Below are 55,932 nucleotides of genomic sequence, written 5' to 3' on the forward strand. Positions count from 1 at the left end.
TTTCATTATTATATTCATTATTATTCAACTGTATATTGTGTTTCGTCTCCTACATAATATATCTGGCGTTTATCATAATGGGAAAAACGTGTTATTATACTAATATTAATTATTATTATTATTATTATTATTATATTATTGTAATTATTATTATTACTATTATTACTATTATTATTATTATTATTATTATTATTATTATTATTATTATTATGATTATGATTATGATTATTATTATTATATTATTATCATCATTATTATTATTATTATTATTAATTATTATACTTGATGTTTCTTCACAAATACTGTGCACTGTTGTTTGTTTAACTTCATTCATTAATAAATATTGCCAACGGCAATATCTGGAATTTAAATATATATTATATAGGCAATTGAATTTCTATTTTCTGCCACGGTGTACAGCGAACACCAAATCTCAATGCATTTCGGATATTATCGCTGTAACTTGAGCAATTTAAATGGTGGGGGGGGGGGGGGTTATTTACTGACTTGTGCAGTGAAACTGTCAACTACAGATTAGATATTTTACTAAATATGTAGTGTAACATAATCATAAACATAAACATATCTGAGCTAAATGTTATATTATAACTTATAAAAGTATATAGTGGTGATCCAAAACTCCTTTTTTAAAATTAAAATGGAACCTGTCAATCTATTTTACTGTAAATTGTGAAGCAAATGATTTTTTTTTTAATATTGATGTATCTAAACTAAAATTCAAACGTTTCTGAGTTATTTAAATTTATATTATAAGTACTAAGGATAATATAATATAGGTATAGCCGTATAGGTAGTCCTTTAAAACGATTTTACAAAAATATAAGATAGCAGTATTATTTTTAATCTAGTGTTTATTGTTTCATTATGTATATATATTTTTTTTTAGTTTTTTTTTTTTTACAATTTTTACAAATTATAAGTTAATAGATTAATATTACTATTCATTCATATCTTCCAAACCTATTATCTTAGACCTAATATCTTTAGTACGCACAATTTAATAACTCAAAAACTACTTGTTCGAAGTTGTATTGGATAGGTACACCAACGTTTAAAAAAAATCATCTACTTAACAATTTATACAGAAAAAGACGTGTTGGTAATTTGAAGTAAAAGGGTGCGTATTGCGAGTACACGCAGGTAAAGTGAAACTTCTTTCTGAGTGGTTAAGTTGGTGGAATTTACATACTTAATAAATAATAGCTGGTTAATGAGAACGACGTTTTGAGTGAACGATTTTGCTATGATTTAGGTTGATGGTTGATGATATCTTGAAACTGCAATAGCATTTGGATGGATCAGTTTAGTTGTTTATATTTATATAAAACTTGACTCGCACCAGGGCTCTTTCATTTCTAGTTGTGTCACAGTCACTACTAATCAGGTTAGGTTACTATCATAGGCATAAATAACACCATTTTTTTAGAGATTACAATGACTAAATAATATCTGTATATATAAAACAGTAAGCTGATTGACTGATCTATCAACGCACAGCTCAAACCATTGACAAAATTTGTCATACAGGTAGCTATTATGATGCAGACGTCCGCTAATAAAGAATTTTTGGAAATTCAATCTCCTAAAGGGGAAAATAAGGGGTTGTAGGAATACAATAGTGGCGACATCTATCAAGCAATATCTAATTTAAATATACAATATTGGTTTTAAAATACAAAACGTACGAACTTGATATTTGGAATAGTGGTTCCTCTAATGATTTAAATATGCATTAAGAATGGATTTTCTGATATTCATACTTTAAAGAGGTAGTCAAACAGGGATCTTATGATTCACGGTAGAAATTGAAACTTTTTTTTTTGCTTATTAATGGTTGCCTTTGGTTTGCAGGTAACATACGCGAATTATTTCACAAAATTAGGTACAATTGCGCCGATTTGTCGGAAAAAATAAAATGAAATAAATTAAAATAAAATAACCCCCGAATTATATTAATGTATGTATAAATATTAAATACTCCTAAAAATCCGGGATGATCATCTATGACTTCAATACTATTTTAGGTACACTGTAAAAATATTTTTTTCAACTACAAAGCTATAGGGGCTATATTTTATCATACACTTCACTGTATCTGCAAACTATAACGCAGGTAGATTGCTTACCTGACAATATACTGTCCGCATAACCATAAGCGAGACTCACGGGCAACTCCACGCGGGATGGCTAAAAATTTAAATATAATATGATTTTGCTTCCATATGCACAGAAGCCAAAGTGAATTACGCCTAAAAGGAGTTAATTAATCACAATTTTTTTCCCAGGCAACGCTGGGTTATTCAGCTAGTTAATACATATATGTAGAGGGATACCTAAATATATATTACCTATTAGCTACTATATGGAGGCCCAAAACTAACCCACACCCAGTCCGATAGCGGCCCGCTAATGACTGGGGTGGGGGCATAAGCCCCCCCCCCCCCTTCAGAAGACAAATCAAATGTACTGTAAAGGTCTAAGTGATTTTTCACACTTAACTATGTAGTAGGTATTTAGAGCGCCACATCCGCTAGTATTACAAGGGAGCAATACAAAAATAGCCTTTCATGAATTAATTTATTTTGAATTCATTGATTGTCATTAATCTATTATTTTTTTTGTTGAACTATAAATTTCTAAAAAAAAATTGTTTTTGTTAAATCCATGAAATATTAATATAAATGTTCTTAAACCTAAAATATGTGAATTTATACAAAAAATAACAAAATATGCAAAATTATGCAATAAACATTTTTGTATATGAAATATACGTAGGTATTAGGTACGATGGATCTAATTTATATAGAATCAGTATTCAATATGCACTTTCTAAACAAATCTGCAAATGCCTATGTATACATTTTTAAGAAGTTATGTAAACTGTTTGTACATCTTAAAATACTCATAACTCGCTTTAAAATTAAAATATAATAAAAAGCCTATATCATTATCTAGATAATAATCTTACCTTTAAATTGTATAAGAGGTCAATTAGCTCTAATTTTTTTAACTAACGGAGATAAACGTGTACTGCTGAACGTAAAATTTACTATGTTACGCACTTGTAAGACGGAGACAACAAATGTCACTGAAACGTCCCCTTAACCATATTAAGTATTTAAGTATATGACTTATTACGTTATAAAATTGGTAATTATTTAATAATAAACAACATGGTAAAATATAAATGCAGTGTAATAAACTAATAAGTAATAACTAATGTGGCTCGTTTCTACTATTTAGTATTTTGATAAACTTATGACTAAGTGTAATCGATAGGTAATAATAGTACAAAGTACGTACAATCAACATAAATACAATAAAAGTTTAATTAATATACCATGCATTATGTGAGGTCATAAGAAATAATAAAAAAAAAAGGTGGGCAAGTGGATGTCACTCTGCTGTACAGTAGGTTACAAGTGGGTCCCTGTACTGGATGGTGTTAAATTTGATTTCAATGATATAATATCATTGTATACGGAAAACGATTTTGAGCGATGGCGGTCAGTATTTTTGATGATATTATTGTGAATAACGTAATTTATTTAAGTAAACATTTACGTGAAACCTTGTTTTCATTTTTCAATCCTTAGCTTTAAAAGTTGAACATTTTCTAAATGTTTAACTAGGTTCCTACAAAATAATTTTTAAATTTTAAATTTGATAAATCTTGTCAACATTTGAACTTTAAATACTTTTTTTTTATTGAACAAAAACTCACATTTACAATCTGTATTTACAAGTTATACAATAAGTAAATGGGATGTGGTTTGATTGTCGGGAGGAGGAAGTCACCCAATGGTGGCACCCCGTGGAAATCGATTAAGGAGAGAGTAGGTCGCTACACCAGTTCCTTTTCAGGCACCTGGGTGGATTATCTAAAAAACTTTAAATACTTATAAACCAAAATTGTACCAATATATTTTTAATAGTTTTCATCTGCTACAGTAACAATATATTCAGGACCATTGTATTACATTTTTACGATTTTTGACCCAACAAATAAAATTGTATTGACAATCATAGAAAAAATAAAAAATTGATAGTTGAAAATGTCCGTAAACATCTCAAAACTAGTCGAAATATTTTGAAAATTTTATCAACAATAGGAATTGATAAATTAAACACATGGTGTAAATTTCAAGTATCTACGGTTATTCGTTTTGAATAATGACAACAAAATAAGAAAATTGTTACTTACATGAGTAATCGAGTCCAATGTTGAGTTACAACTTACACCAGGCGCGGATCCAGGAATATTTTTTTGGGCGGGCCTGTAAATTTAACCACATAAGATAATGCAGTAAAATTAAGATTTAATAAAGAATAATTTTCATTTAGTTATAAATATAATAATAGTTTAAAAAAAAATATATATATTGAAATACAGTTACATGGAAAAATTTAACCTTCTTAACTTATTACTAGCAAATTCATTTAAAATTTCCTCGGGATTTTGTATTAACTCTTCACTTTTTTCTCGTTCAATCGATAGCAGAGCTAGGTTGTGTAAACGTTTTCCGGTCATGGTCGATCTATTATACGTTTTAATTCTCCTCATTGTAGAAAAACTCCTTTCAGCTGTAGCACTTGAAATTGGAATAACTAAAATTCGTCTGTATACTTCTTCTAGCTGTAAGAATGATGCTCCCATGCTTTTAGTTGATAAATAGGCCTCTATAGAATTGGAATCTGCAGCAAACATTTTTTTTTCCTAAATCACATTGTGCTCTCAACTTTTCAATAAATTGATTATCTGTAGAAATTCCTGGCAATTTTATAAGTGTGTCAAAGTCTAAAAACATTTTGGAGCTTGGATTACAGGCTTCCACTGCTTCAATTAGTTCTGTTTGCTTAAATCTTCGGTTCATTTCCATGACAATATTGTCAATTATTTCAAAGTATTGACTTCTCATTTTTATTTCGTGTTCAGAAATGTTGTCCATTTGACTTAATAAATAGATAAAAAACAAAATAAAACTTACCTGTTTGATGTATATGCTCAGCACATCAACAATTCGTAGATGGATTTCCAACAAATTTTAGTATTTAAATTATTTAATTAAATTGTGGATTCAGGTATCGCGTATTGGAAGTTCACAGCAGACAGAATAATATTACGAGTACACGTGTGACCATGACGTGTGTCAATTAACAATTGGTGGTCGGGTGATGCCCAGTTTTATGTGCACTTATTATATCTTATCGGAGTTCCATCGGCATTCGAATGACGACGATTGATATTTAGATAAAATCAGGTTAATCACATGGGCAATTACATGTTATTAATAATAACTTATTATAAATGGTACCTAGATATAATGTTGTTTTGTTATACTCCCCATGCACGATTAATACATATATAATATATTTGATAAAATCAATTTTAAAACTTATAGTCAAAATTCTAAAATAACAACTTGAATGCCAATATTAAAAATTAAAATTATTGTTCTTGAAAATTTTGGGTGGGCCCGGGCCCACCCGGCCCACCCTCTGGATCCGCGCCTGACTTACACAGGTAGTCTGATAACTAATATAAACCAAGGTAATTTAGTAGGCGTTGACGTTTGTCAGTATTTCAGCCGGTTGCGTGGACTAAGCATAAGAGAAAATATTATATTTTTAAAGACACTCGTGATTTAAATCATCTTTGTCGAACGTCCGAGAGTGGATATAACGATATAATATTTGTATTTTGAAGTTTGAAGTTTGATCGTACGAAAGGCGATATTATACATGACATTATAATATGGGACATAATATGGGTACGAACAGGGACGATGCACACGCGATATGTGCGTAGGTATATAATATGATCCGTTCGAAGGGGGTGGTCAAACTAGAATTAGTGCTATATATTTATTAATGCGAAACATAATATTATTTACTTAGATTTCTGCGGAGGGGCTGCTGAGAGCACCCTGGAGCGCAAAGGCGAACACGGCTACTATGAACACGATTGTGTGCATGTTTATGATTTTTAGTCAACGCCATCGACTACTTTGCGTTTGCGGATAATTTGAAATTCAACTAAACAATAACTAAAAAAGACTAAAATTCTAAATATTTTTTTACCAACTACTTAAAAGACTGGCGCTCACGGGTATCTAAATTAGAACGACAGTTAAAACGCGAGTTAAATAACGCTTTATTAAAATATACAAGATACTCATCATAGTTAAAACAAATATAAAATTTTTGATTTTTAAGGCTAAGAATTGAAAATAAATTTAGAACGAAGATTCTCATAAATAGTTGACACTATAACCAAAAAATCTAAATAGTATGTACACACAGTTCTTTTTTTCATATATTTTAAGTTAAAATTTGGATAAAATTAATTAACTATTTAAACAAAGAATAACGATCTTAGTTATTTTGTTGTAATTTAAAATATTATTCTTGTGTACTTAACTTTATTTAGAGTATATTACTATACATATTTTATACACAAAATGACATTTTCAAATGCAATATTTTCGTCAAAAATGAATTCAACCTACTGTAGTACTAATAGTAAAATAAATTACCTTAAGGCGGCTGCATTCGGTCGTGTTTTAAGGAAATTAGTATAGGCAATTTAACATGATGATATGTAATAGTGCCTTGTATGTTTGTGCAGGATAAACGCACGCACATATTCTTATCTGTAATAGTTTTCGGTCAACATTACCTAAAAACAGTGGGCCCGCAATATACAGATCGGTGGTTATTTATATTGGCCGTAAATTAACTTTCGTACGCTCGCCATTGACAATGCATTGACAACGATATTAAATTAGATAAACTTTTTTGATTTATAAATTTGTTGATCGAAATTCGAAACCCCAGAAAAAGCTGAAGGAATTTGATTTGACGGATTTAAATTTTTAAGACTGAATTTAATTGATTAATAAGTTTACTAGGCAGTGTTAGGACTTATCTAGATAAATTCATCTAGATAAACTATCCAGATAATAATTTTTTTTATCTTTTATCTTATCTAGATAAATAAATATAAGTTATCTAAGCATTTATTTTAGATAAAAATTTAACTTATCCAGATAAATTTAAAAGATAAATTTTTTGGAGAAAATTAGCTAGATCTGTTCAAAAATGTTTTATTCTCATTATCTGAGGCACAACTTGTACGTAAAATAACATCCAGGGCTAAAAATATATGACGTTATTCTGAAAAGACTATAAATTATTCCTATTTAGTACTTATTACTTATTAGTAATTAATATTCTGTATTTGGTTTATAATATACTAATTAATTTATATAAGTAGCCTATATTAGTATATAACTGTCGCGACAAATATGTCGCGACCAGTGTTATTTTCCAGAATTTTATAAATATTTTTAAATTATAATTAATTAAAATACGAATAATAGAACAGTTGACGAGTTATAACCACCGCCGTCCCAAACAAAATCCCATAGAATATATTATTATTCATTGAGAAATAAAGATAAACCAGCCGTCTATTCTTTCCGTGTTCACTATATTTCTGAAATTAATATAAATAATAATATATAATTCACATTGACATATCCTGATATTAATGACAATTGATAAGTCTGTCGAGCCATACGTGAGATGCTATTTATATATTTCTGGTTTTATATTTTATAATATAAATCTATGGACTATAAACTATCTCTAAACCAATTTTAATTGCACATGACGTATAATAATAATAAACCTTATACACAAATACACAATACTCGTAAATATCTTTTCAATGTTGTTAATTAATAATAGTACGCAATACGAAAAGTGGCCGGTATATTTTATTATTTGGTCCACTGGATACCTACTTTATAGCAGGGTGATTCTCTCCACTTTTATTTATACCTTTGTTACTCCCTTGAGTCCCTTGACTTTTATTGGTTCCTTAAATAATATGTGTTGAAGTTAATGTTTGGTGATACACAACATGATATGATAAATTAAGTTGAAAATAAACATATTATATAGGCATGTACTTACATGACGGTATATATTTTTTTTTAAATTAGTTGTTATAATATTAAATTCTATAATTATCTGTTATTTATCTAGATAAAATATTTTTATCTTTTTGTTAGATGAATTTAATTTGTTTATCTTTTATCTGTATCTTAGATAAAATATAATGTTGTTATCTTTATCTTTATCCAGATGATTTTTTTGTTATCTGTTCCTAACACTGTTACTAGGTTATTATGGACGCAATTTTAAATATCTATTTTTTCCACTTTGATATATGTCATCTATGAATAAAATATGATATTTTTTAATTATAAATTATAATATTCATCATGACATTTACAATATTTGAAATATTAAAAATCACTTCTATTTAAAGTTTAAACTTAGTAAACTATTGTTAATCAATCATACTCCATTTTCAAAATTAAAATCCATCAAATCAAATTCCTTCACAGTTTTGTCTAGCTTTTTGGTCTAAGAGCCACTTATTTCATCGACTCTGCGGTCGCAATAATATCATAAAATATACTTATAGTAAAATTGTATAGGCTGATAGACCGTCTTCGCTCAGAATCGTTTTTCTTATACAATGATTGTATATCATTGAATTCAAATTTAACACATCCATTACAGAGACTTATAGAGCAGCGTTTATCAACATGTGGTACGCAGAAAGCTCTTAGGTGGTACGTGCTAAAAAATCACCCTTCATAAAAAATAAATGGAATCATGGAATCATGGAATCATCATTCACATTGAATATTTTTTTGTTTATTTGATATTCATAGTAATTATATAAATAATAATTATAAATATTCTTCTTATATTCTTTATAATATCTATGTTTCTATTTATTCATTCAATGATTTTAAATTTTATAATATTATCATCATTTTGTAGTTCCTAATAAAATAAAATTCCATACATGTAAAACAACGTATACATTTTTGATAAGCAATGTTTTTTGGTCTAGTGGGACATTAACATTTTTTAACTGTGGTGGTGGTACGTATATATAAAAAGGTTGAAAAACGCTGCTCTAGAGCCTAAGGCGGTCGCAGAATGTTATTAGGGGACGCCAATAGTTAATATATATTATACACTTAAATAAAGTTGGTAGGAAGAGGGTCGTATCATCAAAGTAAATTATTTTGGGGGTCGTGGATCAAAAAATGTTTCGCACCACTGCTCTAGAGTCTAGACACCTAAAGTACAGCAGAGTGTTAGCTACTCACCCGTTTTTTTTTTTTTAATGCATTATGTTGAAAAACAAATTAGTTGTTTGGCCGAAAAGGGGGCTGCAGAAGGTGGCTTTAAAATATTCATTTCCTCTCCCGATTCCCATAAAACGTTTTTAATTACGCCACTGCTATATAGTATACCTACTATAGTAGTAGGTACTATATGTATAGCTACTAAAGCGTGTTTCGTATTTGAAAGCGGTTTAAGTCTTAAGCAAATGCATAATACAGTAGGTACCTACTACCTGCAGTAGCGTATCTAGGATTTTTTCTTGAGTGGGTGATATAAATATTTTAATAGACGCGTATTCAACATACACACATCTTCATATTATATACAAGTCGGATTTTTTACAAAAGTTGGACTCTGGGGGGAGGATAACACCTCCATAGCCCCCCCCCTTCCTTAGATACGCCACTGCACTATGGTGATCTTTACGTAATATCATTGAGTATAGATAGTATAGACAGTACTATCTATACTCAATGGTAATATATTAAGTTGTATAATAGTGCATAATACAGACATATAGGTTATAATAGGTATATACCGTAAATATAGTCGATATTATATAATAACATCATATTATGATGTCGTATGACGCTGTCTGGATATAGGAATAGAGAAATAACAACAAAATCGATTGACGAAAAAATTAAGATCACGTTTTTATTGTCAAAAGTCTTATCGAAGAACTACGATTGTTTTGAAGGAAGGTTGAGAATCGTTGTGGTGAGAGTTTTCAATAGTGGTAGGCGACCGGGTATGCGGCCTTGTAGGCTGGGACGTAAGCCTTTTCGTATTTGCCGGGCCAGTATTTGCCGTCGTCTTCGGGGTAGCTCTGGTATGCGGCCTTGTAGGCTGGCACGTAAGACTTTTCGTATTTGCCAGGCCAGTATTGGCCGTCGTCTTCGTGGTAGGTCGGGTATGCGGCGGCCACATAAGCCGTTGCTGGGTACGCTGCTGCCGGGTATGCGGCGGGCGCGTGGTATGCAGCTGCTGTCGCGGGATAGCTGTACGGGTAACCGGTGTAACTAGCGTATGAGAACGATCCAGGGGCAGAGGCAGAGTAACTCAAAATCGCTGTGGACAAAAACGAATAGATCATTTAACGTCTCTATGTATTATAATATAATTTGATTTAAATCTGATTTACAGGAACTGTTCCGAATTTGACGATAATATTATAAAGGTATTATGTAGGTGCGTATATTAAAATGTATATTATTGGCACTCACGAGCTGGGGCAGCGGCGATGTAGGCGTGTTTCTTTGCTCTCACTCCTTCTTCGGCAGAAACGGAGTACACGGCCAAGGCGATGAATATCTGTATAGTGCGGAAAACAGAAATAATAATTGAATATATAATTCGTATTTGATATCATGAGTAAAATTATATGCATAAATATATTATAATAATATTTGATATAAATTATAGGTACAGACACAGCGTAGTGTTTCAGTGACGAATCACAATGCGATATGTATTTTGTCATTTTTATTATAATTATTAAATTGTAAATTTATAATAGGTATAGTGCAATAAAACAGAAGAATAGCTTAACATTTGAAGCTGAATCGTATCCAATTAGAACTACAAATTTGACCAATTCGTTTTTCGTTTATATTATGTAGGTAGTTCGACTAATATATAGATTTATGAAAAGTAATATACCTTATAATCGTAGCACAAATATAAAATATACTCAGATAGTAATTTGTATGTATTTACTGACTAGATAGATACTAACAGAAGCTAGTTGGTTCAAGTCGTGTACGTGTCTAGACAGTTGTTCGAAAACTATGTATCAACTAGTATCAACTATATTGTTGATATATATATATATTTTTAAATCGTTCATTAATAAGCAATCACGTTATAAATTATAATGTAATGCACCAAATAATGAAAACATATTATTATAGTAAATAGTGAACAACTAGGAAATCTGGTTAAAATTATGGTAATGAATAAACGTGTCCGGACAACATAGAATGACGGATATATAGTAGTTGTTGTTAAAATAGTTAATAATCGTACTTAGATACATGATTTCTAATAATAAATTGTATTTGAAGATTAGACGGTATTAGATCGAAACATTCGAGGTTCGTAAAGGAGAAGTTATACTATATATCGATAATGTCTCCAGGGTCAAGAATTTTCTCGAAAATATTATGTCGGTATATAACTGAAACTGACGTGGGAATTTGCATTTGTAATAAACGATCGACAACCATTACGCGGTATATTATGTACGCTGTATGTAGCATTGTAGCTATACAACATTAATAATCTATCAGCCGTACAAGATAATAACATTTGCGCTGCGATATAATATTGTGTTGTTAAAACCACTCACCAGATACTTGAAAGAAGCCATTTCGTGTTTGGTGATTTCTTCTAGCGTTGTCTACAACGAATCTGCAAACTTCAACCTGTGGTCGGTGTGTAACTCGGGATGTGAGGAGATGGAGTGTGATGCCGATGCCTGGTACGGCGGTCCTTATAAATAAACGGCCGGTAGGTATACCTATAATACCGGTAGGTGTCCAGGGTGTTCCGGCTCCTACCTAACGCACAGGGCGTTGCCCGTCCGAAAGCACAAAATCCGGATCACGCACATGCAATTAATATACATTGTACACATAATATTATACGTACACTGGACGACGGAGAGTGCATGGTCACAGTTAAACGGCGAGGCGATGTGACAGTGACCTTGGACATTGGTCGTATATAGATCGAGGAGGGCACCCGCGGTGGCACTGTACAAAAATGTAATAATTTTTTAAGCAATTAAATATAATGATAACGATACAGACACAAAAAATTAGGCGTTGCCGGACATGATGTAGACAGGTATCCTACCTACTGCATGTGCGTGGACACCACGCAATATTATAACTATAATATGTAAATATTATCCGAAATGTGACGTTGCACTCCGCGTAGAGGGTGCTGAACAATCGCTCTTTCAACACCTTGATGGCCTTATGTCTAATATTAGACAATAATAGACATATGTAGGTACACTGCAGTGATTGCAACAGGACGTACAAGAAGTCATTCTGGTTCATGGTGATGGCGGTTGTTGCGCGTAAATAAAAATTATATATTTACATTATATTATTGGACGGGGCACTTGCTCGCAGTAAACTCGAAACGTTGTACATACCTTCATAGTACAGGTACTGTACGTGTAGCATGTGTACTTATTATATTTTTGTCGTAGACATTTCGTGAAGTTTAGTTTTTTTGAAAACGTCTTTTTCACACTTCGTGAAATACGAAAATATTTCATAAAACAGTCAATTGTCAATTAAATGGTCACTTTGATTTAACATCGCGTAATGTTTTTCACAATGCGACATTCGCTTTGTAAAATAAAACATTTAACATTCAAATTTAATATTATTATTTATTATTTATTCATATCATATTTGATACCAATTGTATAGGTACATAAATATAAATTGAAGTATTTTTTAATATTTACATAAAAATACGTAATATTAACTTATAATGACTTTAGTTCTTTACCTATACATTTGGTACACAGTAATATTTATAAATAAATAATAATAAAGTATTTAAGTCTTATTAATTACACTAAAAAATAAATAATTTATTATAACATAAATTCATAATCAAATAGTAGTAGTGTATACTTAAAATAACTAATAATAATTATGTGTGGTACACATCTTACGTTAAGTGCTGACTAATTTTTTAATTAAACAATGTCAATTATTGAAGTAACTAAAAGTAATTCATGAAAACGTGACTATTTCATGTAATGTTTAAGTATTTCTCAAAATGTGAAAAAGACAAGCCGTTTCCACTTCATTTAATGGATAACATTTCCTTGAAAAGATCGATTTCATAAAATTGCTACGACATAATAATATGTAGGTATTATAGGTGTTTGTGTAATAAATTATAATATATTATTATCATTGATTTTACTTGTTAATAATAAGTTTATACATTATACCTAATATGCAAGGCTGGGCAAGTTAACTATTTTTTTTAACTCGTCAAGTTAAGTTAATTTGGAAAAATTTAAGTTAAGTTTAAAGTTAAAAGTTACTTTCCTTTTTTATTTAACTTGTTAAAGTTACAAGTTAGTTGGAAAAAAAGTAACTTAACTTAGTTAAAAATAAATTACTTTTTTTTCATATAAAATTTATAATTACACTATTTACACCTCATGTTAAAGATTTACAAATAATATAATATTATAATGTAGGTTTTATCTTTAAAAAATGTATTTTGCTGTAAGTACCTACTTATTAACTATGAAATTCAACAAAATAATTAAATTATTTGTGTATACCTATTTTATTTTTTTACCTAAAAGTTTTCCAAAGTGATGCTAATACTTTTAAATTTTACTTTGTTATTACCAACTAAGTATTAATAATCAAATTAATTATAAATGTATTTTGTATAGTATTAAATATTGTTCAATTATCAGTTAATAAAATAACTACTTGTCTAAATACAAACATTTATAAAATTAATTTTAATTATTGTTATTTATTAGTAAGAATGATATATTTAATTAGAGATAAGCTATTATTTTATTTTACCATAGTTTTCGTAGATAGCATCTTATGATAACAGCAGTATCAAAAATAAAATAACATGGACATTAACTAAGCTCATAATATGTATTCATACATTAACATTCATGAAATATGGCTAAATAAACAACTAACAACTAGGTACCTAACTCATTATATATTGGCTATTATTATACTTTATGATTTGTTTAAGAAAATTCAAAATAATAGTTAGTTGTAAATATTAAATACTGTTCACTGTTACCTGCTGGCTACTAGCACACAAGCGAATGAATTACTCTCAAATCACTCCGGAATAGATTTTTACCAGTTATCACTGATACCGATTACCACCCGGTTATAGTAAATACAATGGGTCTGGGGTCACTCTCTCACTCCGAGCAAAATTATTCTTAAACATTTCGATGAATGAATATTAATATAATAAACAACAAATTTTAATTAAAACTGACCGTTTACAAGCGTATATGGGATATTGGATTTGGATAATATATGTTTTTCTTTTCTAAATAATAATTAACCGCATGGCACTAATCTTTAATATCTAGACATACTATATTCTGTGAATAAGAAATAATATAAAATATTATTCTTTATTTCTCATAAGTCGTTTCGTATATTTTGATATTTTAGTTTATTTTGACATTCATAGTTCCATTAGCTATTAGCATTGTTTAAATATACAGCAACTATAATATTATAGTATATTTAATCAATGGTAGGTCTCTACTTGTATTTAAATACGTTATTTTGAAATCCAGACATAGTGCACAACACTTCGACAGTCTATAATATTTAGAATACTCGATACCAACATAATAATATATAGCAGAATAATTTATATTTAACATAATAATTATTGTTATTATCATTTTTTTTTTTACTACACAAAATGCTATGATAAATCTTTGGGGTTCGTACAAAGAAAAAAAAACTTAACGTGATTATAAAATAGATTAACGCGTTAAGTTAGAAGTTACTTCTTAGAAAAAAAGTAACTCGTTAAGTAACTTAGTTAAAAGTAACTTAAGTTCTTAACTTAATTTTAACTTTTTAACTCGTTAATGCCCAGCCTTGCTAATATGTATAATCATGAACATAGATCCTAGTATTTATAATCAATGGTAATAGGTACGTTATGGTGTTTAATATGGCTATGCATAGAGTTTTAAAATAAATTTTTTTCAAAATATTTCAAGACATTTTTATAAAATATTTCATTTTTATGAAAATAATAAAATAATAATTTTATCTAAAAGTTTATAGTCATGAACTTTCAAACTAACATTTTAAAAGTTACCTTATTGAATGAAACAAAGAAAATATGTAACATATTTACATATAATGTAGAAGTTTTTTAACAAATTTATATTTTGTATAACCAATTTAAATATAGCCTTTTAGCTTTTAAGTTACAAACTCATAAGCCAACCTAACATCATAAAATATTTTAAAACTCATACAAAAAAATGTTTGATGGTTTTTGTTTATTACTTATTAATTTACTTAATATTGTAAATTATTCCACAATTATTTAAAACTATATTGAATTTATATAATTATAGTTTATATAAATTATTAGAGAAGTTCAAAGCGTTCTAACTCTATAAGCTTATAATTTTATAAATAAGGAAGTATATAATAATATAAGTTATATTACTGAATTACTTTATTGTATTAGACTGTTGATTTTTAATTACCTAAGATTCTAGATTGTATATAATATTTTATACATACAGACAAATATTGTCGATAAAAAATTTCTTGTTCGGTCGAAAATTAAATACAAGGTTGGTTATTATTAGTGGAAATTACGAAAAAAGTTGAGCGCAAATCAACAATCTATTTTTATGAATGTTTGAACTTAGAACTTTGATCATTTCCGTCAAAACCACGAATTATAGCAAACTATTTTGAGTTGAAAATTCAAAATACATTTCTATTTATACCTAAGATTATAAAATGAAATATAAGATTCCACTTACGTTTTCCTACCTTTAACAAAAAAAAGTCTATCTGACAATCAAATAAATTGTTTATGACTGTATGAAGATCAAATTTTTTTGACATTGGATATTCACATGATTTTTCATGAAACAAATTTATTATTTTGTTGTTATTATTCAAAAATGAATAATTGTAGCGAATAAAATATATACGCTTGAAATTTTCACCAAATTTTCATTTTATCATTTCCCATACATGATACAATTTTCAAAACATTTTGACTCAGTTTGTGCTATGTATAGACATTTAAAATTTTCAAATTGTATTGGTTTTTTTTCTTAAATTTCATTAATTTTTTATTTTTGGTGAAAAAATTTAATGCAAGGTTCATTATGTTATTACAATAGTAATTTAAAATATTAAAAATACATTTGCGCGATTTTTTTCGATAAGTATTTAAAGTTCAAAATTTGATAAAATTTATCATAACTCAAATTTAACACATCCCTTGACTACGGTGGTATACAGAAAAATGGTTTCCGCATAAAAATGTCGTATGCAGATAATCGGTCCCCGTCATAATTTTTTACACTGACAATTAATGGAACCTGGCCAATATTTTTCCTAGAGACCATGATCACTTATAAAACGTTTAATGTTGAAAATTATTTTGTGTTTAAGACTTTAAGTATTGAACTTTTAATTATTTTTACTTTGTTTAGTGTCACGGGAATGGTTAATTATAATATATTAAACATTGAATATTTATTATTATTATTATTTGAATTATGTTATATAAGAACATTGTATGCTTGAAAAAAATATTTTTTATTTAACTTTTAAGGTGGAGACCAATATTGCGGCGTTTTTCGTATACTGTACAGGCGTATAGCAAAGTTTTACGCACTTTTGTATTTGCATTTACGGAGTAGATTTGTTGACTTATCAACTATCGTAATTAGCGTTATTTGGATGATAGAAGTTAGCCGAAAACGACGCATGAGTCACGGCTCGGCGCGTGACGGTTGGTTTTTTACTCGGTTGTTTCATTTGACGTTGTAGGATATTTCAGGGACGTTGTAAGAACGTTGCTGGGACGTTATAGGAATCATGTCGGAGGCCGATCAGTTCTACATGTAACAGGAGTGTATGCTGTTATAGCGCGGGCCGTCGAACGAGTGGCTACAACTACAATAAATTGCCGCCGCCGTCGCAGGCACCGCGATTGAAGAAAAATAGCGAGTAGCGCGTGCGACCCTGGTACACTGGGAGCCCGCAACCAGCCCGATGCTGTTACACAAGCAGTACCCTCAAATGTTGGAAAAATGGTTTTTCTAGTTCTTTGTTTTTAAGTTTTTAACATTGAAATATGATTATTTTCACTCACTTTTTTTTTGCATTTTAGGTTATACATAGGCTTAATTATTTGGAAAGTTTTTTTTTTATACTTGGGTCAATTATTTCATTTTTAAACTGCATTTTTATCTAATGCAATCGCGTATTAGAAGAAAAATTAACTTAAAAAAATACAGTTTTTCCATTAAGACGTATCATTCATTATCTGAATACGGATTTACTATTTTGATAGTAATAATTTATAACAAAAACAATAACAGCACCAGTTCCGGACACCCTCCCCCTTTTTTTTCGTGTTATTTACTTATTTAGTAACTTATTTCTTATGAGTTAATTTTTAGTTAAGTTTTATTGTCACGTTAAGTTAATTTTATTCATAAACCAAAGATTAAAAAATATTCCATTTTGTAAAAATGAATTTAAAAACAATAAGTAATAATTATCCAAAATATAAAATATTATATTAATTAATAAAAAATAGTTTATAGTAATAGTTATTACTTGTTATATTGAATATTCACAGAAATTCACAGAATATTAATAATATTACACCAATACGTAATACCATTGATTATAAAATAAATACTACTATTTTTTCTAGTATTTATAAGTTATAACCAATGGTAATACGTTATAATATGTAGGTATCATATTATGCAATTGTATATATTTCATTTAATATTATTGTATTTTGTAATATACAGTAGACGCCGCTTATAAGACTCACAGATATAAGGTTCAGTCGCTTATTAGACTCAAAATCGTCTGGACGTATCCAAATTCATTAAAAAAAAATCGGTTATAAGACTCAAATTTCGTAAAATAAATAGTAGAAAATAAACTTTTTTGGTTATAATCTAGAAATAAATTGGTATTGAAAAATTAAATAATATTCGTGTGGATTATTTCTAGTTTCTGTTGGTACCTTATAACGTATAATAATTTTTATCGCAGATCAAAGTTCACATTTATCGCAACGATTATCGTTATTAGGAATTTGCTAGATTTTGCTAGGTCATTTTCAGAATTTGCTAGTATTTCGTTTAAGTGTAAATCAAAATTCAAATATGCCGGTGCCAACTTGACGCAGCACCGGCACATTGTCCGATCGGCTCGAAAGTGGTACCGAAATATTGCTAGTCATTTGCTAGATTTTGCTAGGTAGTTTTTGGAATTTGCTAGACTTTGGTTTTTCCAGTAACCCGGAAAATGGAGAGACGAAAAACGTTTTAAAAAATCACAAATCATCAATGATTAATGAAAATACATTTAAAAAACGTAATAAAATATACATTTTTATTCTGAAAAAAATTGAAGTAAAAAACTTAATATAATATATTATAATATGTATTTATTGTACAAATTGTCAATATTTCATCACATAGGAGGTTATGTTAATCAATCTTTTTTGCCAAACATTACATATTATATATTATTCTGTGGTATCATCACATAATATCATGCTTACTGCTAATATGATAAACATGACAAATATAAATCTAGATCACAGACAAAAACATCATACAGGACTGTTACAAGACTGTACAACAATATTATTATTATAGTACATAAATAATATTGGTTGAGAAGAGTACGGAAGTATTTACCTAACCTAACCTAACCTACACAATGGCAACGAAAGTAAGTACTTACATCTAATTTATGCAAATAATGTATATTGAATTATTTATTATATATTGACATTTTTTTTATTTATTTTAAAACCTCTAGTATAAAACTATATATAATATATATCGAAATAATTAAGTGAAAATCATTACTCAATTATTGGATGTCAACGTACAATCTCAGAAAAAAAAATAATTGCTCCACCTGTAGTAGATAGGATAAAATCATCGGGATAAAATGTTGAGATTTGAAAGCGAGTTTACTGCATGAGTCCACTGTTCAGACGTTCAGGACTCTTGGATTGTCACTTACACTAGGTACTGATAAGAATTTTAGATCCTGAGCGATGCAATGAGTGGTTAGTTTTACTATAATGTATTAATGTGTTTTTTATCCATATAAATAATTCCTAGGTATATAAATGGAATAATATTGTCTTATAGTTCAACATTTTAGATTCTGAGCAAAGCGATGAATGTATTGATTTTACAATGATGTGTGTTTTTTTTCTTATTTTTTTATTTTTTTATTAATTTTAATTTTTTTTTGTGTCTGTCATCACCTTTTAGGACAATAAAAGTGCTTGGATTTTCTTCAATAGTAACTTTCCTGATAGGAAAGTGAATCTAGTTGGTACTTTGGGGGGTCAAAAGTAAAAATTTCCTAGTAGTTTTCAAAAGCGCCGTGAAAAACAAAAGAAAAATTAAGGAAAAACGGGAATTTTTACGCAAAATTTGTTTTTGAGAAAATCGATTTTGGTTTTTGGTGCAACTCAAAAACAAATGACCGTAGATACCTACTTGAAATTTTCACTGGTTGTTTATATTTGCATTTTCTATACACGATACAATTTTCAAAATAATTTGACTCTTTTTTAGCTGTTTGCGGACATTGTCAGTTTTTAATTTTTTTAGTAAATATCAATTAAATGTTATTTGTTGGGTAAAAAAGCGTGAAAATTTAATATAAGGCTCCTGATATTTTTTTCTAATAGCAGTTGAAAAATATTTAAAATACATAGGCACAATTTTTTTTTATAATCATTTAAATTTTAAATTTTGACAACATTTATCAAATTTATAATTTATTAATTATTTTGTAGTTAAAAAATTATAAAATGTTTAACTTTTATAGCTAAGAATTGAAAGTTGAAAACAAGGTTCCACGTAAATAGGTTATATATAAATCACTTTATTCACAATAATATCATCAAATATACTTGGTAATATCATAGACTGATTGACCGTTTTCGCTCAGAATCGTTTTTCTCATACAATGATATTATATCATTGAATTCAAATTTAACACCATCCATTACAGTGATCCACTTGTAACCTACTGTACAGCAGAGCGACATCCACTTACCCACCTTTTTAGTATATGTTTTTATGTTTTTTTTTTTGTTTTTATTATGTTTTTTAATTTTATGTAATTAATTAATAATTATATAAAATTACTCATATCGACTTTATTGGTTACGTTTGTTTAACTCTGAAAAAGGAATACAAATTTTGAATATCCAGCCACTTAATAATATTTATTTAGTATTGTATACATGTAACTATAATTTTTATATGAATATTGTTTAATAAAATGTTTAGTTTGTTATTATTTTTTTAATAATTATTAACACATAATACTATAATAGGTACATTCATTATGTTTATATGATCTATTTCTTATTATAATATTAATATGTTTATAAGGAGATAACTATAGAATTTAAAGAGCATACAATAATATATAATTCTAGAACTTATCACCTAAAAACCCTAAGATAATACAAGTCCACAATTATTAATAGGCAAATACCCAATAGACCAGAACTGAAATAAGATCCACGCTCAGAGTGTACGCAAATTTGTTCGTAATCATAAATTATATTTTCTTTTCGTTATTTAATAAAAAAATTGCATGTTCTCGTACTTATAGGTACAAGTATTATTCTTTTAGTAAATAAGATATTTATATTTATTCTAACTTATGAACAAAATTTTAATATTTAATAAACCAGTTTATTTCAAATATGTTATCACTTAAATAATTAAACCTGATATGGAAAATATATTAAATCACATTATCATAATATTTCATACGTATTAGATAAATAATGTTAATGTATTTTTATACTTATGGATTTGCATAAACCGCTAATTTTTTTATGCAAAACAAATGTCAATCTAAAAAAATATTGTGTATCTAGGAAATGACTAGCAATATTTCGGTACCACTTTCGAGCCGATCGGACAATGTGCCGGTGCTGAGCCATTTTCCATTTTCCGGGTTACTGGAAAAACCAGTCTAGCAAATTCCAAAAACTACCTAGCAAAATCTAGCAAATGACTAGCAATATTTCGGTACCACTTTCGAGCCGATCGGACAATGTGCCGGTGCTGAGCCATTTTCCATTTTCCGGGTTACTGGAAAAACTAAAGTCTAGCAAATTCCAAAAACTACCTAACAAAATCTAGCAAATGACTAGCAATATTTCGGTATCACTTTCGAGCCGATCGGACAATGTGCCGGTGCTGAGCTATTTTCCATTTTCCGGGTTACTGGAAAAACCAGTCTAGCAAATTCCAAAAACTACCTAGCAAAATCTAGCAAATGACTAGCAATATTTCGGTACCACTTTCGAGCCGATCGGACAATGTGCCGGTGCTGAGCTATTTTCCATTTTCCGGGTTACTGGCAAACCAAAGTCTAGCAAATTCCAAAAACTACCTAGCAAAATCTAGCAAATGACTAGCAATATTTCGGTACCACTTTCGAGCCGATCGGACAATGTGCCGTTGCTGCGTCAAGTTGGCACCGGCATATTTGAATTTTGATTTACACTTAAACGAAATACTAGCAAATTCTGAAAATGACCTAGCAAAATCTAGCAAATTCCTAGCAATTTTATTATGTCCTAGCGTATTGTGCCGGTGCCAACTTGACGGACGTGTATAATTGTTGTACAATGAACGATCAGTCGCTATTCGAATTTCAACGTGTGCTTTTCTTGTTGTTAACATGAGTGCTAATCTAACGCGACGTGCTCTTAGTTTGAGTGACAAACTAGACATTTTAAGAAAATATAATCAATTTCCAAAGATGGGACAACGTGATGCAGCAGTTAGGCTGAACATTTTACAATCGGTATTGGGTAGAATATTGAAGAATAGGAAAGACATTGAATGTGAAGCATTACAAAATGAGTCGCAGAGTCGAAAAAGGAAAAGATGTGAAAAGGATAATACTGTTGAAAGTGCATTGAAAGAATGGTTCGTAAAAGTTAGAAATGAAGATGCTCGCGTGTCAGGTCCTTTGCTTCGCCAAAAAGCTGAAGAATTAGCAGAAAAAAATGGGGAAGGTTGACTTCCAAGCGACAGAGGGGTGGTTCCATCGGTAGAAAAAAAGAGAAAACATTTGTTTCAAAAAAATGCACGGAGAACAAGGTGACGCAGATTTTACGGATGCACATTTTTGGCTAGAAAATGAATGGCCTTCACTCATCTCCGAATTTTCACCCTCTAATGTGTATAATGCTGATGAGACTGGCCTGTACTTTAGAGCACTACCTGAGCATACTTATGTTCTTCAAAATGACAAAGCAAAGGGAACAAAATCTTGTAAAGAACGAATAACGATCTTGTGTTTTGCCAGTATGACGGGAGAAAAAAAGAAACTGATTGTTGTCGGGAAGAGTAAGCAACCTTGTTGTTTCAAAGGAGTTAAAGCTTTACCTGTTGATTATACAGCGAATAAAAATGCATGGATGACTCAAGAAATCTTTAGCCAGTGGTTGATCAAATGGGATAATGAACTAGACAGAAAAATTGTACTTTTAGTAGACAACTGCACAGCTCACAATGTAAGTTTAAACTTGAAAAATATAAAACTGACATTTTTACCGGCTAATACCACATCACTTATTCAGCCTTGTGATCAAGGAATTATTCGTACACTTAAAGCTTACTATAGATTAAAAATGAGAAAAAGGGTAATCACTCTCATTGATTAAATGTTTGAATGTGAGTCAACTTCGACTTTAAAGGCTAATATTAATGACCTTTCCAAGAAAATCAACATTCTCGAGGCCTTACACTTTGTCAACGAAGCGTGGAATAATATTAGTGATGTGACTATTCGAAATTGTTTTCGTCACGGAGGCTTCATCAAAACTGAGGAAGAGGAAGAAGAAGAAGATGACCCTGGTAAAGACCTCGCTGACAAAACATATGAGGATTGGATGGATATAGATCGTGATCTCCAAACTTCTGAAGAGGTATTCTGAGGACCAAATGTGTCAGTATATTATAAATGAAATCACCAATAACAGCGATGAGGAGAATGACGAAAGCGATGAAGAAGAAGTCGACGTCGTAATTAAACCACCATCAAATAAAGAGGTTCTGGAGGCTTTAGACGTGTTAAGGAGAGCTGTCCATCACCGTGGTAATAATTTTAATATAGAACAAAATAAAAAACAAATTAAAATTACAAATTTTTTTCAAAAAAAATAATAAATACATTATAGTATGTACATACATCCTTTATAATTTTTTATTAATGTATAATTTTTATAATATTTTTTATATGTAATATTTACCTATTATAATTTTAGTTTTTTTATCAGGATTATTAAATTTATTCAATAATAAAGTATGTAATATGTGTTAAAGTATTAAAATCAAAGCAAAATATGTAATAAAATAAAATTTATAAATACGTAATTATTTTTTTTTTCCACTTCGCCTATAAGATTCATTCGGTTATAAGACTCACTTTGTGCTGGTCCTAAAGTGAGTCTTATAAGCGGCGTCTACTGTATTATAATTATTGAAAATAGGTACTGTATTTAGTTTAAGTCCAAGTATAAAATATTATTTGCCTTCTTGCATTGTGTTATTCTATGGATAGGTACGGGCTACGGGCTACGGACGCTACGGTGAACGGTGGGTTTTTCATCCTCAATAATAATTTGTCAAACGAAATGATATACGTCATAAATAAATAACAAAATTAAACATAATAAATAATCAATAAATAAAATTATATATTAATTTAAAACATTGAAATTTTTACAAAAAATCATTGTCGCCCAGTTATTAAATATACCATATACCAAAAAAATTCTCTGGGCGACATTTCAGTTGTAAAATGAGTGCAAACTATAATATATTAATATGTATCTATTTATATTTTATAATATCCATAATATTACATATATAATATGTAAAACATTTTAATTGTTATTTGTTATTATTATTTGTACACGATAGATATATTCAATTTGTACTATGTACTCTGTTGGTAGTAGGTAGTCGGTACCGGTGTAGTCCAATTGGGGTGATAAACAGTACAATTAGAAAAAAATATCTACCTATTTGTTTTCAAAATGCCAAAAAGATGGTGCGTTTTCACTCCAAATTGAAAATCAGAATTTTCTTTTTTAAGGGATGTTGATGAAGTCGAAAAATCGTTTCGTACAATATGTAAATCGGTAGATATTTTCTATAGACCATGGTGGACTTTTATATGGTGGCAGATATAAAACACCATAGGTAAAAGGTATACTACAAAAATTAAAAAACATTTATTGACATCATTGTCAGCTGCATTGCACATAGCTGTATTTAATTATTTATTATTATTATTATTTTATTGAATTATATTTAGTTAGGTAACTTATATATAAATATAGGTACCTATTACCTATGCACACGGCACACCTAATCTTAATTAATCAAGTATCGGCCATCAGTATAAAAATAAAAATAATTTTGTGGTGGAAAAGGTACCTGCTCAGCGGCAACTAATATAGTACTTTTTTTGTGGTTTCATCACTACATGGGAGCCGTACACTTTCACATTCCTTGGTACCCATGCAGCATCGTTTATTTAAATAAGTAAACATATAAATGTGTACATCAGTTAGTTTCGGCTCGCGTGGACCATAACATAGCTTCCGCAACTATCGCTGGTATACAATGCCACAATGGTATAATTACAATGGCTAGGCCAAATGGGAATAGTCCGGGCAATCCCCTCACATAGTGAATTTTTTTGCAGTTTTGCAATTTCGTAGCACAATAACAGTGTGTAATGATATGCTCACACACCATTATAATAAACTAAAATTTTACAGAGTAATAAACAACGGCCAGACTGTCTTCTGTAGAAATCGGTCACATCAAATAAAACCATTAACAACGACAATTAAGATATCGGCTCGCACTTATAACGGTATTACGTAGGATGTGTGTGACTTTATTTTATGCTGTCGCCAAAAAATAATCTATTTCCCAGGCTCACGATAACTTTCTGATAAAGCCGCCTACCACTATCTGGTCAGCATCCTCGTGTCGTCCCTCAAATCAGTGCATGAGCACCAACCACCAGAGTAGCAACCTCTCAAGTCTCAAAAAACCGATTTCAACGAGCGACAACTGGACTCCTTATGCGAGCATTAATCAGTGCGTTCTTTAATTCAATTTGTGTATTTGAAGTATTACTTTGTTTCATCTAAAACCTAAAACTCCTACAATATTATCTACAAACAACTGCGAATCAGGTAAGGCATATAATTACAATATTTTATGCTGATTACAGTTAATACATTCTATGTTTTTTTTCCAAAAAAATATATTATACGGTTATATATTGTACGGTGTATATTTTGATCTAATTCTCGAATACACGATCTCGAGAGCCCTCCGAACACCTGGAGGAAGGTAATAGCGTAATTTTACCACTCTAATTTTACTATTTTAATATAACTATCGACAGGAGTCGTTCTTATATTAATCTTGTTTCTACGTTATTACAAGTGTTCGAAGTCTTCTCGGACCGGCCTAAGCCAGCCGCCCTATACTTCCCGTTCTGAACTTACTCATTCTCTATAGCCGGCCCTAACCCGTCGCTCTCTACTAATATAGTATTACTACTACCTACCTATGTGGCTATGCATTTAAAAACAATTTATTATTTAGTTTTTTTTTCAAGTGTTGCGTATTTTTATATTATTTCAATGGCCACTATAATAAATGCTCAAAAAATTTATATTTTGACGTCAGTAGGTATAACATCTGAAAAAATTATAAATACATTACCTATATCTAATTCAAAACGTCGTTTAGATTTTATATTATGAATTATTTTACTTTTTTTGTAATTTTAAAATTATTAATATATATTATTACTATAGTATATTATGTACCTAGGTACCTATTTTCTCAAATTCTAAAATATTATTAAACATTGATTTATATTTTCATGAAAAATTTATTTTATGTATGTATATATTATATTTTGTTCTTAGTCTGTGGTTATAATGTCTATGTTCTAACATGTATGGACCAACCCCCCCCCCCCCCCTTGAAAAAATTCTGGTTGTGCCAATAAACAACACAGATTATTATGTAGTAAAATAATGGTTAATGGTTAGTACCTAGGTAATACCTAGGTATTTGATATCTTGATAAATGCTTTTATAAATTGTAGAATATGGTGTGACGGTGTGTGTAACATACATAATATTATGACAAACCAATTAAGCACTTTTAGTTATGATTACTGCAGACTACTGTCATTTTCAGGATGACAGCTTAAAAACATTGAAACAAATGTTTTTGGTTATTTTGATTTTTTTTGTATATCTAAGATAGGATATGACAATGAAAATCTATGCGATTTTTTTTTTTTCAGTGATAAGGAGTTATAAAAATTGGATCATCGCAGGAAAAAATTTTTTGTGATCCATGATGTCAAAAATGTCCACCAGAGTGAGTCACGTCTAATCCCTATCATCTTATCATTGATGATAATCACGATTCATGATAATATTACATAGCAGTATCGTGATTATGTGTTAAGAATTTTTTATTATTCATTATATTTTATATTATTTTATTCATTAGAACCATGTTTAATTGCCAAGTTTGTGATGCTAAATATATATCAGTGTCTGGTTTAAATAAGCATTTAGGAACGAAACATAAAGATACTGCGAAAATTAAAAATGTTAATTATTGTAATGACTGTGATGCATCATTTGATTTGTAGTCCAGTATAATAAAAAATACAAAGGCTCATTTATATGGTCAGCATAGTAATATGTTATGCTCATATACAAATTGCATAAAATCATTTCCATCTATAAAAGGATTAATTGTACATTTAGAATCTCATAACATTAATATTGAGCTAACAATGTTAAATTTTAACGCTATAGAAGGTATATTAATTTATAATAAAACATTATATATTCGTTAACAATTATTATTACTAACTTATTGTTTTTTATGTACTCAGTGATTTAGGTTAAAGTATTTGTTTTTACTTTTGATGTTTCTGTAGACATGAATGTATTATTATTACAACATTTTTCATTCCCTACTTGGAAGTATCGTTCCTCATAAAATGTTTGTTCAGTTTTAATATTGTTGGTTGGTTTTGTTATAGGTGATTTATATTTGGTTAACATTTACTTTGATTTGGCTGTGATTGGTTTTTCATCTATATTATGACTCAGTTATTAAGAGAAAATTAAAGATGAGTGGAGGATACAACCTTAATTTGTTAAAACATTTGTAGCATATTTAAGTATTTACATTATTTTATTGATGGCGAAATGGCAATCATACTGTTACTGTGGACATGTATGTATTATCATACAATTCTTCACCAAGTTTGACAGCCACTACTGGAAAGTGTCGTTCCTTATAAAATGTTTGTTCAGTATTAATATTGTTTAAATGTTATAGGTCAAATATTAACATTTCTTGTGATTTGGCTGAAAATATTGGTTTTTACTTTTGATGTTACTGTGGATATGTATGTATTTTATAATAATATTTCATAAACTGAATTTGTCAGTTATGTAAATGTAACCTAATAACTAAAAAAGTATAGTTTAATAAAATACAAATTAACAGATTTTAACAAACGGAAAAAAAATATAGAAGATGAAGAAGAGTACCACTTTGTCAAGTTGTCATCAAAAGAAAAGTTTAAACAAAGAGTATGTATACTATTTTTGCCACAGATAATTTAGACCAAGAACTTCAAACAAAGTAAGACATTTAACCTAAAATGTACTTAACCTCAAGTTGTGATTAATATAACCAATCATTAAACAGGAACACAAATGTACAAAAAGTGGTGGATCCGTGAAAACTGGCCATATTTGCCCTTCTAACATGAAAGTACACATGGAAAATAAACAAATTAATGTACAATATTATAGTACATACTTATGGCATACGAAGGATATAGGAAAACTAAGATTGTTCAATGAAGATAGGAGTAAGATTGCTGGTAACTTATATGAATCATTAAACAAATATAAAGTTATTTATGTTCGTTATTATATATATTATATATGATTAATAGATTATTTCAATATAACCTTTCAATATTTTTTACAGGAAAATTATCCTTGGGTGTTCCAGTCAATAGAATTTTGCAAGATGTTCGATCATCAAACGTTGAGATGGATAGTATTAAAAAAATTCATTTGCTAGAAAAAAAAATATATACAATATCAAGCATGACTTAAATATTTCATACTTGACAAAAAAACACCAAAATGATGCGATAAGTGTAGATCTTTGGGTAAAAGAAATGATGAAAAAAGGTGATGAAAGTCCAATTTTATATTATAGGTAACAAGGATTTAATGATAATTGTGTTCCATGCTTCACTATGAATGATTTTTGTCTTGTAATAATGACTCAACTTCAGTCTGAGCTATTATTAAAATTTGGAAAGGACAAAGTATGTTTAGATGGCACACATGGACTAAATGGGTATAACTTCCAATTGTACACTGTAATTGTAGTAGATGAATACGGAAATGGATATCCCGTAGCTTTTTGTTTCGATCTGACACTACCGTATACAGCCACTTTTTTCGGTGTATCAAAAATATAACTGGTAATAATAATGCAAACATTTTTATGTCTGATGACGAACCAGCATTTTACAACGCATGGAATGCTGTAATGGGACCTGCAGGCAAATTGTGTACTTGGCATGTATTAAGGAACTGGGAAAAAAATTTAAGAAAGATTCACTTGAATGAAAAACAAAATATTGTATTCAAAACTTTAAAAGCTTTATTATACAAAACAGACGAAAACAATTTTTTGATTGAGCTGAAGAAGGAATTAGATGATCTTCTAAAATCTAAATGTTGAAGATACAGCAGATTTCGGAAGTACTTTAAGACTACATATTCACAGAGAGCAGAAAAGTGGGCCTATTTTAATAGAAAACATGTTGGTACTAATACTAACATGTACCTTGAAGCACTTCATAAATCTATAAAATATTGTTATTTAGAAGGCAAAAGCTGCAAATATTTAGATTTATCGATTAATGCCCTAATGTCATTGGTGAGAGACAAAAGTTTCGAAAGAATTGTTAAAATTTCAAAACAAAAAATGTCTTATAAACTAACATAAATTATGGCAGCTCGCAATAAAAGTACAAAAATTACACCGGATATGGTTGTTGAAGTTAATGGTAATTGGTTGGTTAATTCCGAGACAGACATATATATTCAATATAACGTTAGGAAAAAAAATAGATTTTAAAAAAACATCAAACTTAGAAATGAAGAGAAGAAGAAAAATTGAACCGCAAGCAAGATTTATTTAAAAAAAAAAAGTACCAAATCAACATCTATCAACCCTATCATCAATTGAGGGTACACAAATTAGAGGGTCATTGAAAAATTCCACTGAATTTTTAACTATAAGTACTATACCAGCGTTTGATCATTCTTACTTGTAAACAATATTTAATTATTTAATTATGATTAATTTTAACATTTATTATTTTATGATTTATTTTTTTTGACTTAGATATGACGATATTAAATTTAAAATTTTTTAAAACGTAAAACTTATTTGAAATTATTATTACTATAACTAGACTGTATGTTTGTATTGACAATTTTTTATAGCTTGAAACTTATTTTAAATTATAATTCTTATTATTGTATTGTGACAAATTTTTAAAACGTAGTTAAAAATTATAAAATGTTCAATTTTAATAGCTAAGGATTGAAAATTTAAAACAACGATAGTAATATACTAATATATTATAATAAGGCATAAATACATAATATAGCAAAATTTAAAAATGTCGTTTTTATTTTCATAATTATTTTTGGTTTTTTTTTATCAACGATAACTGATAAGATGATAGGGATTAGATTAGACGTGACTCACTCTGGTGGACATTTTTGACATCATGGATCACAAAAAATTTATTCCTGCGATGATCCAATCGTCAAAATAATGCTTCATATTTTAACAATTCTGGCGGGAAAGAAATCTAGTCGATGCATTCAAGAGGTTTTCTACAATAGATTTCAAATAAGCGTCAGGTTCAAAAAAACAAAATTTAAGAAAACGAAGAATTTTACGCAAAAATCGGTTTTATTTTTAGATGTTATTCTAAAAAAATAACCATAGACACATCACATTTTTATATTTTTTTATGACCTTAAAGGTCCTTTTATACCTATGAAATCATCGCATTACATTTGTATTTATTTTGGGTACATTTGATTTTAAATCAAAAAAGTGATTCCTAAAGAGCTTAGTGGTTTATTGTCCGACGTAGCATGACAGCGATTCTTGGATACACACACTAATGTTCATTTAATACTCGCACACAGATATGGCTCAAATGTACTTGTCATATGAATTGCTTAAATAGTAAATATTACTCATTAACACATAAGACGCTCCAGCCCCCTTAAATTTTTTTATTATTTTTGATTTCGAAGAAACCCAAAATTGTTCACACACCCATTGGCGCAAACTAGACATTTAAGGGCTCTAAAGTCAAATATAAAATGAGGTCTTAAAAATGGTCTTAAACAATCCAATGTACATGGCATATACCACTTATTCCATTCCCATAGCGTCATCAAAACCATTTCCATGCTGTTGAAGGCGGGCCTTTTCGCGTTTTTCGTCGATTTTAGACCAATAAGCGGGGAAAAAAGATTGTACTTCCAGAAGTCCAATTTTAATTATAAAAAAAATATTTAAATTCTTTATTATTTTTTCTAGGTTGTATATGAAAAGGGCTTTATAGTACCTACACTAAAACAAAGGTGAATTTTGAAAAAAAAAATGAAAATTTAATTAGTACTTTATACTATTTAAAGAACTAATATGAATTTGTTATAATCCCTACTTGAGATCAGTCAATCCACGTTTTAAGATTTCTGATTTAAATTTCAAAATTTCAAAATATTCAAACTAAATTTATAGTTGTTGGGAGGGAAGGGTGAACTGACCGATCTCAAGTTGACATAAAAACGAGTTCAAATCAGTTTTAAAAATATTATTGCATAAGTAGGATGGAATAAAAATTGGTATGTTTTGGCTAAAATAACTGTGCGCTACAGATCACCTTAAAAATTATTTGATTTCAACAGCCTTAAAAACAACTCGTAATATAGTGTAATATACTCCATAGGCTATTAACTATAACAATAACAGTATGATTATAGTATAACTATCTCATTTTAGCTATACGTAGATGTTTATAATAAAATATAGGGAATAATAATAATTCTAAAATGTGAATAATTAACCAAAAGCCAATTTTTATTGTTTGTTCACACTCCACAGAACAGCCACTTGTATTATAAAGGAGCCCCAAAGTTTCATTTTGCCAACTTACCCGCTAGTTGCGCTACTGCGCACACCTATAGTGGTAATTTAGTCAACTCGTAAATATGTTTAAATATGATTGTTTTGGTAATAATAAAACAATCACTCTTTTGGTCTGGAATGAGATTGGATTTTTTTTTTGATTTTTAAGAGAAGTATACAATTTAATAAACAATTGCACAGTTGTAACTTTATTTATTTGACTAAAACTGTAGTAAAGGTACATATATAACATAATAGGGTTTATACAAAGAAAACTACTTATCTAATATAAAGCAAATTTGAAGTTAGTACAACATTGATTGAATTTTGCAAAGTATAAATTAAACCTCAATGGTAACAATCAACAATAATTATTTCATTCAAAATAAAAATAAAACAAAACAAACTATAACAAATAATAATAAAAATAAGATGATGATTATATAAATTAAAATATAAATCATACTATTATAATGAATGTTATAAAATCACTGTATTTCCCACATCCATTTCTTGTAGCAAATTACAATTTTAGAATATCATTATAGCAAAACCAGCAACAAAGATAAGTATAAGAATATATGATAGGATTGATAAGTATGTTATAGTTGATTCCTTCCACTCGGAAAAGCAAATAGCATAAGTAAAATAATATATATGCCACCACTTAATTAATTTATTAAAGTATAAAATAATTAGAGCTTGGAGAAATAATTTTAATTTTATAATTATATATATAGGTAGATACTAGGTATTGTCATAATCAATATTTACTACTAGAAAAAAAAATATTATCTTTGCCACTGATTCTACAACATATTTAGGACAAAAAAAAAAAACATAATATTCACAATATTCTGGCCAAATTTATTTTGTCTTATATAATATTCTAATATATCACATTAGTAGTGAACGAACAAACCAATTTCAAAGATGTAATATAACGTGTTCATATTGCATACCGTTTCCATTTAAAAACATATTTTTAACATGACTTTGTGTGCCGTGCACTCATTAATCACTATGTACAGCATCTTATATAATTATTACAATTTGATAATATATTTAAGAGGTTATTTAAATTTTAAAGAATAGCAGAGTAAAAATATAATACAATGGTTATCGTTAAATTTGAATTACCTACCTATTTTAAAACACAGCATTTTATTGTCAAATGTTATTGATTATCACTATAAATAAAGTTAAAACATAGTTAACTTACAGAACTTACGCTTATGATTAAAATTACAAACAAAAAACAATTAAATATTTTTAAATAAAAATGTATAGTTTGTAATATAATAGTATATTAATAACAAAAAATACTAAAACTGAATACCTAATATATTATATCAACACAAAAGTGTTATGTTTATTGTCTCGATTACTAACCCTGAGGTAATTTAAAAGTAAACTGATTTACCTATAAGGTTTTATAAGAGTATTTTACCCTGTAAAAAAAAGTGTAATATGTAAATTACTTATAATTTATAAATAATTATAAGCATAATTATTTTTATATTCTCAGAATAATAAAATGAATATTATTGCAAAACCCCGTGCCAAATTGTATACATAAAAGTTAACGTAACTGTTAGGTACAATTAGCTAAGCATATACGATATATATTATATATTATGTATTAATGTATGGTATTAATTTATTATAATATAATAATTATACAATAGGAAATTCTAACAAATCTACGATAGGTGAAAAAAAATGTCTTTAAAAAAGACTAAATTATAATAAGACATTATTAACAAGTCTTAAAAATGCATTATACATATAAATGTATGATATTTATACTAATAATCTACTCACTTTTAGAGAATAACAAAATTGCCATACAATATAAGTAAGAAGTTGTTCTATTAAATAAATACAAAAAATAAGTTAAGAATAATTAAAAAATTGGCAATATGATCAATAGAAAAAAATATAATTATTGTAAATAATTCAATAATTACTTTTTTTAAATAGGCTAAAAAAAATTACATTACCAATATATTTGTTTAAAAATAAAAATAAAATCATTTTAGTATGCAGTTCTTTACAACATTAAGTTACTATAATAATTAGTAGAATTATGTATAAGTCAAATATTAATTCTAGTGGAAGCCCAACCAATAACAGAAAATCAGTTTTAAAATATCATTTAGTAAATTAAAATAATTTTGACAGAAATGTTTATTTTTATTTCTTAATGATATGGGATATATCAAAATATTTGATAAATACATCAAAAAGATATAAAAAACAAAAATATAATAGCTTTGTTATTTTTATTACAAACCCAGAATTTTCAAACAAACACAATAGTTTTCAACTAAAGTAATTTTTTTTTAACTATTATAATTAGGGCTCGAATTTCAATGCATTTGCATTTTTTTTTTTGAAATGTCTTACATGTAGTTTTTCAAGCTATAAATGTGTTTCGAGTACTCCAGGTTGTAACCACAACATTTTTTTGGGATGTTTGCATTTTTTAATTTTTTAAGACATTTTTGACCTATTTTCATATGACTAAAAAATTGATTTAATTGAAATATAAACATAGTACTACGTAATATAAATCATTTTTATTTTGATCTATATAACATCAGGTAATCTTCAGGTGAAATTTAATTCTCATTGTACAGTGTAATACAAAATATGTTATTTGTCAAATTTAATTTTTTTACTATTTTTTTTATATTTATAAATGTTCTTACTTAATTTTACATGTTAAATGCAATTTTTCATATTTTTAAGACAGTTCTTAGTTCATAAAGGCATTTTATTGATATTTTTATGGCATTTGAATCCGAGCACTAATTATAATATTATCATAATAGAAATTTGTATGTATCCAGACAGCCTAATTAGTAATTAGAAATGAGTAATTTTACTGTAAGTATGTAATGATAAAAATGTGTTAATACTTAATACACAAGTATGTTACTACTTCCGGTACTATTTCCAATATACCAATACCATCTTTATATTTCAATATCGTTAACCCTCCTCTTTGGTACAATTTTATTGGTATATCTAGTATATCTGGATTAACAAGCTTCTATAATATTTAATTTTGAGCATTATTGTGATTCAAAAAATAAAACAACTATTGTAAGTCTAATCAGAATAGCAACATAAAGTACAAACAATTTGATTCTTTGAAGACATTAATTATAATATTTATTTCTACACCCCTTTAAATATTTACATAGCTACATTTAATTAAAAATCAAAATATATTAAGTTCACAAGATTAAAAAATGTTTATAACAATATCCAAAATAAATACAAATTTGGAATTAATCAATCACCAACTTTTTGGAAGACTGGTTACATTAAATTATAAATTACAATTAAATTATGAAAAGGAGGTTTATAATATATTTTTATTTAAATGAATATACATGATATACTACTAATCGTACTACTCCATTTTACTGATTATTATTTAATTAATAAATTATCAATTATACTTTTGTACATGCTTGTATATTATTTGTAGGTCAATTTTAAAATTAAACTAGTTATTTTGTTACTTTTAATCATCCCGGCATTATTTTATATACATAAATAAAATAAATATTGGTATTTTATTAAAACTTATTTAAGAACAAAAACAAGATGTTAGAACGAAAATTCTGGTTACTCCCCTCCTTCCCAAAATTCAAATTAATTGAAAGAAAATATTATGCATAATTACTCACTGGCAACCATGATGCAATCAGAAACTTGGATTTTGCGAGAATAATTATTTTGAAGTTATTACAGCAAAACAAACCAATTATTGTCAACTAGAAATGGTGTCCAGCTGCTTCCTCACCATTCCTTGTTTTATGATGAGCGAACATCCATAAATATTTACCAACATGACACACCATGTCTACCACAATTAAAGATATCTGTAATCGTGATGTCTACTAAGACCTAATTAATAATTATGCTACATAAACTATACATTACTATCACAACAAAAAGTTGTTCAACAGAAATTTCTCAAACAAAAATAAAGTTATTGTCATAGTGTAAAATATAGGGGCTATGATTATTATTTTTGATTTTAAAAGGACACCATAACCATGTGTTTTTTTTTTAATTTACAAATGCACAACATAACAAGGTTGATTTCAGCAGTTACGATTTTGTGGTTTTATCTTATAAGAACAATATCTGGCTATAAAGTTTTTTTTTTGATATTTTTTATGAAATTTATGTGTATGTAAAATATTTATGTTTTATCAATTAATACACATAATTTTTATTAAATTAAAATAGTGTAAAAATCCATTGAGTAAACACTGATATTCAGATTACACAGACAACCAAATACTGTTCTTATCATTAAGTTTTAAAATAGTTTTATTCACTCAAATATTAAAGCTAACAACATACAATTGGAACTATGAACGCAAATTGACTGTTTTGTCTATTTATAAGACATCCTCTCGACTATTTTTTAAGTTTTATTTTAAAAATTATTACAATTACAATTAATATTCATAGCAACTATTGAGTTAGAGGGTTGTTTGCATATCTGAAACACTATTTTTTAGATATCACACAATATTTGAATAACTTATGTTTTTATCAAATGTCTGGTTTCGCATAACTGTTATTAATCCAGATATAGAACTATTAAAGTATTTAGAAAAACTAAAAGATTTATGATTGCAAACTTAATTTTTTTCGAACTAATATCTTATAAGTAGAGACATTACCTATTACCTAAATATTTTAACTTATAATATTTTTCAAGCCTAAATAAAACTAAAATTTAAATACAAGAAGATTATAATGGGAATACAAACCATAAATATGACTAATCATAATTATTATGATACAAAGTTTTTTGAAACAAAATCTTCATACTCTGAAAAAAAACATAAAATATATAACGACATATTACTTAAATAATTATTTAAGATTTGTAATGATTATTTACCTGTACTTGAACATTTTAGTTTTAAAATTTGAGGTATAACTGCATCAATTTGAAAACTACCCAACAAACTAGAAAAGAATATTTCTTCTATGATATTAGGTTGTAATGATCGTAAAGTTGGAAGTCGTAACAATAATATGGCTATACGGTGTTCATCATTGCATTCTTTGATTAAATGCTGTTTCAATTCTTTGACAGCTTTTTCTTGTAGTTTGTATAACTGTTGTCTTTCAGAAGGATTATCTGTAAACAAAATATGGGTATCCTATATTATCCACAGTATTTTCATTTAAGATTATTTATTTATAATTCAACATTTAGAAATTACCAGAGTTAAATAAGGATATTAATTTCAAATATGCATATTCTACATCATTCACTTCAATATTTTCCATTTCTGTAATATAATCTTGTATTCTATTGAGGTAATCAATAAGCTAAAACACATGTACATTAGTATTTTTTTTTAAATATAACTTAGAGTTATAGAAACCTCTCCTAACGGACACTTTAGTAGTGGACTTTTTTTTTGGGAACGGGGCATTGTCACTACTTTTTAATTTGAAAACCTTCGAATAGCGGACACCTATTTTAATCTTAATTTAAAAATAATGCAAAATGCGCTCTCACTAGTATAACAATGACAAACACGTTCATTACACTTGTTATAGGATGATAAAATAACATAAAATACGAAAATATCAATATAAACTGGTTTTACTACAGACAAGACTATTATTATTAGTAAGTAGAAAAAAAAATAGGCTAATCAAATTGAAAAAGTAGAACATTGGCCAGGTATGGAAGATTATAATGACTGTGCACCTATCTATTTTGTCATGTTATAATGCAGACAACTATGAATATAGTTTCCATGGTAACAATAGTGACAAAGATTTACTGCAAATCATTTAATTAGTTTGTGATTCTTAACAGGTTGACCGCCATGAGACCCTTTTTGGGCTCTCACCCCCTGATGCCACGGGGTTTTTTTTTCATAGGTTTACTCGGAAACAGTTTTGACGATTTAAACAAAAATGTATAAAAAAAAACTAATAATGATATCTGCAAGCTTGTTATACCATCAGGAAGTGGCAACACTGTAACATTTTGAATCTGACTAGAAAATACTGATTATTGTGACTAATCGAACGGGGTGGTCAATCTGTTAACCAAGTTCAACTTAAATTAGTAAATGTATTTATTTACCTCTTTAGCTTTACTGGAGTTGGGCGAGTTGTGAATTTCATCATTTTGTAAATGGGTAATCATAGAACTAAGAACTGGTATCAATGATAATGCTTGTGCGCATTGAGTTAAACCCAAAATAAACAGTTGTGACCAAGAACTTTTTAGCAGACTAAGTTGTACTTCAAATCTAAAACATTTTTTTAAGTTAATTAATACATTATTGTATATTTTTATTTACAACAATAATAATGAGTCTTACGTTAGAAGCTGAAAAACTGGAAGACTCTGAACCCAATTTATAGACAGAAACAATAATCTTGAAGCACTTTCACAGATAAAATGTAGATTTAAGTATGCGTATTTAGGACTGGGTGATTGAAATGGAAAATTAACATTGACAGATGGCATTACATCTTCACAAATATCTAAAACATTGTTACTCTGCACTTCAACTTCATACGATGAATCAGTACCATTGGAGTTCTGCTAAATAGAGTAATATTATTATAATTAAATTAATTAATAGTTATTTTATTTGATTCTTTAATCAACCAATTAGATAGCAAGTGGCTATATATATATATTACTTGTGTAGCATTTGTCATAGAATCCAATGTAAGTACTAATAGGCTTTTGTTGTCTTGATTAAATGGTTTAATATCCTGTTCATTATTTGGAGAATGGCTAACTGATGACTCTTCATCTTCAGCCATATAATAATCCATATAATTCTGATTTCTAATAGAAGAATCATTTTCATCTAAAAAAAAGTTTTATTAAAAAGGGAAATTTAACAGTTAAACTCAGTATAAGACTGATAAATATATTAAGTTATTAGGATTAACTGATTTTATTAATAGGTAGTATATTACTTGATGTTTGGAGTAAATTCAATGCTGTTTGATCATTATATACGGACCGATTTCCTACATATGGAATTTCTGTTTTGATGAAATGATTTTCATTTTTGATAAATGGCATTTCAGTTTTAATAAATGAATTATTTCCATATGAAAATGTAGGAATGTTATTATTGTCCGGGCTAGTTGACATATTATGAATAGATTCTATTCTATCTGTAACTGGTTTCCTTTCATGTTGCACAGCTAATAAAAACAAAATTAATTATATCTTTGAAATTATACCAATTTCATTAGTTTCAATGTACAGTATATTATTCTATCAAACAAGATATTTCTAAGCTGTGAGCATTATGGGTTTTTTTCCTATATTGATGATTGATGAACTTTAATCTTAAACCATAACTAATGTGACACAAATTTGGTTCAAGTCATAATCAATATAATTTTATTTTTATTTTGCAAGTATTGAAAATAGTTATTTTTAAGTGGATATGAATGGTTTTTTATGCAATTGTAATTTATATATGTATTACAGGCAATATAGAATACCGAGCAATTTTTATTTATAATTTTATTTAAAAAAAGTGAATTAATATCATAATTTTTTTTATAAATTATAATTTTATTATTATCTATTTATCAGCACAACATTTAGTAGATTATCACTTGGAAGTGTAGTCTGTCTGATTTTCTATACTTGAATTTGTTTGTTTTACAAAGCTGCTTACAACTATGTGTACACTGATCATATCCCTGTTCTCCTGAATTAGAAAAAGAAGTGCAACAACTCAACAGCAGAAACCAATTTACAATTTGTAAAGAAAAATGTGTACGGACCAAAGATGTACCGGGTAATTCAATTTCATTGTGTGAAGCAGTTTGCTCCTTTTCTAATTTAGAAAAACAGGGATATGATCAGTGTACTTATACGCAGCTATACAAAACAAATAAATGCAAGTGTAGGAAGACGGACAGACTATGCAATTCCAAGTGCCATTCTACTTAATCTTAAACAAATAAAAATGTAATAATAAAATTATAAATAAAAATAAAACAATAATATTAGTTACTTAACTTCTTTTGTTATTTTTTTAAATATTATACAATTATGATTATGATTACGATTATAATTGTTTTAAAATATGCGTAATACGTTGGAATTTAATAAAATGAATGATCAATAGTATAAATTATTTTATTGTATTTGCGGTCCACATTGCCCATACATATATATATATAATATATACCTACTGTATAATATATTATAGTGGATATTTTCAATGAATTATAAACTAAATTCCCAAATTAGACATATTTTTAAGACATTAAATACACAGCTCTAGTAATATCTTATAGAAAAATAACAATTCATTAATTGAAAATCCATAACTTTTTTTTATAAGATTATTCTTAATCTCTACAATAAACATTTATTCTTACAATCACTTCTCATTCCCATGGTCAGGCATTTTTGAAGACGACAATATTGACAACGGTTACGGTGATTTTTTGTTACTTCACACATTTTGGTACCTCGACATTGATAACCTAGTTGTTTACGAATAGATCTTTTAAAGAAACCTTTACACCCTTCACAACTTATTGCTCCATAATGTCGGCCTAAACATTTAAATACATATTTTCATTATTACAAAATATAAATATACCTATTATAAACAATATTGTTAAATTTTATGAATTAGTTAACACACCTGATGCTCGATCTCCACAAACCACACATGATTCAACAGGTAAACAAAAGGAATGCATTTTGTCGTTGCCAATCATGTCGTCAATATTCATAATTGTGTAATCACTTAAACATTTAATGTTTGTTTTGTTAAGTTCCTAATGTTAAGATAATAAGCTGTAAAATCAAAAAATAGTATTCAAGTATAGCTATTGTAAAATTAAATAACATTTTATAATAATATTTTACTAGGTATATTAATTATTATTGCTGGAAATGAATAAAAAAAAATTAGGTCATTAAGCAACGTTGTTAATATTTTAACAGATAGGTAAATACAATTTAAACTATCAAACAATTCAATATTTTTAAAAATCAAATACCTTCAATACCAACCACTGAAACCTAACAGAGATATGTAATACCTAGGTAGGTATTATGTATAAAATGATTTTATATTAAATAAATATGATATAAAATTTACGAGATTACCTTTTAACTAATATTTAGGTTAACTATAATAGTTCCTAATGTTTTAGTAGAAAAAGGTAATTCATTAAAAGACATTTTAAATATATACAAATCAAATAAACATGTTAAAAGATACGTGTTAGATTGTTTAGGTTAAATTGAAGTGATGAACATTTTCAAAAAGGCAAAACTGTAATTCTAACACCAATATAATCTCAATTAGGTGATTGTAAGAGGAAAACAACTGTGTTAATATACCTGCTTATATTTTGCATACATGATACATAATTTAAAAGAAAAATGTAATTTATATAATATAAAAGTATAAACATGGAATGGGATCAATTGAATTGGAATGACATTTTCCAAAAATGGAAACAATATAAGTAAAATAGTATGGGTAGGTAGAATGTAATATTTACAGAATACTAGAAACTCATACTGTATACAAAAATATGATTGTTGTAGAATGGACTTCGTAGCAAATAAGAAAACTACACACATTATATTTTTTTTAAATGAGGACAAAATAATAGCAAAATCATTAAAGCATAAACAACAATTTGCTGCCGTTCACGGTGAGCTGAAAGACCAAAACGATTTTAAGTGTCTGTACCTTTTGGTTTGAGGATTCTTCAGGACGAACGCCATGGAAACAAAGAATTTACAAGGTAGACCCAAAAACACTAGAAAGTATTGAGAATAAAAAAATTAATAAAAATAATAACCAAAACAGATAATTAGATGAAATAAAAACAATAAAAAAAAAAAGAAATGGATTGCGCGACAACGACTACGAAAAGTGACTGTCGTTCACACGCGACACGCCGTCCAGTCGAGTGTCGATGGAGAGTCGTAACTCGGCGCTCGCAATGATGAAATTTATTAAACAATCGGACGATTTCCTACGATATGGAAATCACATCCACATGATAAGGGAAAAGTCACTGCGTGTGATACGAAGGAGGTCAGCAGCTGATAATCAGTGGCGTTCAGGACTTCGGAATCGGAACGTGCCGCCGCCGCGGTGGCCACACTACCGCGATAACGATGAAACGATCGAATAGCTGGTATTCCATAGATAATAAAAAAAAATGGATAGGCCATTCCTATATTAGTGTACAAAAGGGTTTGCGTTCAGGAATGTGGATGAGAGACAGACTGTTTTCATATGATTGCTTCTCACTCTAGCAAGGGGTTTTATCATTATTTTATTATGACGTTGTGACGTTCATGCACATGAGATAAGATGTCATGGCTTATCCATTATTTTATTATCTATGGAATATTCGAAAGTCAAAACATCGTAAACATCGTAAATTAACATTTAATTAATTAATAATTGTATGATCATAAATCGTAATATAAGAATTAAGAATCTTATTAGACCATATTATTATAGCCACACTGCCACGGCACAATATTTTGATGTACCTGTTAGCGACGTGGTCGCCAGTTATGCAGCCTTTACCGCGCATGCGCAAGCGATATAATACATATCAACATAATGTTTGGTTAAACAAAGTAATTTATGACCTAATGAGATAAATGATAATTTGTTTTTTAGCTTCAAGTTCCAATTTTCCAACTTAATAACAACCATTTTGGATTGATGTTAGTTATTTTAACTTTTTATTTTATTTTAATTTATAAAATTATTTTTGGTTTAATGGCACCAAAAAAAAGTTATAGTGCTTGTATATTTTGTTTGAATTCACCATACAAAAAGCCAAGCATCTCTTTACACTCGTAAGTCATTATTTTTTTCTAAAATACCAATTGCATTATTAACTGTAAGGTTATTTAACATAATGGAACCTTAAAATTGTTAGTATTTATTCTCATACCTGTTTGATTTTTAGATTCTGAGTTGAACGATAAATGTATTGATTTTACAATGATGTGTGTTTTTTTATTTTTTATTTTTGTGTCAGTCATCACCTTTTAGAACAATAAAAATGCTTGGATTTTCTTCAACAGTATTTTTTTCCGATAGGAAAGTTAATCTAGTTGGTACTTAGGGGGGTCAAAAGTAAAAAATGCCAAGTAGTTTTCAAAAGCGCCATGAAAAACCAAAGGAAAATTAAGGAAAAACGGGAATTTTTATGCAAAATCTGTTTTCGAGAAAATCGATTTTGGTTTAACTCTATAACAAATTAACGTATATACATGACATTTTCACTGGTTGTTTATATTTGCATTTTCAATATACACGATAAAATTTTAAAATTTTTTTGATTTGTTTTGAACTGTTTAGGAACATTTTAAGTTTCCAATTTTATTAGTATTTTTTTCTATGGATGTCAATAAAACCTTATTTGTTGGGTAAAAAAGCTTGAAAATTTAATAGGAGGCTCCTACTATACAATGATATTTGAAAAACATTAAAAATCCTTGGTCACAGTTTTTATGTATAAGCATTTAAAGTTCAAATCTTGACTAAGTACTGAAAAACCACAAAAATTAGCACATTATTTTGAGTTGAGAATTCATAAAAACTTTTTTTTCAAACCAAGATTTGAAATTGTAATACAAGATTATCCATAAGTTTGTCTACCTTTATCAAAAAAAAAATGTCTACAAGAAAGTTAAATTAAATTTTTATTTTTATCATATTTTTAAAACATTGGATATTCACTTGATTTCTCGTGTAACAATTTTGTTATTTTGTTGTAATTAAAAAACGTATGACTGTAGATACTTGAAAATTTTACTGAATGTTTATATTAGCATTTTCTATACACTATAAAATTTTGAAAATAATTTGACTCTTTTTGAGCTGTTTACGGAGATTGTCAGTTTCAAATTTTTTTAGTTTTTTTACTATTAATATCAATAAAATTGTATTTGTTGAGTAAAAAAGCGTGAAAATTTAATATAAAGCTCCTGATATATCGTTCTAATAGCACTTGAATAATATTAAAAATACATAGGCACAATTTTTTTTATAAGCATTTAAAATTCAATTTTGACAAAATTTATCAAATTTAAAATTTAATAATTATTTTGTAGTTAAAAATTTATAAAATGTTCAACTTTTATAGCTAAGGATTGAAAATTGAAAACAAGGCCCCATGTAAATAGGTTATATATAAATTACTTTATTCACAATAATATCATCAAATATACTTGGTAATATCATAGGCTGACTGACCGTTTTCACTCAGAATCGTTTTTCTTATACAATGATATTATATCATTGAATTCAAATTTAACACCATCCATTACAGTGACCCACTTTTAACCTACTGTATAGCAGAGCGACATCCATTTATTATAAATTTATTTTGATTGTTTAGGTTCCCTAAAGATCAATCAAGGCGATCTTTGTGGCTTACAGCTTGTGGTTTAACTGAAGAAGATTACAAGCCTTCTAGAAAACTATGTTCACAACATTTCAAACGAGATTGTTATAAGACTGGGACTCGTTTGAATATTTTAAAACCAAATTCAGTTCCCACAAAGCTTAACAAACATGCAAAAGAATTTTTTGAATCGACGTATGTTAAAGTTTATTATGATATTTAAGTAAATATTTTAAAGTAAAATCAATAGATATAGGTGCATTCATAAGATGCCTGAGATTTCCTCTCGCAAGGTGCCTGAGTTACTGACTTCCCAAATTGACGAGCAGACTGTTTCAACTGTGAAATTGGAACCTGCTTCAACTGTGAAATTGGAACCGGTTTCAACTGTGAAATTGGAACCTGTTTCAATTGTGAAATTGGAACCTGTTTCGGACTGTGAGATGGAAACTTCTCCAATTGATGGTAGGTAGTGAACAAATTGACATATTATCAAAGTCAATGGTACTTAAAAATATACATATACCTAGGCTTTTCTCTGTTTTTATTGATATTTAATTTTAAAGTAGATAACTATGTAATATATTCATATACTAATACTAGTTTAAAGCTAAATATCAATAAAAGCCTATGAGATGCTCTAGAATCTATATAATATTCTTTCCTTTAAGTTTGATATTAGGTGAACTCTCTATAATATTAAAACTAATAACACAAAACTAATTATTATTTATAACTACCGCATACCATTACATAAGATTTAATATGGATTGGTTTTAGATACTTTTGAACAAAAGTCACATATATATTATGAAGGCGATGAAACTACGCCAGACTTAGCCACTTGGAGGGAAGCCAAACGTAATTTCACTAAAGCTAGATGTCAAGTAATTGAACAACGGAAAAAAATTAAATATTTAAATTTGAAAGTAAGCAGACTCCACAAAAGACTGTCATCTATGGCTAAATCATTAAATGATTTGAAAAAAAAAAAAATCTTCCAACTGAACAAGCTCAGGGTACTATTATGGTAAATTTAATTTTTAAATCTATATAATATGACCTAAGATGTACCCACCCTTCCCCCCCACCCTCATCACCAATTACAAATCAAGAAGCAACGTTTTATTACACTCGTCGAGCATGTTTACAATCATTGTCCATTGATAAGATATAAGACTAGTAGCAGCTTGCAACTCTCAAGTCTCAATAGCAATAGGTAGTATAGTGTAATGCGCAAGTGCACACTCTAAAATTTGAAATTCTGTATCCAAATTCTGACAGTTATTCTAAAAAGTTGTTTATGAATGTATTATGATCTGAGATTTGAACTCACAATTAAAATTTAAAGTTCAAGTGAAAGTTTATCAATTTAACATAGATCAACTATGTTGTTTTATTATGCAAGTCCTCAACTTTCACAGTGCCATGCTTAATATTACACAAGTTGGTTATTGAAATGTTAATAAAAATTAAACATAATATATTAGCCTGTATATAGTATATTATACAAAATGTCAATGTAATATTGCTATTGTCTTGATCCTTGCAATAGCTTGCAACGGCGCTGCATCTAAGCATAAAATCTATACCTAATAACACAATAACTTATATTTATATTTCAACATTTAATGTTTACTTTCCCAAATGACTTATCTTGGCTAAAACGTTGTGGATATACTGAAGAAGAATTTTTACCGTATAGTAAACTTTGTTCCCTACATTTCGATGAAAATTTTTATAAAACCACTGAATTAGGAACGATATTTAAAAACAATGCCATTTCAACAAAATTTAAAAACATTTATAAATTCAATTTTGGTAAGAAGAGTTAACCCTTTATAGGGCAGAACAAAAAAAATCACCAGATTGTTCTAATAATTGGTATACATGCAGTATGGAGTACTTTAATTTTGGGGAAAATATTGGAAAATTTTTAATTTGTTTTGCATGGTTGGTAAAGTGGTGGGAAAATAGTTTCCCTTTGCACCTTTACGACCATGGGATTTACTGAACGGGCAATGGTAATATATTTCCTACTTATGCGTTTACTTAGAAAAATATATAAGACTCATTCAGACTAATATAAATATTATAAAAATAAAAAAAGTAAATAAATATGTTGTAAAACATTGAAAACACAACCCTTCAAATATTTTACAACATTTCTATAATGCACATCCCTAAGAAATTTATTTAAAACTCATAAATAATAATAAAAAAAAAAAAAACAATTGAACTTCTACTTACCTAGTTGATTTATAAATCACAATATTATTTTTTATTACTTAGTAAAATATTTTCATATTCTTATAAATATGTAATAAAACTAAAGTTGATAAAAAATTAATAATAATAATTATATATCTTGAGAATAAAAATCAACAACCTGATACATTTCTAATAAAATAAAGTATAACTTATCTCATTTTAACAAAAAAATTCAAATAGTTTATAATATTTCTATAATGCTCATCCCAAAAAATGTATTTATAATTCATAAATAATGATAAAAAAAAAAAAAACAATTGAACTTATACTTAGTTGGTTTACAAATCACAATATTGTTTGTTATTACTTAGTAAAATATTTATAAATTAAATATTTTCAATAGGTAAGTCATCAATATTAACTTCATCTAAATATACAAGTAGTTGCTGTAGCTGAGTTGGTACATAATCCTTATCTTTCTCAGTGTCATCCATTTCCTCATCTGAGCTTGACATAATATCTTCTAACAACTCCAAATCACTATGTATATCTGACAAAATAAAATTATCTATCAATATATTTTACCAATAACTATAATAATTAAAATATAAATTATAATATAAATTCATGACACAGAAAATACATTTTAAATAAACCAACAACAAAATAAGATAACACAGAAAAACGCGCTAAAATGTTATCTTTAAATTAATACCACCATAGACTTTGTAAGTTAAGCTGTTTATTTATTAAAACATTAAAACAAAGAACAACAAATGTAAACATTGCCAGCTTTATACATGCGACTTCAACATTCGTCACAACTCACAACTGTAGTATAAAGACGGCTATCTATATAGTTGTTGTATATAATATCTATGGACGTTATCGATTTATTCTTAGATCATATACAATGGCTGGAGCTATGTGTGTATTTCTCTTATACCGAGCTGTGTCCAACATAACTCCCATCACCCATTACATTTCAAGGAACAACGAGTTATTGCGCATGCGTTGCGCCAACAACCACTATAAAATATCTAATAAGTGGGGGGTTATGTTGGACACAGAAAATGATTAAAGTAGCTCCAGAGAATAAAGTGAAGGAGCACCTTTTGAGTTTAACATGGGTTCTTATGGGGCACAGATATGCAACACCTGTTGGAATATCGGTATTGTTGGTAGAAAGGTAATTCCCATTATTCTTTGTTTCTTGCGAGACTGATATTGCGAATAGAGGTAATTAGCTTTATCCTAACAAACTAAGTAAGTACTTTGTAAGTAAAATTGCAACTTGCAAATACATGTAACAATGCATGCAAATCAGTGTAACCAGACAGAAAGAATTTTACATTTTTGTTATGTACATGGATCTACTGATATTCCAACAAATTAAACAGATTTTTGAGTGCTCCTTCTGGATATTATTATTATTATTCTGTGGTAGCTCCATCCATTGTATAATAATATGATCTAAGGATTTATTTCTCTTATTTGAAATGTTATCAAATACATATAATTGATACTGTCGTATACAGAAAAAAATAACATTTTTTTTTCAAACAAGTGGGAAAAATATTACCTGTGACCACACGGCTAGAATTTTTTTGTCTTGGGTGGGAAATATATATCCCCTTGCCCTATAAAGGCCCTATAAAGGGTTAAGAATAATTCAAATTTTCTTAACAATAGATTAATATAAAATTATTTTATTTTAGCAGTTCAATGTGAGGATTCTAGTTCGAAGATGGCGATGAACGTGTCTGTTGAGAACATTCTAGGTATACCAATTAATTATTTGTATTACTATTATTAATATAGCACACGTTTTCTTTTATATATTATATTAATTTTCTTTTTTAATTTAAGAAACACCAAAATGTCAAAAGAGGTATTGTTATATTGATGACATAAAAACTCTTGATTTGAGTACACCTCAACGCTAAACATGCAAGAAAAACATTATGATGTGGCATTAAAATCTTGAAACATAGAAGAAAAATTAGTCAAATTCAACGTCTATTTTCCATTATCTGGAAAAAACAAAATTTAATCAGTGAAGCAGTCCTTGGTACAATTTTGGTTAGCAAATTGTTTTCATTATATATAGTGTGTGATATATTGTGATATATTGTGGGTTTTCGTGTATTTAATAGGATAAAATATGTTTGACTATAATGTTTATGCTGTATTCTAGTGATTCTTTTTACAGTAAAGACTTATCATCTCTACAAGTATTCAGGTTTCTGAAGATTCAATTATATTTTTAAAACTTTTACTTTTTTTAATGACTTCATCATACATTTTTAATTTCATATTATTCCAAATCAGAACGATGAAAAATAATAAAAAAAACTCACAATTGTTTGAAAGAATTACTCTGCTTATAAATAAAAAGTTTTAATTATTATATAATTAGGTATATTATTATTGTATGCACAGCTGTATTACTAAAACACTAAATGCATTATATAATAATCGGTAAAAATGCAAAACATATATTTGAGACAAAATCTTTTAATATGTATAAACATTTAACAAAGTTGGTAAATTGTGTGTTTATATTAAAAATTAATGTTTGGCACCATGGTTTTTGTTGGTGCTTAAAATGTATATGTTACCGTCAATGATGTAAATTAGTTAATAATGTAAAATAAATGCCTAGCCAATATCATAATTTTCTAACATTAGTCGATATTGTAAATTCCTAGGCTGACAACATAGACAATGTTGTAAAATTCATATATTTTGTTAACATATTTACAACTATGACCTAGGATATTACCTTAATGTCTAATACTGATAGACAATGTTTATAATTTTATTTATCAAAATATTTAAATTGGGTCAGAAATTTAATAACCTATAGAAGATAAATAATACATAACATTACATAAATAAAATAAATTTAATCGTTTATTTTCATAATTTATGGACAATTTTGGAGGTAGGTACAATAGGTACATACTAGATACATGTTATGCAATGTGCTAGTAGGCAAGCACGTGTACAAATATTATAATTTAATTAATTATTATATCTAATAAGTTATTGTGATTTATAGTGTGTAAAATAAAGATGACAGATGTATACTATAAACCAGGGGTCGGCAACCTTTTTACCTACACGGGCCATAATTTGTTTCAGTTTTAATGGAGGGCCGCATACAAAATTAAAATATTAAAAAATATAATTTTAACAAATAATACTAATATATTTACAGATAGCAACAAACATATTATTATGAATTTAACATTGCAGTTGTGCTTATTAACTAATTTTTAATTAAATACATTAGTAGAGACAATTTAAAAGTTTAAAAATAATTATTAATTAATTCTTGAATGCAATTTAGTATACAAATATTAAGTTACTAGTGTGATTTTTGAGGTTGAATTTTTCCCGCCAATTCATTTATATCCGCTTTTAAATTGGATGTTAATATCCTTAAAACAGCGTTCAAGTGTTCATCGTTTAACCGTGAACAATATTTATTTTTTTCGGAATTTAAGTATTGAGAATGTCTGCTCACAAATATATGTGCTACCAAAAGCAGTAATCATTTTTTTAGCAAAACTTTTAATGCCTTTAAAATCTATTTCAGAAAGACTTGAATAAAATATTTTTAGGTCATTACTTTCTTTAAAAGCATTTTTAAGAATATCGTTGTTTTGCAATTCTATGACTTCCATCTGTAAATTAGATTCAACATCGTCAATGTCGACAGAAAAAGGGTTTTGAAACAATTTGATTTTATTCTCTTGTACGTAAAAATCAGAAAATCGTATTGAAAATTCATTTTGTAGGTTTTCTATTATATTTAAAAAATTAATTTTTGTAGTTTCCCAATTTAAAGTTGATTTGGTTGATTCTAATACAGTTTTACAGCATACAAAATGATCCAAGTGCTTTTCATTAATATGTTTGTGTAATAATTTTAATTTCACTTTAAATGATTTTATATTTGAATACATATCTGACAACAATTTGTCTTTACCTTGCAGTTTTGTATTCAGCTCATTTAATAAAGTTGTTATATCAGTTAAAAATGCCAGATTAAGAACCCACTTTTCATTTGATAATTCTGGTACAATTTTTCCTTTTTCTGACATAAAAATATTTATTTCATTTCGTAAAATAAAAAACCGTTTCAAAACCACACCTCTACTCAACCACCTTACTTCGGAAAAATATATTACATCCCCATATTCAGCATCGCATTCTTCCAAAAATATTTTGAATTGACGATGTGCCAAAGCATTTTTGCGTATGTAGTTAACCGTCGATACTACAATATTCATTACATCTTTCCATGCTAAAACTTTGCAACATAATGCCTCTTGATGTATGATGCAATGAAATATCATAGGTGCTTCATGTCTTTCTTCCACCATTTTCGCATTTATTCTCCCAATTAATCCTTTATTAATTCCACTCATATTTCTACCACCGTCTGTAGTAACACTAACTAGTTTATTCCAACTTAATCCAAGTTTTTTAAATGTTTTGTCAATTTCGATAAATAAGTCTTCTCCCGTTGTAGTTCCCTTCAAACTACATAATTCAGCTAATTCTTCAGAAATATTGAAATTAAAATCAATTCCCCATGAATTATATTTGGAGGGCCTCAGCAAAAAGTTTCGAGGGCCGCGGGTTGCCGGTGCCTGCTATAAACGGCTATATTTTACTTAATATTTACCTAATGTAAGACCATCGAAATATTATATTAGGGCCGAAAAGTTTGTTTTTGTCAGTACTGATTATAAATAAATCCATACATTTATTTCACAACCCAAAGCCATTATTAATTTGACAAACAAATATTTTTTTTAAATTTAATTTAAAATTATTTTATACATTACAAAGAAATATTTGAATGAAAAAAAAAGATAATATAGTTTATTTATCCCTTAAAATATAATAAAATATATAATAAAAAGCTCATGTTGAGATAAATGAGTTATTAAAATTTCTTAATTATAAAATTTAGAAATAATATTTTTTAAACATTTATATATATAACTGTTTACAACTTATAATAAATGCCTAAAATTAGAGTTCACTTAGCAACCAGTTTGAATTAAATTTGAATTGATATAACATTTTTATCAATCATTTCTAAAAAAAACCCGGAATTACCGTCCTTACTTAAGAAATATATCTAAAAGCATCATTACCTGAGAATTATGAACATTAACATAATTTCCTAGTCAATATTGTATACTGTCTAATTTGTTTAGAAATATCATTATTGATTCAACATTAACAATAATTCCTTAATTTACGTCTTTGCCGGTAACACATACATTATTAAAAACCTTGACATGTTAAAATTTAATAGTTCTGTTACTTTTAATGTTACAATGTGTTTTGATATAATTTGATATAATAATAATCTAAACTGCAATTATTTTTTTATAGATAAATACTTCTCAGTCAACTAAGGATATGACAAATAGAGTATTCACCTGCTATGCGAAGCTTTGCTGTTACTTTGCAATTTTATTCCGCAAAAGCATACACGTTTGTAAGGAAAACATTTAAAAATGTACTGGTTCATCCTAAACTTGTGGTATCCAGTTGTCAAAAGAGAGCCTGGGTTTACCAATGCAGCTTTAAAATATACGGTCGTATGTAAGCCAATCATCTTAACCAGTTGTATGCAATATTTGTATTTCTGAAATGATAATAAGAAAACAAATTTCTTAAAATGGTTAATTCTATGGAAAAGTGGATTTAGGTACTATGCTAAGTAGTAAAGAATAAAGATGATAATCAAGATAGTGACATGAAGCAACAAATAATATAGTTTACTTGGCTTTTGGAAAGTGCCTCTTGGATTTCAATGGATAAGAAAATCCATCGTTTTTTTGGAAGTGAAAAAGCTAATATTTTAACCAAGTGTTTTGAATTAATGAAATAAATAGATGTAATATGTCATTCAATCACATTTGATGGTGCTCCAAACAACTTATCGATATGCATTTCTTTGGGTGCAAACTTTGATTACATTTCTTCATCACAATCAAGCAACACAAGAACAAACAAATCCAATTTATATCTTTCGGAATACAGGCATATGTTAAAACTAGTTTGCAATACTTAAGGTGAGAAACAAGTTTTTCTAAATGGTAAAGAGGAAATAATTAGATGGAACCATATTGTTAAATTACAAGAACTACAAGAGACTTAATAGATTAAAAAGATAATAAATTTTAAACAAAATCATACAATATTATGAAAATGAGATGAATGTGCACTCAGCTGCACAAACTTTAAGTAAAAATATATGCTGTAGCTTAACATTCTGTGAAGAGTTAAAACTATTATCAGGATCAAAAGCTACTGCAGAGTTTTGCAAAGTTTTAAACAATGGGTTTGGTTTAACTGATTACCATAACAATTTGGGAAAAGGACGTTATTTTTGTCCAATTAATGATGAAATGATAATTTATATTAAATATTTCTTATATTATTTTAAAGACTATATTGAAGGTCTGAAATATTATGATATTAATAGCCAACAGCAAGGTATACATAATATGAAAAGCCAACGCAAAACTGGATTTTTTGGCCTTATTATGTTATGTCTTACTTATCATTTAAAATGTATTTATGAAGTGAAATCCTATGGGATGTCATACCTTCTATCTTATACAATTAGTCAATATCATTTTGAAGTATTTTTCAGTGCAATGCGAAATCCTGATGGATTTTACAACAAACCTAATACAATAGAATTTTGATCTGCGTACAAACAATTACTTATCCAATATGAAATTATTGGTTCTGCATAATGAAAACTGCACTCTATTGGATAACTTAATCATATTCTTTGAATGTACAAATAACGAAACAATGCTCATGCACTTTGCCATTATAATGATTAATGGAATTTGAACATGATTATGATTATTGCATGCCTCAATTGGAAGAGCCTTTATATTAATGAAATTGTTAAATACATCAGTGGATTTAAAGTCTGTTTAAAAAAAATACCTACATCAGAAAATTGTTTACAAATAGTTGATGACGGAAAACATGGTTACTGGCCGTAACTTACTGCATCAATATTATTAAAATTAAAAATAAAGGTAAACTGATCAAAACATATGTCTTGCAACTGGATATGTAATACGAATGCATGATGACATATTATCATATTACTACTTACCAAAAATAAACTAAATTTTGAGCATTAAATCGTTGAACGAAGTTTGTTTTGAAACATACATATTTCATTCGAGCACAATGAAAAATCATATACTGAATCAAGATGTTTTTGATAATCACAGATCACAATTAATTCAATTAATAATTTGTCATTACATCAAGATTAGATTACACCATTTTGCTAAGATTTTTTTTGCATACATTATCAATTTCAAGGAAAATTATCCGAAGAAATTTCACAAAATTAATTTTATTTAAAAATCAACAATAGGTACACATTGCACATTATATTAATTAGACTAAATTAAATTATTTTAGAATAACATTATACTTACTATTTTTTTTATGGGTACAAACTTATATAAATAATGCCATGGTCGATATAACTATTGACAATAATATAATAATATACAATATGTTAATATACTTCTATACTATTTTCTTTTTATTAATAGGAATGGTAATGACTCATGCCTTTAGATATTATTTATTATTAATAATTATATTTATGTTGTCTACTTTTTTCATTTGTATTTTGTAAGGTCTAAATAACAGTAGAATAATTTTAATATATTGTAATATTGTATTATATCATTATTAGATACTTACATCATACATTCATACAAGGATATTATTAAATAAAATATTAAGACTAGGTAATAGTAATTGTATACATTTTATTTTAAATTTTTACTATTTAGCGCTATTGTCTTTGTCGCTTGTGCATGCACTAACTAGTGGTTTGCTCTGAAAAACTATGAAATAAGTGCAGGGTTAAGTTGGTCACAGCAAATTTATAAAGTTCCCCATAAATTATAATATTACGGATCTAGTATAAATTTATAAATGTACCTATCTAGATTATTATTACTAATACAATTAAGATCAGAAAAAATATAATCAAAATAAATAATACATTTTTTTCAGTTTATATTTTATTTTTACAATATGTGTATTAAATTATAAACCATATAACTAGATAGCTACTTTTGATAGGATACCATAGGTACTAGATTTGTTCATTATAATATAATAGTATGTACAATAATTAATTTTTTTACAATAAGAAAAAAAATTAAACACTTATAAACTATAAAAAAATCATTGAATTCATTTTTGTTTTACTTACCTATACATTTTTTTTAGGTATAATATGTTAATTTAACATTGGTGTTCCTAGAGATTTAAAAGATAACTTACAATGAAAATATGAAATATTGGAACAGATGCAGTTTAGCTCCAAAGCGATTTTTGTAAATTGTTTTTCTTTAAAATGTGTGTTTTGCTTGCTTTAACATTTTGGTGGAATCGAAAATTATCTGATATAATATTAAGATCTATTGTACTTAGTTTATATTTTTTTGTTAATAAAAAAAAAACCGCAACGCTTAGAAATGCTCATGGCAAACTTGTCTACTTCAACAGTGTATAACTTTGAAACTAAGGCCGACCGACAAATTCTAATTGCATCACTGATTGTACTTAACTGATTAAAATACAAAGGTTTTCAAAAAAAAATTTCAAAACCTAACCACGTTTATGCCGCAAAATACTAGTCATACTTTACATTTTAAGGAATAACTTTTTTGTGGGGGGGCAAAATGTTAAAATACGGCCATGCATACGAAAAACGATTCTGAGTTAAAACATGTCATCCTAATTGGTCGACTAATCAATTTAATAATTTAAAAAAAAATTAATAAAAATCGAAAATATCTCTTGGTTTTAAATAACATAACTTTGCGGTAAACTTTTTTTTTGATGAATTTTGTCAAAATTTGAATTTTAAATGCGTACACATATTAATTGTGCCAATATATCTTTAATATTTTTGAACTTCCATTAAAGAGACTTATAAGGAGCCTTGTATTACATCTTTAAGCGTTTTTACTAAGTAAAAAACTAATTATTAAGAATAATTTAAAAAAAATTCTCGGGTGGTATTTTACAAGAAAATCCTAAAACCTGAGACCTTTTTTCCCGAATAAACTTTTTCCGAAAGTCCCAAAGCCCTAAGCCTTTTTTCCCGAAAATCCCGCCATTTTCTTTTTGGCCGAACTCTTACTTTTAGTCTTCGACTCAGCTCCAAGATAATTATCTTTACATCAGCTTGTTCTTTTTGGAACTCACTGAGAGCAGAGTAAAGGTAATAGGATGATGTTTTCCAATAATGAGCTCGAAGTGATTGTGCCACTTCTCGCTTACATTATTTGTTTTATGTAAACCAATTCCAAATTTCTAGTCGATAACGTGGAAGAATCCCTTGTCTTCTTCCTTGACCTATTACTCCAAGAACATAATTGTTTCAATATATTCAAAAATTGGTAATAGATCAGGCGTATCATTTTCCAAGAGCATGGAAATGCGAGAAACTAGAAAGGTAGGTACGAACTACGAATGCCAACGCTAGCATAATATAAGTGTAAACTTTCAATGAACGATCGACGGGGTCATTTTTTTCAACCGTAAGTATCTTCTCGGTGAGAGTACTTAAGTACCCAAGTCAGAAAGTGTTTTGGATTAGTTGGCAAACTTTTCTTTATATGTAAGAATAGATAAATTTAGAATGGATTCGTGGAAATGTGGAAAAAATAAATACCTCCGGACTTGACCCATTGATTTCTTTAAATTATTAAATTAGGTTGTGTAGATGACTCCTGGTCAGCCATAATGGTAAA

At 27.9% G+C, this 55,932-nt stretch overlaps 7 protein-coding genes and 1 long non-coding RNA gene across 15 annotated transcripts in view; 5 read left to right on the forward strand and 3 right to left on the reverse strand.

Moving 5' to 3' along the window:
* Nucleotides 1-477, forward strand: part of LOC132935021 (E3 ubiquitin-protein ligase RNF220-like) — a 14,486-nt gene extending 14,009 nt beyond the window's left edge. The window contains exon 7 of one of the 2 annotated variants that reach the window (XM_061001456.1): nt 1-477. This exon is cut by the window's left edge and continues 2,337 nt beyond it. The gene's annotated coding sequence lies outside the window, so the exon portion shown is untranslated. The other variant, XM_061001457.1, reaches the window with a different exon arrangement.
* A 9,391-nt stretch (nt 478-9,868) lies between these two features.
* Nucleotides 9,869-11,746, reverse strand: LOC132946786 (uncharacterized). Its single transcript, XM_061016866.1, has 3 exons — nt 11,588-11,746; nt 10,464-10,551; nt 9,869-10,308 (listed from the first exon to the last, which is right to left on the reverse strand). Exons 1-3 carry the CDS (start codon nt 11,606-11,608, stop codon nt 9,968-9,970), a joined length of 450 nt encoding a protein of 149 aa, XP_060872849.1. The 5' UTR covers nt 11,609-11,746; the 3' UTR covers nt 9,869-9,967.
* Nucleotides 11,747-21,761: 10,015 nt separating this feature from the next.
* On the forward strand, nt 21,762-22,106 carry LOC132939743 (tigger transposable element-derived protein 3-like). Its single transcript, XM_061007087.1, has one exon. It carries the CDS (start codon nt 21,762-21,764, stop codon nt 22,104-22,106), a length of 345 nt encoding a protein of 114 aa, XP_060863070.1.
* Nucleotides 22,107-22,170: 64 nt separating this feature from the next.
* Nucleotides 22,171-23,025, forward strand: LOC132939748 (tigger transposable element-derived protein 6-like). Its single transcript, XM_061007099.1, has 2 exons — nt 22,171-22,731; nt 22,786-23,025. The coding sequence occupies exons 1-2, from the start codon at nt 22,171-22,173 to the stop codon at nt 23,023-23,025; spliced, it is 801 nt and encodes a 266-aa protein (XP_060863082.1).
* Nucleotides 23,026-26,605: 3,580 nt separating this feature from the next.
* On the forward strand, nt 26,606-29,862 carry LOC132934756 (uncharacterized). 2 transcript variants are annotated; one of them, XR_009663075.1, is made up of 5 exons: nt 26,606-26,967; nt 27,045-27,566; nt 27,668-27,805; nt 27,872-28,049; nt 28,160-29,862. It is a non-coding gene; the product is annotated as an uncharacterized LOC132934756 (long non-coding RNA). The 2 variants fall into 2 exon arrangements; XR_009663076.1 differs by having other exon boundaries at nt 27,195-27,566.
* Nucleotides 29,863-31,604: 1,742 nt separating this feature from the next.
* LOC132946752 (nuclear receptor subfamily 2 group C member 1-A-like) lies at nt 31,605-41,938 on the reverse strand. Of its 4 annotated transcripts, none has more exons than XR_009664766.1 (11): nt 41,182-41,937; nt 40,117-40,271; nt 39,845-40,024; nt 38,414-38,647; nt 38,129-38,301; nt 37,801-38,027; nt 37,560-37,728; nt 36,679-36,787; nt 36,351-36,593; nt 35,116-36,278; nt 31,605-32,862 (listed from the first exon to the last, which is right to left on the reverse strand). XR_009664766.1 is itself a non-coding variant. In XM_061016821.1 (11 exons), exons 2-10 carry the CDS (start codon nt 40,205-40,207, stop codon nt 36,241-36,243), a joined length of 1,464 nt encoding a protein of 487 aa, XP_060872804.1. In that variant the 5' UTR covers nt 40,208-40,271; nt 41,182-41,938; the 3' UTR covers nt 31,605-35,291; nt 36,217-36,240. The 4 variants fall into 4 exon arrangements, 3 of the variants coding, with proteins under 3 accessions (XP_060872804.1, XP_060872807.1, XP_060872797.1); XM_061016821.1 differs by having other exon boundaries at nt 31,605-35,291; nt 36,217-36,278; nt 41,182-41,938; XM_061016824.1 differs by having other exon boundaries at nt 31,605-36,278; nt 37,801-38,024.
* Nucleotides 41,939-42,120: 182 nt separating this feature from the next.
* On the forward strand, nt 42,121-54,355 carry LOC132946771 (THAP domain-containing protein 1-like). 3 transcript variants are annotated; one of them, XM_061016837.1, is made up of 7 exons: nt 42,121-42,314; nt 43,865-44,065; nt 44,121-44,335; nt 44,651-44,900; nt 47,800-47,862; nt 47,951-48,163; nt 51,503-54,355. In XM_061016837.1, exons 1-5 carry the CDS (start codon nt 42,178-42,180, stop codon nt 47,810-47,812), a joined length of 816 nt encoding a protein of 271 aa, XP_060872820.1. In that variant the 5' UTR covers nt 42,121-42,177; the 3' UTR covers nt 47,813-47,862; nt 47,951-48,163; nt 51,503-54,355. The 3 variants fall into 3 exon arrangements, with proteins under 3 accessions (XP_060872820.1, XP_060872829.1, XP_060872837.1); XM_061016846.1 differs by having other exon boundaries at nt 47,803-47,862; XM_061016854.1 differs by having other exon boundaries at nt 44,127-44,335.
* LOC132939757 (general transcription factor II-I repeat domain-containing protein 2B-like) lies at nt 49,455-50,475 on the reverse strand. The gene is made up of 4 exons (XM_061007110.1): nt 50,244-50,475; nt 50,079-50,186; nt 49,719-50,027; nt 49,455-49,624 (listed from the first exon to the last, which is right to left on the reverse strand). The coding sequence occupies exons 1-4, from the start codon at nt 50,473-50,475 to the stop codon at nt 49,455-49,457; spliced, it is 819 nt and encodes a 272-aa protein (XP_060863093.1).
* Nucleotides 54,356-55,932: the final 1,577 nt, after the last annotated feature.

Source organism: Metopolophium dirhodum, chromosome 1, assembly GCF_019925205.1.
Source record: "Metopolophium dirhodum isolate CAU chromosome 1, ASM1992520v1, whole genome shotgun sequence".
NCBI lineage: Eukaryota > Metazoa > Arthropoda > Insecta > Hemiptera > Aphididae > Metopolophium > Metopolophium dirhodum.

Coding starts and splice junctions, on each gene's coding strand:
- LOC132946786 (XM_061016866.1), bottom strand. CDS start 11,608: ATGGCTTCTTTCAAGTATCTG. Junction 10,552..11,587: donor TGGCTTCTTTCAAGTATCTG/GTGAGTGGTTTT, acceptor CGCACTATACAG/ATATTCATCGCCTTGGCCGT. Junction 10,309..10,463: donor CATCGCCGCTGCCCCAGCTC/GTGAGTGCCAAT, acceptor TTTTGTCCACAG/CGATTTTGAGTTACTCTGCC.
- LOC132939743 (XM_061007087.1), top strand. CDS start 21,762: ATGAGTGCTAATCTAACGCGACGTGCTCTTAGTTTGAGTGACAAACTA.
- LOC132939748 (XM_061007099.1), top strand. CDS start 22,171: ATGCACGGAGAACAAGGTGACGCAGATTTTACGGATGCACATTTTTGG. Junction 22,732..22,785: donor GATTAAAAATGAGAAAAAGG/GTAATCACTCTC, acceptor TCGACTTTAAAG/GCTAATATTAATGACCTTTC.
- LOC132946752 (XM_061016821.1), bottom strand. CDS start 40,207: ATGAATATTGACGACATGATTGGCAACGACAAAATGCATTCCTTTTGT. Junction 40,025..40,116: donor TTGTGGAGATCGAGCATCAG/GTGTGTTAACTA, acceptor TTAAATGTTTAG/GCCGACATTATGGAGCAATA. Junction 37,729..37,800: donor CCAGTTTTTCAGCTTCTAAC/GTAAGACTCATT, acceptor AAAATGTTTTAG/ATTTGAAGTACAACTTAGTC.
- LOC132946771 (XM_061016837.1), top strand. CDS start 42,178: ATGTTAGTTATTTTAACTTTTTATTTTATTTTAATTTATAAAATTATT. Junction 42,315..43,864: donor CCAAGCATCTCTTTACACTC/GTAAGTCATTAT, acceptor TTGATTGTTTAG/GTTCCCTAAAGATCAATCAA. Junction 44,066..44,120: donor AAAGAATTTTTTGAATCGAC/GTATGTTAAAGT, acceptor TAAAATCAATAG/ATATAGGTGCATTCATAAGA.
- LOC132939757 (XM_061007110.1), bottom strand. CDS start 50,475: ATGGTGGAAGAAAGACATGAAGCACCTATGATATTTCATTGCATCATA. Junction 50,187..50,243: donor AGTAAGGTGGTTGAGTAGAG/GTGTGGTTTTGA, acceptor TTTTTATGTCAG/AAAAAGGAAAAATTGTACCA. Junction 49,625..49,718: donor TAAAAATGCTTTTAAAGAAA/GTAATGACCTAA, acceptor TGCTTTTGGTAG/CACATATATTTGTGAGCAGA.